We start from the raw sequence: 72,089 nt of genomic DNA, 5'->3' as shown, positions 1-72,089 counted from the left end.
GAAGGAGTCTACAGAAAAGAAATTAAGCATGCAGATACATCCGAAGGAAAAGAAAATTTTATGAAACAGGATGTCAGACATGACAGATGATTTTTCCAGAAAACTTACCTCTTCCCAGACACATTTACCTCTTTTCTATACACTTAATCCTTCACAAAAATATCACATCTCTTTGTAAAAAAATTTATTCAATTCCTACATTACACCCACATAATTTCTTCTTTTATCATATCATTTCCTTAAACACCTACATTTATCTCTCTAAGAAATAGCCGATCAACTTTTCTCAGACAGATATATTAGAAAGTAGGAATAAGGAATACAGTCCTTGAGATTATCTTATCCCCCAGGACGGAATTGTCGATTTTTACCATAGTTTCAACAGTTTCAGTTCATGCATGTAGTTCTTGTTCATGCGCGAAACCAGAAGTTCGGGCATTTAACCGAAATTATTAGATCCTTAAATTGAGAAACGCTAAAAAAGAAAGCGCTTAAAAAATGCTAAAAAAAAGAAGAAAAAAAAGAGACAAAAAAATATAATAATAATTTCAAAATGTGGGATACAGTTCTACTTTCTTTTATTCCCACTTGAAATTATTCTCAGGTAAGTTAAATGGACATGACCATTATTTAAAACCGGTCTAGGTAATTGACTCTGTCCATAATTTTGATTCTCCTTGAGAATTCTTAAGGATTATCACATTTTTAGTTTTTAATATTTCATATTCTAAATTTTACATTTTATTTTAGTTTAATTTTTATATTTATCTTTAGTTTAACAATAATGATTAGATTAGAAATAAAAAAATTTTTATTGAAAGATATTGAAAATATGCTATGTATCTTAAATATTTGTACTTAATGAGGAAAACGTCTTTAGATTTAAAGAAATCTCAATTGAATTAAAATCACACATAATTTAAGTTTCTGATTGTATAGGGATTTTTAAACAAATCTCTACAGTGATTTTTATTTGGCGTTTTATAAATTTCTGAACTTACTGAGAATTTTTAATTCTCAACTGAGATTTTAAAATTCTCTATAGAACTAGGGAGGACCAATGCAAAGCATTCCTTGCCAATGGGCAAGACGAGTCGCGATCGATATTCCAATTTCTCGACCATGACACGCATAATTTTCAATAAGATATCTTTTGTTCCATGGAAATTAATTTATTTAGTTTTCATATTTTTAATTTTTAGTTTTTCTTATCTTTTTGTTCATAACTTTTATTTCTATTTTTATTTTTATTTATTTTTAGTTTATTTTATTTTTTTTTCATTTCTAGTTTTGTGTACAAATAAGTTTTTAAAATAAAAATCAAATTTAGTCATGTTTTGAAATTTATTTCATAAAGAATAAAGTGTTTTTGAAAAATTCTAGAAATCTCAGTTGAGATTCTCCATGTTTTAGAATTAGGGAATTCTCAGTAGAGATTCCAGAAATCTCAGTTGAGATTTTCAGTAAGTTTTATCCAAAAGGTATCAGTTTGACACCTTTTCATTTGCAACATACACAACTTTTCACTTAAGTAACCTATAAATTCCAGTCGATTTAGAATTCCTTTATTTCACTTCATCTCTTTCAGAATTCTGAATTTCTTTCTTCATATCTAAAGGTTACAGAAACTTTAATTCTCAAACATGACTACCTCTCTGAAAAATTCTAAGAAAAATACTTCTGCTCGTAGCAAGCGTGTTGACATTTCAAAACGTTATGGAGCATGGTTTCCCATCTACAATCATGATGAGGGACGATGATATTTGAGGTTTAGATATGCACAGTTTTATGGTATGGTGTATATGGACGAGTTCCTGAATAAAGAACTCGGGATCAGCGATGATATGAATCGCTATCTGACAAACATAGGATGGACCAAGTTTGCATCAATGAAGTTTCCTATTATTGGAAATTGGATACTAGAGTTTCTGTCTACTGTTCGTTTCGTCAACAAGAGGTGTGTTCATCTCAGTTTTCGTTGTGAGGGTAAGATATTCACTTTTGGATATCCTGAACTTCATTTTTGGTTTGGTTTTCCACCACGGGACACCACTCCGCACCATCCTGGCCGAGATATGACTTCTACAGATATATGGAGAATGTTGACGGGATTTTGGAGATTCAATCCAAGTCTTGCCTACAACAAATCAATAAATTCTAACTCCATGTTGTATCTTCACAAATTTCTCTGTCATAGTTTGTTTGGTCGAGTCAGAAGCAGTGTCGTCCAAGATACAGATTTGTATATGTTAGGAGATATTTTCCAAGGCAACATAGTTAATTCCTCAAAGATTTTAATGGAGGGAATAGTTGCCGCTTCACGTTCGAAGAATCAGAAAATAAGGTTTGGGAATATCATATGTGGGATAATTCTGGGTACCAAGGGATCAGTTTCTGCTCCTTGGACTGATAAAGAATCATTTCCTATTCTTAATTACGAGTTTCTGGAAAATGAGGGACTTGTAAAGAGAGAGTTTCGTTCTGGTCCAAAATTTCTTTCTCTTGGAGAAAGGCAAATCTTCGTTCAAGCGAAGATTGACAGGGCCACTGCACGTCGTATTCCAATTCATAGGGAAACTATTTAAATTTATATTGTTTGTTTGTGAATAGTGTAAATATGATTGCTGTTTTTCTGCATAGATGTTTTTATGTATATATGTAATAAGGTATTTCATGTATTTATCTTCATTATGATTAATAAAGTGCATTAATTCTTTCATTAATTTCTTTTAATTAAGGCGAAACCTTGGGTTTTCCTTCAATTTAATGTTTCAGTTTTGTTTGTTTCAGTTTCAGGAATTAAACTTAGCATTAATGTTACTTAATTACAAGAGGAATTGAATTAATCATGTTGATATTGTCAACAATATCCAGTTTTTAGCCAAAAATTTCGGAATCTCAGTTGAGACAGCAAAGGAACAAATTTTCAGAAGATTTAACCCCCCTGGAAAGCTCGCTGTTGCGACTGAGATTTTGAAAATCTCAATCGCGACACGCGAAGTGTATAACATGATTGGGGTAGTTTTTTGGGTTAATTCCTATTTCTACTCTAATTACATACCTATTAATCTATCCTATTTAATACATATACCTTACACCTATATAAATCAACTTTATTTACACCAATCAATCATCTTTTACTCTTCCCAAAACCAAGATTCACTCACCTTTCCATTATATCTTTACCATATTCATCTTCTTCTTCCCTAAATCACCACCATTATCTTTACTCTACCATTTATCTCTTTCAAAAAATTTCATCTCTTTCATCAATTTCACACAAAAAAAATGCCTAGAGAAAAAAGAGTTGCTAACAAAACCAAAGCCACTGAAGTCAATAGATTACGAGTTCAATATGGAGCACCGTTCGATATTACGATGGAGGCCGAAGGACGTAAATTTTGCCACTTTTCACATACCCAAATAGAGTTCGTCGACATGCCTTTTATCGATATTGACACGGTAAACGTATTTTCTTTTACCGAACGTATTGATGAATTTTTATCCGTTCTTGGTTGGACAAAATTTGCTAGTGTTGAGCGATTTCCGCAAGTGCACGGTATACGCTTGTAGTAATAAAAGATATCGAACCCACAGGGAACGCTTTTTAACTAAAACTTTATTTAATTTGGTTTTAATCACGTTTTTAGGTTTAATAAAAGAAATACGTTTAATTGATGGAATTGGTTTTGGTAAATTAGGATTAGATAGAAATATTATATCGAGTTTAGAGAACAGTTCTGTCTTGGGATTTTGATTACAAGATAGATACTACCGTAACTGGAATAAATAGAAGGTATAAAACTTATTTTCATAAAGCAAAGAAAGCAACTTTAACTTTGTAAGATTATGGACATGTAACAATATAGCGATTTATTCAATTAAATGGCTTTGAACCGTAGAAATCCCCCTGATGTTGAGGTGATTCCTACCTTAATCAAACTAGTATTTTATGTCTGATAAGCCGCGATCAGCGATCATGTCATCCATAAAAACTAAATCTGTTAAGTGTTCAACAAAGTTCTTATATGAATAAGATGGAATAGAACGTTTTAATAAAAACACCAATTTATCATTTTGAAAATCATTTTGTCAGAACAATATCAAAATAACAACAGTAAGAATTTATTGAATAAATAAGTATATCATTAATGAAATGTGAATTTTCACAAGTTAACAGAGAAGTAGAAACTTGGATAGCATTGTAACGAAAACTTTGAGATCCGGGTTGACAATCTTTCTCTCAAACTCCGTAGGTGCGTCAAACCTCATGCGCTTCAGCCGTCAATTCTTCTCGTTGGATCTTCGGAATAGAGACTGCTAGGTCCACTACCAGAATGAAAACTTGTCTCTGATCAACCTTAGAAACTAAACTGATACTGTGTTTATAACTAATCTAATAACAACTTGTGTATAGCAAGTTTGTTTACAGAAATGAAATCTAACTTTCTGATTCTTTTCTGAATCAGAAACTCAACATAATAACTTTCTTCTCTAATTTCTCTAACTTTTCCAACCTCTCCAATTCTGAAATGGATCACTTATTTATAGTTGTTGAAGGGTTGTAAATGATGGGTCGTGTCCGTTAGTGAAGGGTCGCTTTTATCCAAACGAACAGACGCGTTTCTCGGATTAAAACATGTGTTTTGTGTGCAGAACAGTTCGCTGTCGCGACTGAGATTCTGAAAATCTCAGTCGCGACAGGGGGTACATGGGCGAGTTTGAAGACTTCGTCTTTCTCTCGAGCTGGCTTCCGTAAGTCGCGACTGAGATTATGAAAATCTCAGTCGCGACAGAGAGATATTTCCCTGTCTCTCGACTGCTTTTCGTCCTCCTTGAGCGTTCTTCTGGCTGTTATGCGTTCTCGGTACGTTTTTTTAGGTTTTTCCTCCATTTTAGCTCCGTTTTCGCTCCTATTTGGATTTAACCAAATAATTAAGTACCTTGCATCAAAGAAGTAAATAAAGACGTAAAAGTATTCCAAATGAATATAATTAGCACGATTTCAATGTAAATTTAACGTATTTATATATGATATTTTAGGTATATTTTGGGCTTAACAAACTTCCACACTTAAGCTTTTGCTAGTCCCGAGCAAAATTTCACTGAATTTATTCTTTAATCAATCTCTTTATAAATAGAATATATATCCATATATTCCTTTTTAAATTAGTTAAACCGAAAGATAAACTTTCATGGTAAATTTATACGCAAAGTATCAAACTAGCTTGTATAAAAAAGATATATTACTCGTCTTGTATTTCAATTTTTATATTGAAGTATTCGGGACGGTGTAAGCATGCATGTTTTCGAATCTTTCGTCTCAAGGCATTTCTAAGCACAAAATTTCCTTTCCCAAACCTAAACTATTACAAATATGGATTTATTAAGGACTTAGGTTTAATATATTTGCTTAGTTACGCCCGTGATAAGGGTGGTCTCGATCGTAACTTTATACGCATTTTATTTGCTTTCGTGTTTGTTTAAGAGGTACCGACCATGCCATGGGTGGACGCAATCGTTACTTAAAACTTTAAACACGTTTAATTTTGCTTTAATTTATAACGTTCCTTTCATACCTCGACCGTGATAAGGGTGGTCGCAATCGTGGCCAAAAGTAAACGGTACTTAATGTTCTTCCCTTTCATACCTCGATTGTGATAAGGTTGGTCTCAATCGTGGCCAAAAGTTAAGAATACGACTACTTGATTTAATTAATACAAAAATAAAATTGGGAAAGAAAAATAGCACATTCATCCTATATTGACTTGAAATTCAACATGTATTATGGCTAAAGTTTCCTTAAAAACTTCAATTGGTTTTTAATGTAAGACGAAAATCATACCGAGCTAAAAAGCTAAAGTTGTTAGTTTGACTTATGCCTATAAACCTAATTGAAAATTGAAAATAAGATTTATATTTATCATGAATTCATGATATAAAATAGAGATTTGAAACTAAAGAAATTTTACTTATATACATTTACTCGAGACGTTTTTTATAAAATCGTATCGGAGATTTGTAAAAATATTTGTAAAAATATAGCCCGTATAGAAATATTATTTCTACCAATAATGATAACCTTAAAATATGCTTTAACATTATCTTTGAAAGTTAAAGTGTTTGAAACATATGAAAAATATAGTTAACAAAAAACAAAAAATTTACGTTTATGAAAAATTGCTATTATTTTAAAAAGTGTTGCACTTTATAAGCAAAAATGTTGCATTTGTTTTTGAAAAATGTTGCATTTTGTAGTTTACTTAAAATTTGAATAACAATAGGCATTTATATTTAAATAAATAGCATTCATTCTCATTCGTGGCATTCATTCGTACTTAAAATTAAAAATGAATATGAAATATCTCCTCCCACACTTAATTTGGACCATGTCCTCATTGGTGCAAAAAGCGATAAAACACGAAAAATAGTACGAAATAAACCATACGAATTAGAATTGAAAATAATTGTACGATAACATTCAAACAACATAATAAAGAGAATTGTACCAAACATAATTAAAAATATTGTACCAAATTGAACAAGACATAATAATAAGAACGAAAATGAGTTAAAGAAAGAAAGGATAAAACCTATCAAGGTGAACTCCTTGGCGTCGGAAGAAAGATAGCAACCGGCGACGAGTAGATTTGTGCTCACGTCGCAATGTAGTGATATTGGCATCCACCGTGTTTATCCTCGAACTCATTTCGGTATTGTTGGCAACGACTTCATCTAACCGCAAATTCATGTGATGGTTATGCTCGTTCATTTGTGTCAAAACACGTTGCCATCCAACTTGTTCCTCTTCATTTGGTTCTATATTTGCTTGCTCGGTAGCATTAACATCAACATGCTCCTCCTCCTCCTCTTTTTCATCAAATTCCTCTTCATCATCCTCGTCATCATCTTGGGCACCTAAACCTTGAGAACCCGAGGCTTCACTACTCATGGTAGCAAAAATACGTCTTGTGCGATTCGCATAAGAGATAAAGGCGGGGGGTCCCATTTTCTTCAATAAATTGGCCCTTTGAAGTGCCGTGAGATCCAAGAAAGGTAAACCAACATGAGGCATATTTTGATAATCCGCTAATTCACCTCGAGCGCCCAAAACAATGCCGGTAATTAAATTACCCATAGGCATTTGCTTATTGCGGGACTTGGAAGCTCGAACTAAATTAGTAAATATCATCTCAATACTATCAATGGTCAAACCCTTAAAAATAGCATCTAACACAACCAAATCACGAACTTGCACTTTGGAACTTTCAACCCGACCAAATAAGGAGAATGATAAAAACTTGTGAAAGAAGAAGATACAATCATCCTTAAGTAGCTTACTAGATGTATTCTTTGGACTAAAAACATCTAAACCGGTTAAAGATTGCCAAACTGTGTTTGAATTAAAAGGTTTTGGTTTGGAATAAAAATTCCGAGTAGGAAAACCAAACCAATGGTTCATGGACGCATACCCAACATCATAACGAACTCCATCATTCCGAAAAGAGATAACTCATTTCTTCTTGTCATAGGTTAGAGTAACCAAAAACTCAATAATATGCGATTTAAGACTTGGAAAACGCATACTAGAAAATCGTTTCCAACCAAGAACGGAAAGATATTCATCAATATGCTCGGTAAAAGAAAGTGTGTTTACCGTATCGGTGTCGAGAAAAAGCATGTCGACGAACTCTATTTGGCTATTAGAAAATCAGCGATATTTGCGTCCTTCAGCTTCCGTCGTAATATCGAATGGTGCTCCATATTGAACCCGTAATCGATTGACTTCGGTGGCCTTGGCCTTGTTAGCAACGGTCTTTTGTCTAGGCATTGATTAGGGTAAGAGTAAGAGTAAAAGATAATGGTGGTAAATTGGGGAAGAAGAAGAAGAATAGGGTAAAGATTTATGGGGAAGATGAGTGAATCTTGGTATTGGGAAGAGAAAAGATGATTGATTGGTGTAAAAATAGGTGTTATAAATAGGTGTAAGTAATAGGTATTGATTAAGATAGATGAATGGGTAAGTAATTAGAGTAGGAAGAGGAAAAGAGTGAAAATTCGCCCCTAATCCCGTCCCTGGAAGTCGCAAGTCGGGACTGAGATTTTCAAAATCTCAGTCGCGACAGCAAGTAGGTAAAGGGGTCGAATTTTTGCTGAATTGTGTCCTCTTGCCGTCTCAACTGAGAATTCGTAATCTCAACTGAGATTTTGGAAATTCTGGGTAAAATTGTGACTGGTTTTGATGATTTTAACACTTCTAAACCAATTCCTCTTATAATTAACTGACATTAATGTGAATATTAATCCCTGAAACTGAGATAAACAAAATTGAAACATTAAATTAAAGGAAAACCAAGGGTTGTTCCTTAAATAAAAGAAATAAACTAATGAATTAATGCACTTTTATTTATTATAATCAAAAATAGAAACAATACCTTATTAAATATTACATAAAAAAACATCGTACTCATATAGACATAAATATATAAACACTCATATGTACAATAAAACAAAACAGAAACGCATATTATATCCCTAAGTAGTTGACAAACGACGTGCATTGGCCCTGTTAATCTTCGTTTGAATGAAGATTTGCCTCTCTGGTGCAGAAAGGAATGTTGGACCAGAACGAAAAACTCGTTTGACAAGCCCCTCGTTCTCCAAGAACTCGTAGTCTAGAATAGGGAATGGTTTTGTATCAGTCCAAGGGACAGAAATGGTTCCCTTGGCTCCTAAAATGATTCCACAAATGATGTTGGCGAACCCAATCTTCCGTTTCTTCGAACGGGAAGCAGCAACTAACCCCTCCATTAGAATCTTCAAGGAGTTCACTGAGTTGCCTTGGAAAATGTCGCCCAACACATAGAGATCAGTATCTTTCACAACATTGCTACTGACTCGACCAAAAAGGCTGTGACAGAGGAATTTATGCAGATACAACATGGAATTAGAATTAATGGATTTGTTGAAGGCAAGACGTGGATTGAATCGCCAAAATCCTGTTAACATCCTCCATATATCTCTAGAAGTCATATCCCTTCCAGGATGGTGTTGAGTTGTGTCTCGGGGTGGAAATCCAAACCAATTATGAAGTTCTGGATATCCAAAAGTGAATACCTGCCTTTCACAATGAAAACTGAGGCGAACACGTGTCTTGTTGACGAACCTAACGGTGGAGAAAAATTCCAGAACCCAATTTCCAATAATAGGAAATTTCATAGAAACAAATTTGGTCCAACCCAAATTAGTCAGATAGCGATCAATGTCTTCGTTTATCCCGAGTTCCTCGTTCAGAAACTCGTCCAGGTACATCATGCCAAAGAATTGAGCATATCTGAATTGCAGAATGCGTTTCCCCTCGTCATGGTTATAAATGGGAAACCATGCACCATAACGATCGGAGATATCAACTTTCCCGTTTTGAGAAGAAGTGTGTTTTTGAACATTTTTCAAAGACTTAGTCATGTCTGTGAGAGAAAAGAAAATGAAGTCTGTAGGATTTGAGAATTTGAGAAAGAAATTCAGAAAGATAAAATGAAATGGAAGAAGTCTGATCCTACAGGAATATATAAGACCTATAAGTGAAAGGTTGTGTCTGTTAAAAAGAAAAAGGTGCCAAAGTGATACCTCTTTGATTCAACTGACATAAATTTTAAAGAAAGAAGACAGTAATCCCTTATAGTTATTTCAATTGCAAAAAGACAGAAAATCTCAACTGAGATTTTCGGAATCTCAACTGAGATTTCTGCATATTTAATTTCTCAATACCACTTAACACTTAATGAAACTTTCAAAACATGACTAAATTAAAATTTTAATGTTAACAAAACTCATTTGTAAAAAAAAATAAAAATAAAAATTAAAGTAAATAAATTAAAAATAAATAAATAAATTAAAAAGAAAAAGAATAATAATGATGAACATAAAATAAGAAAAACTATAAATTAAAAACATGAAAACGAAATAAATTAATTTTCATAGAATTTATCCACGGATTCAATTGCTTGAATTGGAGCGCCGTCGAAATAAATCTTGCAACGATTACCATTGACCTTAAATCGTTCGCCATTAGACTTTTCTAGCTCCAAAGTTCCGTAATCAAATGTTTTAACAACCAAAAATGGTCCAGCCCATCTAGATTTTAGCTTTCCTGGAAATAACTTTAGTCTCGAATTAAAAAGTAAGACTTTATCCCCAACATTAAAGTTTTTAATTTTGATTTTGGCATCATGCCACTTTTTAATTTTTTCCTTATAAATTCTTGCATTTTCGTAGGACAAATAGCGTAATTCATCCAACTCGTTTAAGTCGAACAAACACTTTTTCCCTGCGCTTTGCAAATCATAATTAAGGGTTCTTATAGCCCAATATGCTTTATGTTCTAATTCAACCGGCAAATGACAAGCTTTACCATAGACTAATATATAAGGTGTCATTCCGATAGGTGTTTTAAATGCAGTACGGTATGCCCATAATGCATCGTTAAGTTTATGTGCCCAGTCTCTTCTAGAAGACGAAACTGTTTTCTCAAGTATCCATTTGAGTTTTCTATTTGAAATTTCTGCCTGACCATTCGTTTGTGGATGGTACGGTGTAGAGATACGGCGGTGTACTCCGTATTTTCTCATAAGTGACTCAAAAGCTCTATTTACGAAATGAGTACCACTGTCACTTACCATAACTCTAGGAACTCCAAATCGACAGAATATTGAATTTAAAAACTTAACAACTACTTTAGAATCATTTGTCGGGGTTGCAATTGCTTCAACCCACTTTGAAACATAATCTACGGCTACTAATATATAATTTTTGCCAAAAGAAGGAGGAAAAGGACCCATGAAATCAATCCCCCATACGTCGAAGATTTCAACTTCTAATATGTTCGTAAGAGGCATCTCATCTTTCCTTCCTATATTCCCTGTTCTTTGACATTTATCACAGCAGGTAATAAATGAACGGACATTTTTAAACAGAGTAGGCCAAAAGAATCCGCATTCAAGTATTCTAGATGCTGTTTTGCTTACGCTACTATGACCTCCGTAAGCGCTAGTATGACATTCTAACATTATAGAGTCATATTCAAACTCACTAACACATCTCCTAAGTATTCCATCGCCGCATGTTTTGAACAAGAATGGATCTTCCCAAAAATATTTCTTAGCTTCTGAAAAGAATTTCTTCTTTTGTTGAGAAGTCAATCCATCTGGCACAACATATGCAGCTAAGTAATTGGCTATATCCGCATACCATGGATCTATGACACTTTGTACTTGCATGAGATGTTCATCGGGGAAATCATCTCGAATGCCTGATGTTTCACTGATGGGACCGTTTTCATCCTCAAGTCTTGATAGATGATCAGCGACCAGGTTTTCAACTCCCTTTTTGTCTTTAATCTCAATGTCAAATTCTTGCAATAGTAAAACCCATCTAATAAGACGTGGTTTTGCATCTTTCTTAGCAAATAAATATCGTAAAGCTGCATGATCTATATAAATGACGACTTTAGATCCTAACAAATAAGATCGGAACTTATCACATGCAAAAACTACTGCTAACATTTCTTTTTCAGTTGTGGTGTAATTTAGCTGTGCACCGGACAATGTGTGACTCGCATAATATATAACATGAAGTTTCTTATCCTTCCTTTGACCTAATACACATCCTACAGCTAAGTCACTCGCATCACACATAATTTCGAAAGGTAGATTCCAATCGGGTTTCGATATTATAGGTGTACTGACTAAAGCTGTTTTCAAGGTATTGAAAGCTTGTAAACAATCTTTATTAAAATAAAAAATGGAATCCTTCATAAGCAAATTAGTAAGTGGTTTGGAGATTACAGAAAAGTTCTTTATAAACCTTCTGTAAAAACCTGCATGACCTAAAAATGATCTTACTCCTTTAACAGTGGTTGGTGGGGGTAATTTTTCTATAACTGAAGTCTTTGCTTTGTCCACTTCTAAACCTTTTTCAGATATCTTATGACCTAAAACAATTCCTTCGTCTACCATGAAATGACATTTTTCCCAATTTAATACTAAATTCGTTTCCTCACATCTAGACAATACTTTATCTAAGTTCTGTAAACATGCATCGAAAGAATCTCCATAAACTGAAAAATCATCCATGAAAACTTCCATTATGTCTTCAATGAAGTCATTAAATATTGCTGTCATACATCGTTGAAATGTTGCTGGTGCATTACATAGACCAAAAGGCATTCTCCTATATGCAAATGTTCCGTAAGGACACGTGAAGGTTGTTTTATCTTGGTCATCCGGGTAAATGTAAATTTGAAAGAATCCGGAATAACCGTCTAGGAAACAATAAAATGCATGACCGGCTATCCTTTCGATCATTTGATCAATGAAAGGTAGAGGAAAATGATCTTTCCTAGTTGCTTTATTTAGGTTCCTATAGTCTATACAAACCCTCCAACCGGTGGTGGTTCGTGTAGGTATCAGTTCACCTTCATCATTTCTTACAACAGTTATGCCTCCCTTTTTAGGTACACAATGGATTGGACTAACCCATTCACTATCCGAGATCGGATAAATGATTCCATTGTCTAAAAGTTTAGTAATCTCATTTTTTACTACTTCTTTCATGTTCGGATTTAAGCGTCTTTGCCTATCCGCTTTAGGTGGCTTATCCTCTTCTAAGTGAATTCTATGCATTACTATACTAGGATTGATTCCTTTTAAGTCTGAAATTTGCCATCCCATACTTCCTATCCTATTTCTAACAACTTCTTTCAATTTTTCTTCTTGATCGCTTGTTAATTTGTTAGAAATAATTATTGGTAGAGAATCGGCTTCGCCTAAGAAAGCGTACCTCAAATGATTGGGTAACTCTTTAAGTTCTAATTTAGGGGGTGTTACAATTGAAGGTGGAACTGGTCCATCTTCTCGAATCAAAGGCTCTGAGTCCTTATCATCTAATTCCTCACCTATTATAGGTTCAATTATTTCTTCACTTTGAATTACATCATTGACACATTCCTCGACTAAATCAAGTTTCATACAAGCGAATTCCTCCATAGGGTATTTCATCGCTTTGTTCATATCAAACTCGATCTTATCTTCTCCTATCCTTAAAACTACCTTCCCTTCCGACACATCTACTAGAGCGCGTCCCGTGTTCATAAACGGTCGACCAAAAATTAAAGGGCAATTTACATCATATGCAAAGTCTAATATAACAAAATCGGTAGGAAAAATAAATTTATCGACTTTGACTAAAACATCTTCAATTATACCATATGGCCTCTTAGTGGTTTGATCCGCTAATTGCAAAACCATATTGGTACGTTTGATATCTTCTTCTAAACCTAACTTGTTAAAAATAGACAATGGCATTAAGTTTATACTTGCTCCTAAATCACAAAGACAACTTGGGAATTCAATATCTCCCAATTTACACGGAATAGTAAAACATCCGGGATCTTTGAGTTTAGTGGGAAAATTACTTGACACGATTGAACTACAGTCTTCAGTTAACGAAATGGATGAAATTCCTTCCCAACTGATTTTCTTTGAAATTAAATCTTTTAAAAACTTACCATAGTTAGGAATTTGTGTGATTGCATCCATGAACGTCAAATTGATGTGCAAATTTTTAAGTTTATCCAAAAACGTTAGAAGTTGTTTATCATAGTCCTTATTTCGGACTTTGTGCAGAAAAGGTGGCTTGGATACAAAAGTTTTGGTACTTGTGTCAAATGGTGAACTATTTGTGTTTAAGATATCTTCTTTGGACTTTGGTAAATCAGTTCCTGGTAATGTTGCATCTTTGGGCATTTCAGGCCCTTGATAATTTTTCCCTGAACGAAGAGTGATAGCTTTCACCTGCTCTTTCGGATTTTCTTCCGTATGGCTGGGAAGACTTCCCTCTTTTCGGGATGGAATTGATTTAGCAAGTTGACCAATTTGAACCTCCAAATTATGGATGCTAGATGAGTGGTTTTTAATAAGCTGATCGAATTTACTTTCGATCCGTTTAAAACCATCGTCGTGATTACTTATTTTTCCACTGATAGCATCTATAAACTTATCGATTTTAGAAGATAAAGTGCTAATCGTATCTCTTGACTGATTCTGATAATTAGTGGTACGATTTTGATTAGCACTTGTATTATTGTTACTGTTATCTTTCCAGTTAAAGTTAGGATGATTCCTCCATCCAGAATTATAAGTATTAGAATAAGGATTGTTAGTTTGGTTTTGCCCTTGGACAAAATTTACCTGTTTGATCTCACTCATATTTTCGTAATCCACATCCGTTTGGATTGGATTACCATTGGTATCGCGTGGTGCCATAAATTTGTCAATTTTGTGCGATAAAGCAGAAAATTGGGCTTGTAGCATCGCGACTGGATCAAGTTCAACTATACCTTTAACTGATGGTGTGGTTGAGGATGATGGTTTTGCTACCGGCATATGTCCACGTTCCGCGGGCCACATACTGCTGTTGATTGCCATTTCCTCCAAAAGTTCTCTCGCTTGGACTGATGTTTTCTTCATAAATAGCCCTCCCGACATAGCATCTAATGAACTCCTAGTTGTAGGATTTAGTCCATTGTAAAATGTTTGCATTAAAAGTTCAGCGGGTAATTGGTGGTGTGGGCATAAACGTTGAAGTTCTTTAAAACGTTCCCAAGTTTCATAAAGAGTCTCATTATCATTTTGAGAAAAAGATGTTAACTCCTTTATGACTCTTGCGGTTTTTGCTAAAGGAAAATATTTAGATAAAAATGCTTGGGCTAATTGTTCCCAAGTGGCAAAAGTTGCGGCTGGCATAGAAGTTAACCATTCTTTGGCTCTATCCTTCAAAGTGAAAGGAAAGAGGCAAAGTTTGATTGCTTCAGCAGTCATATCTGGGATTTTAAAGGTGTCACAAATTTCAAGGAAATTTGTTAAGTGGGTGTTAGGATTTTCGTTAGGTAACCCGTAAAATGTTACATTATTTTGCAACATATTAAGCAAAGTTGGCTTAATTTCAAATTGGTTTGTGGTAATTCTGGGTCTAACGATACTATTGGTCACACCGGCCACACCTGGCCTAGCGTAATCCATAAGTGTTGGTGGGTCTGCCATTTTTTCTGGCTCGGTATATGTTTTTACTGGGGTCTTATTTTTGTTTTTCTTGTTTTTCTTGTTCTTCCTAATGGTTTTCTCAATTTCTGGGTCTATAGGGTCTGGTACAATGCCTGAACTTCGAGAACTGCGCATGAACCTGAAATCTTGCACGAACCGAAACTATCTACAAAATAGAATTTGAAAAATAAATAAATTAGTAAATGAAAATTATTAAATTATAAAAGTTAAAATAAGTATGTTTAAACCTAGATTCGAAATAAAACACGAAAAATTTAAAATTTTGTCAAAAATTTTGGCGTTCCCCGGCAACGGCGCCAAAAACTTGTTGAGCGATTTCCGCAAGTGCACGGTATACGCTTGTAGTAATAAAAGATATCGAACCCACAGGGAACGCTTTTTAACTAAAACTTTATTTAATTCGGTTTTAATCACGTGTTTAGGTTTAATAAAAGAAATACGTTTAATTGATGGAATTGGTTTTGGTAAATTAGGATTAGATAGAAATATTATATCGAGTTTAGAGAACAGTTCTGTCTTGGGATTTTGATTACAAGACAGATACTACCGTAACTGGAATAAATAGAAGGTATAAAACTTATTTTCATAAAGCAAAGAAAGCAACTTTAACTTTGTAAGATTATGGACATGTAACAATATAGCGATTTATTCAATTAAATGGCTTTGAACCGTAGAAATCCCCCTGATGTTGAGGTGATTCCTACCTTAATCAAACTAGTATTTTATGTCTGATAAGCCGCGATCAGCGATCATGTCATCCATAAAAACTAAATCTGTCAAGTGTTCAACAAAGTTCTTATATGAATAAGATGGAATAGAACGTTTTAATAAAAACACCAATTTATCATTTTGAAAATCATTTTGTCAGAACAATATCAAAATAACAACAGTAAGAATTTATTGAATAAATAAGTATATCATTAATGAAATGTGAATTTTCACAAGTTAACAGAGAAGTAGAAACTTGGATAGCATTGTAACGAAAACTTTGAGATCCGGGTTGACAATCTTTCTCTCAAACTCCGTAGGTGCGTCAAACCTCATGCGCTTCAGCCGTCAATTCTTCTCGCTGGATCTTCGGAATAGAGACTGCTAGGTCCACTACCAGAATGAAAACTTTTCTCTGATCAACCTTAGAAACTACACTGATACTGTGTTTATAACTAATCTAATAACAACTTATGTATAGCAAGTTTGTTTACAGAAATGAAATCTAACTTTCTGATTCTTTTCTGAATCAGAAACTCAACATAATAACTTTCTTCTCTAATTTCTCTAACTTTTCCAACCTCTCCAATTCTGAAATGGATCACTTATTTATAGTTGTTGAAGGGTTGTAAATGATGGGTCGTGTCCGTTAGTGAAGGGTCGCTTTTATCCAAACGAACAAACGCGTTTCTCGGATTAAAACATGTGTTTTGTGTGCAGAACAGTTCGCTGTCGCGACTGAGATTCTGAAAATCTCAGTCGCGACAGGGGGTACAGGGGCGAGTTTGAAGACTTTGTCTTTCTCCCGAGCTGGCTTCCGTAAGTCGCGACTGAGATTATGAAAATCTCAGTCGCGACAGAGAGATATTTCCCTGTCTCTCGACTGCTTTTCGTCCTCCTTGAGCGTTCTTCTGGCTGTTATGCGTTCTCGGTACGTTTTTTAGGTTTTTCCTCCATTTTAGCTCCGTTTTCGCTCCTATTTGGATTTAACCAAATAATTAAGTACCTTGCATCAAAGAAGTAAATAAAGACGTAAAAGTATTCCAAATGAATATAATTAGCACAATTTCAATGTAAATTTAACGTATTTATATATGATATTTTAGGTATATTTTGGGCTTAACAGCTAGTATGCGTTTTCCTAGTAATAAATCGCATATTATGGAGTTTTTGGTCACTCTAACTTATGATAAGAAGAGAGGTATTATTTCTTTTCGAAATAAAGATATTCGTTTTGAGGTCGGGTATGCGGCGATGGACAATGGTTTGGTTTTCTTACTCAAGATTTTTATTCCAAACCAAAGACTTTTAATGCACACATGGTTTGGCACTCTTTAACCGGCCTAGATGTTTTTCATCCGAAGAACTGATGTGATATTGGTTATGAAAGAGAGATAATAACCAAATCAACAAGTTTTCCCGATCTATCTTAAGAAATTAATAGAATCAAATAACAAACATAAATTGGTGATAACAAACCAATCCCAAAGAATTAAAGACAATGAAAGGAGATCTAACCTTACACATTCGAATAATTAAATTGGAACCTGAGTGTTTGGCGATTCACAAGTACCTTACCAAAATACTTGTTCACGATCAAGATAATATTGCAAGAATGATGACCCGGTCTCTCAAGCTCACAATAAAGAATTCAATCCCGGATTGAAAATAATTTCCAAAGGAAAAGAAGAACTTTTGTTCATAAAAATATTAATGTTCGATTTATGAAAATAATGAAGAATACAAGCCTTTATATGGGCTACAAAAGAAACCTAAACTTAAACTAAAAGGGAAGTCGAATCCTAGTGCACCAAGGTAAAAGAAATCCTAATTAGACAGGGAAAAACATTAAATTCGTTTTTGTCCTTTAGAGCCTAATTTCAGCCCACTAATTAACATTATTTGGGCCTTTTAGTTAGCTAGAAATAAGCCCAATCAAACCTATAAGGTTATAGCATTAATTTTAATGAGTCCCAATGGGTTTTGCACATGCCAAACACATGCAAGTCCAAAGCTTCTCTTAAAACATGATCAACCTTTTTACATATCACTATTATGGGCTTGGGCTTGGATACAACACAAAAACACACCATCTTTAATGACTTCGCTAGAATCCATTCCTTGCTTAAAGAAGCTCAAAATGAGTCCATTAAGCATTTGTTGGTCTTTCTTTGCACGATTCTTTATCATAGGTCCAATTGACAGCTCCAATGGATCCCTCATGCTTCTACTGGGCTCTTTAACTCCAAGCTCCTTTGTTCCATGCTCTTGTGCTTTTGATATCACATCATTCCCTCTCTCTTGAAAAGGATTTGTCCTCAAATCTTCATCTCCTACATCAAACAAAGATAAATCAGCCACATTAAAAGTTGCATGCACACTATACTCACCTGGCAAGTCGAGCTTGTAGGCATTATCCCCAATTCGTGCGACTACTTGAAATGGACCATCGCCTCTAGGATGTAGTTTTGATTTTCTCTGAGCGGGGAACCTTTCCTTGCGCATATGCAACCACACCCAATCACTGGGTTCAAATAGAACACATTGTCGACCCTTGTTAGCTTGCTTTGCATAATGCTCATTCTTCTTCTCCAGTTGTTGTTTCACTTGTTCATGTAACTTAAGCACCATTTCTGCCTTTTTCTTTCCATCTAAACTTTTCCTTTCATTAACAGGCAAATGGATCAAGTCTAATGGTGTCACAGGATTAAAACCATAAACAATTTCAAATGGTGAAAAGTTAGTAGATGAATGCATAGCCCTATTATAAGCGAACTCAATAAATGGTAGGCATTCTTCCCATGACTTAAGATTCTTTTGAATGACTGCCCTAAGAAGTTGTCCTAAAGTTCTATTTACTACTTCGGTTTGACCATCAGTTTGAGGGTGACAAGAAGTAGAAAACAACAGTTTAGTCCCCAATTTATTCCACAAAGTCTTCCAAAAATAGCTTAAAAACTTAGGATCTCTATCACTAACTATACTCTTTGGCATCCCATGCAGACGAACAACCTCTCTAAAGAACAAGTTAGCAATATTAATAGCATCATCAGTTTTATGGCATGGTATGAAATGTGCCATCTTAGAAAAGCGATCTACAACCACAAATATGGAATCATTACCTCTCTTAGACCTAGGTAAAGCCATCACAAAATCCATGGATATATCAGTCCAAGGTTCATTCGGCACAGGTAATGGAGTGTATAAACCATGAGGCATGACTCTAGACTTAGCTTTCTTACAATTAATACAACTAGCACATATTCTTTCCACATCACGTTTCATATGAGGCCAAAAGAAATGTTCAGAAATCATCTCTAACGTCTTAGCAACTCCAAAATGCCCCATCAAGCCTCCACCATGGGCTTCCCTCACAAGCAAATCTCTATGTGAACATTTAGGCATGCATAATCGGTTATCTCTAAATAAGTAGCCCTCATGTCTATAAAATTTTCCAAAGGCAGTAAGTTCACAAGCTTTATAAATAGATGCAAAGTCTAGATCATCAACATATAATTCTTTGATATACTCAAATCCTAAACACTTAGCATGCATCACATTCAATAAGCTAACTCTCCTACTTAATGCATCAGCAACTACGTTTTCCTTCCTTTGCTTATACTTAATCACATAAGGAAACGTCTCTATAAATTCCACCCACTTGGCATGTCTTCGGTTCAATTTTTGTTGACCCTTAAGATGTTTCAAGGATTCATGATCGGTGTGGATCACAAACTCTTTAGGCCATAAATAATGTTGCCACATTTGCAAAGCCCTAACTAATGCATATAGTTCTTTATCATAAGTGGGATAGTTTAAGGTTGCACCACTAAGTTTTTCACTAAAGAAGGCTATAGGTCGACCCTCTTGCATTAAAATAGCACCAATCCCTACTCCCGACGCATCACACTCAATTTCAAACGATTTATCAAAGTTTGGAAGTGCTAAAACGGGGGCAGAAGTTAGTCTTGCTTTAAGCATCTCAAAAGCATCCTCTTGTGCTTTGCCCCACTTAAAGCCAACATTCTTTTTTATTACCTCGGTTAGTGGTGTGGCAATGGTACTGAAGTTCTTCACAAACCTCCTATAAAAACTCGCCAAGCCATGAAAGCTCCTCACCTCGGTAACTGAATTTGGCATTGGCCACTCTTGAATGGCTTTCACCTTTTCAATATCAACAGAAACTCCTTGTGCTGAAACAATAAAACCCAAAAACACAACTTTCTCCATGCAAAATGAGCACTTAGAAAGGTTAGCGTATAATTTCTGTTCTCTCAAAACATCTAATACAGCCTTAACATGTTCTATGGGTTCTGCCTCAGATTTAGAATAGATAAGAATGTCATCGAAATAAACAACAACAAATTTACCTATAAACTCTCTCAAAACATGATTCATTAATCTCATGAAAGTACTAGGTGCATTTGTTAAACCGAAAGGCATAACTAACCACTCATATAAACCATGCTTAGTCTTAAAAGCCGTTTTCCATTCATCTCCTAATGACATGCGAATCTGATGGTACCCACTCTTAAGATCTATTTTAGTGAAAATAACAGCCCCATTTAGTTCATCCAACATATCATCTAACCTAGGGATAGGATGATGATACTTTACCGTGATTTTATTGACGGCTCTACAATCGATGCACATCCGCCAAGTTCCATCTTTCTTTGGTACTAGGATGACTGGTACAGCACACGGACTCATAGATTCACGAATCAACCCTTTTGCCATTAGTTCCTCGACTTGCCTTTGTAGTTCTTTTGTCTCCTCAGGGTTACTTCTATAGGCTGGTCGATTTGGAATTTGTGCTCCGGGAACAAAGTCAATTTGATGCTCAATTCCTCGAATCGGGGGTAACTTATTAGGCATCTCTTCGGGGAATAAATCCTTGAACTCCTGCAAAAGAGGGGAAATACTAGAAGGAAGGTTAGACTGACTTACAGAAGATAAACAAAAACTCTTACAATAAAATAATAATAAATTTTTGTTTTCAAAATCAGCTTGCTTTACATCCCTCAATTTAGCATATAAAGATAGATTTTGGCTTTTGTTAATGCTCCTCTCTTTTTCTCTCATCTCAACCTCATTTCTCGACCTTACTAATGCCTTTTCACTCACCTCTTCTCTCTTCACACCCTCACTGATTTTATCACTCTTATTTTCTCTCGCCTTAACCGTTTCCCTTCTCACGAATTGTTCTTATAACATTCTTTGCATGTAGAGCTGATCTTCAAACACTTCAGCAGGTGACAAAGGTGGCAAAATATACTTCTTCCCATCTTTAGCAATAGTAAACTTATTTGTTCGACTATGATGTAGTGCTGATCGATCGAATTTCCAAGGCCTCCCCAATAACACATGACATGCTTGCATGGGTACTACATCACATAATACCTCATCAGAAAAAGAACCAATAGAAAAGTTCAGAAGCACCTGTTTAGTAACTTTGAGTTCGTTACTATCATTCAACCATTGTAACCGATAAGGATTGGGATGTGGAATTGTTGATATCCCCAATCGGCTTACTAACACGTTGCTCACCACGTTGCAACAACTTCCTCCATCAATAATTAGTAAGCATGTCTTTCCAAGTACCTTGCAATGAGCATGAAATATGTGCTCCCGTTGCTCAATGTCACTACTCACTCCCATCTTCAATGTTCTAAGAGTGACTAAGTTAACTCCATGTCCTCCTTTGCTATCCACCTCTTCTATATCACTACAATCTTCCAAGACGGGCATATCATATGATTCATGTTCGGACTCACTTTCAGATATTAACTCCCCATGCTTCATAACCATCACCTTTTGATTCGAACACTCTCTTGCATAGTGCCCTCTCCCTCGGCACTTAAAACAGACAATTTCACGAGTTCTCGTGGGTTTTTCAGTACTTTGGTATTTTGGAGTAGTTCCACCAATTTGCAACTTTCCAAATGCTTTTGAATCAACCTGAGGCTTTTGATCACTTTTAGAGCTAAATTCGGATTTAGTTTTGAAATTACCTCTTAGATCTAACTTCCATGGAATGGAAGTAGTGCCTTTGAACTTTGATCTCCCTTTCTCAACCTCTTGAAGTTGTCTCTCAATTTTTATCGCTTTATGGAGCATCTCCTCCATGTGGAAATAAGTTTGTAGCTCAAGAGGGTTGCGAATCTCCCTCTTCATTCCCATGAGAAATCTAACCATGGTAGCTTCCTCATCCTCTTGTATATCCGCTCGGATTAGTGCCATCTCCAATTGTTTGTGATAATCTTCAACAGATTGGTTACCTTGAGACATAGATTGGAGTTCTTTCAACAGCTCCTTATAATAGTGAGCCGACACAAATCTCTTTTTCATGACCTTCTTCAATTCCCCCCATGTTCTTATGGGTTAATCACCATCTCTTTTTCTTGTGCGCTTTAATTGGTCCCACCAAACAGCCGCATATTCAGTTAGTTCAGATACTACAAGTTTCACCTTCTTCTCCTCGGAATACTCATGTATGTCAAAGATTGTTTCAACCTTTCGTACCCAATCAAGATACGCCTCCGGGTCACTAGCTCCTCGAAAAGTAGGCATTTTAAGTTTGATAGCATTGAGATTACTATCTTTTCGATCATTACCCCTTTTTCGGTATCCAAACTGCTCCTCCTCTTCAGACTCTGATAGTTCATCATCAAAATTCAATCTCCCCCGTCCTCCTTTCTTTTGGCTTGATTTCTTTTGGTTTGAAACCAAATCAGCCACAATAGCCCCTAACCTCTTCATCTCACCTACAATAGCTTGTTGCCATTCTTTAGAATCAACGTCGTTAACGTTGTCCTTTTTAGGTTCGTTAGACATGACAAAATATATAAAGAATGAAAGAAAAGTGAAATCTAGTCTAAAGCAAGAAAAGAAGAAAAAGAAAGTAAAAGAAGTACCTCACAACCGGTTCAATCACTCTTTTATATTATCTTGATAGATCACAAGGATTATCTTGGGTAATATAAATGCCAATGAAGCAAAAGAATGACAAAATAAAGTAGGACAGAAACTAGAAGCAAAGAAGAATAATAGTGTAACGATAACCAAAGTTTAGCACACTAAGAATAGAATAAAAGACGATTTTCGAAGAAGAGACAAAGGTTTGAAAGAAATTTTAAGAATGTGTGTTTAGCATGCAAATTATAGAAAACTTGTAACTTTAGTACAAACAATGAGCCGATTCTTTCCTCTCTTTTTTTTTTGCTTTTTTTTAAACTAGGCTGAAATTGATTAACAAATTAAACTTGCACTAATGATTTAGCATGCAAAAAATTTGAATAAATTCACACACATAAATAGGTTTGGGTAGTAAGAATAGAATCCAAAAATTAATTCGCTACAACTAAGAACCTAAATAACTAGATGCAAATGTATGAGGAACTCGATCAATAATTAAAGACTCTAGATTGGTGAATTTTTTTTTTCGACAAACAAAATAAAAACAATAATTTCTTTAAGAGCCAAAGCTATGATACCAATTGATGTGATATTGGTTATGAAATAGAGATAATAACCAAATCAAAAAGTTTTCCCGATCTATCTTAAGAAATTAATAGAATCAAATAACAAACATAAATTGGTGATAACAAACCAATCCCAAAGAATTAAAGACAATGAAAGGAGATCTAACCTTACACCTTCGAATAATTAAATTGGAACCTGAGTGTTTGGCGATTCACAAGTACCTTACCAAAATACTTGTTCACGATCAAGATAATATTGCAAGAATGATGACCCGGTCTCTCAAGCTCACAATAAAGAATTCAATCCCGGATTGAAAATAATTCCCAAAGGAAAAGAAGAACTTTTGTTCATAAAAATATTAATGTTCGATTTATGAAAAATAATGAAGAATACAAGCCTTTATATAGGCTACAAAAGAAACCTAAACCTAAACTAAAAGGGAAGTCGAATCCTAGTGCACTAAGGTAAAAGAAATCCTAATTAGACAAGGAAAAACATTAAATTCGTTTTTGTCCTTTAGAGCCCAATTTCAGCCCACTAATTAACATTATTTGGGCCTTTTAGTTAGCTAGAAATAAGCCCAATCAAACCTATAAGGTTATAGCATTAATTTTAATGAGTCCCAATGGGTTTTGCACATGCCAAACACATGCAAGTCCAAAGCTTCTCTTAAAACATGATCAACCTTTTTACATATCACTATTATGGGCTTGGGCTTGGATACAACACAAAAACACACCATCTTTAATGACTTTCGCTAGAATCCATTCCTTGCTTAAAGAAGCTCAAGATGAGTCCATTAAGCATTTGTTGGTCTTTCTTTGCACGATTCTTTATCATAGGTCCAATTGACAGCTCCAATGGATCCCTCATGCTTCTACTAGGCTCCTTAACTCCAAGCTCATTTGTTTCATGCTCTTGTGCTTTTGATATCACATCAAGAACACTTCTAGTAAGTTAATTAAGGACAATTGTATCTTTTTCTTTCACAAATTTTTATCCTTTTCTTTATTTGGCCGAGTTGAGAGTTCAAAGGTGCAAGTCCGTGATTTATTTGTGTTGGATAGTATTTTTAAGAATTTGACCATAGATAGTATTGGAATGATATTTACTAATTTGGTCCGAGCTTCCGCTTCACGTAATAAGCAAGTGCCAATGGGTAATTTAATTACCGGCATTGTTTTGGGTGCTCGGGGTGAATTAGCAGATTATCAAAATATGCCTCATGTTGGTTTGCCTTCCTTGGATATCACGGCACTTCAAAGAGCCAATTTGTTGAAAAAATTGGGACCACCCGCATTTATATCATATGAGGATCGTACAAGACGTGTTTTTGCTACTTTGGGTGGTGACGCTTCAAGTTCACAAGGATTAGGTGCCCAAGAGGATGATGAGGACGATGATGAGGAATTTTATGAAGAAGAGGAGGAGGAGAATGTTGATGCAAATGCCCAAGAGCAATCAAATGAGGAACCAAATGTTGAGGAACAAGTTGGATGGCAACATGTTTTGACACAAATGAACGAGCATAACCGTCAAATGAATTTGCGGTTAGATGAAGTCATTGCCAACAATTCCGAAATGAGGACATGGTCCAAATTAAGTGTGGGAGGAGATATTTCATATTCGTTTTAATTTTAAGTACGAATGAATGCAACGAATGAGAATGAATGCTATTTATTTAAATATAAATGCATGTCGTTATTAATGTTTAAGTAAAGTATATAATGCAACATTTTCAAAACAGAAATGCAACATTTTTCAAAAACAATGACATTCATTTTTCATAAACATAAATTTTTATTACGTATATATTTCATATGTTTCAACAATTCAATTTTCAAAATAATGTTTAACATATGTTAAGGTTATCATTATCGTTAGAAATGATATTTCTATATGGGCAATATTTTTACAAATCTCCGAAACACTTTTTATCAAAACGTCTCGAGTAAATGTATATAAATAAAATTTCTTTAGTTTCAAATCTCTATTTTATATCATGAGTACATGATAAATATAAATCTTATTTTCAATTTTCAATTAGGTTTATAGGCATAAATCGAACTAACAACTTAGCTTTTTAGCTCGGTATGATTTTCGTCTTACATTAAAAACTAATTGAAGTTTTTAAGGAAACTTTAGCCATAATACATGTTGGATTTCAAGTCAATATAGGATGAATGTGCTATTTTTCTTTCCCAATTTTATTTTACATGTTAATTAAATTAAGTAGTCGTATTCTTAATTTTTGGCCACGATTGAGACCAACCTTATCACAATCGAGGTATGAAAGGAAAGAAAAAGTAAACAAACGGTACTTTTGGCCACGATTGCGACCACCCTTATCACAGTCGAGGTATGAAAGGAACGTTAGAAATTAAAGCAAAATTAAACATGTTTAAAGTTTTAAGTAACGATTGCGTCCACCCATGGCATAGCCGGTACCTCTTAAACGAACACAAAAGCAAATTAATTCATATAAAGTCACGGACGAGACCACCCTTATCACGGGCGTGACTAAGTAAATATATTAAACCTAAGTCCTTAATAAATCCACATTTGTAATAGTTTAGGTTTGGGAAAGGAAATTTTGTGCTTTGAAATGCCTTGAGACGAAAGATTCAAAAACATGCGTGCTTACACCGTCCCGAATACTTCAATATAAAAATTGAGATACAAGACGAATGATATATCTCTTTTACACTAGCTAGTTTGATACTTTGCGTATAAATTTACCATGAAAAGTTTTTCTTTCAGTTTAACTAATTTAAAGAGGAATATATGGATATATGTTCTATTTATAAAGAGATTGATTAAAGAATAAATTCAGTGAAATTTTGCTCGGGACTAGCAAAAGCTTAACTGTGGGAGTTTGTTAAGCCCAAAATATACCTAAAATATCATATATAAATACGTTAAATTTACATTGAAATCATGCTAATTATATTCATTTAGAGTACTTTTACGTCTTTATATACTTCTTTGATGCAAGGTACCTAATTATTTGGTTAAATCCAAATAGGAGCTAAAACGGAGCAAAAACGAGGGAAAAACCTAAGTTACGTGCCAAAAGTACGTGTTAATCAGAAGACCGATTCAAGGAGACGAGAAGCAGCCGATAGACGGGGGAGAACGTCCCTGTCGTGATTGAGATTCTCAGAATCTCAGTCGCGACACGCTAATCTCAAACACCGAAGATCGAAGTTTTTCAGCTTTCTCCATTGCCCCCTGTCTCGGTTGAGATTTTCAGAATCTCAGTTGAGACATCGAAGAATTCTGCACAGCTTTCACATGTCAGAAATCCAAAAAACGCATCTGTTCGTTTGGATAAAAGCGACCCTTCACCAGCGGACATGACCCTTCAATTACAACCATTCACCAACTATAAATAAGTGGTTCATTTCAGAATTCAAGAGTGGATTAAGTTGGTTAAGTGGGTTATGAGAGTTGTTATTATGTTGAAGAAACTCTGACTCAGAAATGAGTCAGATTAGTTTACATTTCTGTAAAAGCAAACTTGCTGTACACAAGTTGTTCTTAGATTAGTTATAAACATTAGTCTAGTTTCAAAGATTGTTCAGAGACAAGTTTTCATTCTGGTAGTGGACCTAGCGGTCTCTATTCCGAAGATTCAGCGAGAAGAACTAACGGTTGAAGCGCAAAAGGGTCTGACAAACCTACGGAGTTTGAGGGAAAGATTGACAACCCGGATCTCAAAGATTTCGTCAAAATGCTATCAATGTTTCTTTCTCTCTGTTAACTTGTGAAGATTCACAATTCATTAATAATACATTTATCTTATTCAATATATTCTTCCTGTTGTTATTTTGATGTTATTCTGACAAAATGATTTTCAAAGTAATAAACTGGTGTTTTCATTAAAACGTTTTACACGATTATATTTACAAGGAAACTTTATTGAACACTTGAAAGAATTAGTTTTTACGGATGATATGATCGTGATCGCGACTTATCGGATATAAAATACTAATTTGATTAAGGTAGAAATCTGCTCCGATCCAGAGAGATTTCTACGGTTCAAAGCCCATTAATTGCATAAATTCTTGAATTATTACATGTTCATAATCTTACCAAAGTTATAGTTGCTTTCTTTGCTTAATGCGAATAAGTTTTATACACTTTTTATTCTAAACACGAAAGTTTCTATCTTGTAATCAAATCTCAAGACAGAATTGTTCTCTAAAGTTCAACATATAATCCTCATCTAATCCTAACCAATACAAACCAATAAAATTAATTAAACGATTTTCTTAAGTTAAACCTAAAGTCGAGAATAAAACTGAATTAAAATAAGTTTTAGTTAAAAAGCGTTCCCTGTGGGTTCGATATCTTTTATTACTACAAGCGTATACCGTGCACTTGCGGAAATCGCTCAACAATAAAAAAAATAACAAATTTACATGGTCATTTAGTATTGTACTATGACTAGTATTATAAAAGTCGCTAGGCGCTAGTCGGACAGACAAGACCCCCCCTCCCCCGAGGATTAATCAGATTTGTATTTTTCTATTTTTTAGATTTATATTAAATAAATATTATATAAACACATTTAAAATATAAATTATGCTATCTAAAAATAATAATAAATATAATATATTACCGATTTTATCCGCTTAAACCAATTTTATCCGATATTATCCAACTTGACCTATCTGAACCACCTAGGCGGAAGAAAATCGGGCTCCCGACTTATGCCGACCATTTATAGATAATCGAACCGGTGTTGTAAATATCACTGATATATCGACTGACTAGTCGCCGACTTGATTGATTTTTACAACACTGACTATGAATGTTATGAAAGTTAAGATATTTTTTTTTTGAAAGAATAAAAGAATTTAATTAGAAAGAATAGCAGTACAAAGAATAGGAGGGGTTAAATACCAATCATTCCGACCAGACACTAAACCAGAAGCTCTAGCTAACACATGTGCTGCCTGATTTGCTGATCGACGAACAAAAATTAAACGACAAACATCTAAACTATGAAATAAAGATTGACAATCGCCTATTATTACACCCAGTGGTGAGTTAGCAGGTAATTGAAGTTGAAAAATCTGAACTAGAAGTTGCGAGTCTGTCTCGAAAATGGCTTTGGACTTTTGGTGCTGCTTTGCCCAGTATAATACTTCTCTAAACGCAAGGGCTTCTGCTGTTAATGGATCAGGCAGACCATTGATGCATCCATTACCATCTGATTTGAATAATCCAAGCTCATCCCTTTCTATAAAACCAAATCCCAGGCGGCTGCTAAATACAGCTGCATCAAAATTTATCTTGACGAAATCAGTTGGGGGAGGTACCCAATCGCTCGGGATTGCTGATGGGAGGTTCGTTGTGACTCGGCCACATTGTTGTGCCTACTGCCATTTAGAGAGGAATGATGTTGCAGTGCTAAAAATTATCATTGCCAGATCAGCTTTCTACGCCCATACCCAATTGTTCCGTGCTAACCATACAGACCAACAAATTGCCGCCGCTGTCTCTTGTTGTGCCTTGGTGAAATTAGACGTCACATGTTTCCAGAACCCCATAAAGTCGTGCATAAGAGAGCTGCAGTCCCCAATAATCGAATAGTTCCAGACCTATTTGGCTCGCGGACAAGCAATAAGAGCATGAATGAAAGTTAAGATATGTTCGATTAAAGATCCGAAAGAAATAGATAAAATGACCGAAGGATGAATATTGGTAAAAGATAGGGATCTTATAATATATTTTACAAAATAGAGAGACTAAAAACATTGTGTTGCATAAAAAAGGTAGCTAATAAATTATTTACCCTATCTTTCATATAAAGAAATTATTATTGTTTAATATATATAACATTTATACTTACATTTAATAAATATTGTACTACATTTTTTCTTCGTATTTTTTACTTAGCATTTTTCTTCATTGAAATAAAAATATGCCACATAATTTTTTTTATTGAATTTAATATTCAATCAATATGCCATAGAAGTGATCTCGCACCTAAATTTTCTTCATTGAATGCCACATAAATATGCCACAGAAGTAATACACGTGACTTTGACACCTAAATTATCTTTATTGAAATGCTATAAAAGTAGACATGTTCAAGAGCCTGCTGGCCCGCCTAACCTGTCTAAGCCTGTTTTGTATAGGTTGGACTTAGACATGTATATTTTATGTTTGGTCTGGCCCAATCCAAGCCCATTAAGACCTGCCCATTATATTTTTATTATTATTTTGTTGAAAAAGTATATTAGGTTAATATTCATATATTGTTTCAAAAAAAAAGGTTAATATTCATATATTAAGTTTTTCTAATTCAATAAATATAATGTCTATAATAGTAATACATTGTATGCATACACATGCATATTCTTTTGAAATTCAAATGTAATTCATGTATTTTATACTAAGTCACGAGTTAATGAAATACCAATAAGTACTATATGATCCATATTTAATAAACTTTTTTTTACTGCATATTTAATTAACTGATTGTTAAAACTAATCCTAATTTATTTTTTTAATATAAAATATATTAATTGGGCGGGCCGGACTAGACTTGGGTATTAGTTCCCTTAATTAGGCCCAACCCGGTCCGAGCTTGATACAAATATAGTATGAGCTAGGTTGGGTTTGGACAAACTAATTACTTGTTAAGCCTAGTTGGGCTCGACCCAACCCATGAACAAGTCTATATAAAAGTCATACATGTGAATTCAGATATTTAAATTGTCTTCATTGAAATGCAACATGCCATATAACTAATGCATGTGAACTCTGACATCGGTGAGTTGTTGTTTTTTTTTTTTTGAAGAAATCAAACTTGTCATTTTAAAAAATAAAAAATAACTTTTTCATTGTTTTTCTTCTGAAACCTTCTTTTATAATTACTATTACCTTTTTTTCTCACACCTAAATTGTTTTTAGGCTAACTGCCTTCCCCGCCCCTCCAAATTGTCTCAATACTGCAACTAACCCTCCGAATTTATATTTGTGACAACTAACCCCCTCAACTTGCTTATTTGGAACAAATAACCCTTCAAATATGTTAATATTTGTGATTTTAGAAGTTTTTTTGCCCTTTAGTTAATGTATCAGTAGATTGGTTAGATGTAGCGACTGATATTTTGGAAATCTTTTATTTTTGATGTAATATTATGTTGAATCTTTTTTTAGATTTAGGGGATATTTGTTTCACATAAGCAACTTGAGGAGTTATTTGTTCTAATTGAGCAACTTGAAGGGTTGTTTGTTCTAAATAAGCAAGTTGAGAGAGTTAGTTGTCACAAGTCTAAGTTCGGGGGTCAGTTGCAGTATTGGGACAACTTGGGGGGGAGGGCTGGGAAGGTACTGGGCCTTGTTTTTATTGATACAACATAATAGTTAACATGTGAATTCTGAAAATAAAATTGTCAGAATTCACATGTTAACATTTAAATTTCACATTAAATGCAGCATGTGAATGAGTTGTAAAGTAACTGCAACATGTGAATGAGTTTTCAAATTAATTTGAAAAGAGAAAATAAAGTTGTTTTTTTCTAGATGAAATTGTAAGAATTCACATGTTAACATTTAAATTTCATATTAATTGCAACATATGAATGAGTTGTAAAGTAACTGCAGCATATAAATGGGTTGCCAAATTAATTTGGAAAGAGAAAATAAAGTTGTCTTTTCTAAATGAAATTGTCAGAATTCACATGTTAACATTTAAATTTCACATTAAATGCAACATGTGAATGAGTTGTAAAGTAACTGCAACATATAAATGGATTGCCAAATTAATTTGAAAAGAGAAAATAAAGTTGTCTTTTCTAGATGAAATTGTCAGAATTCACATGTTAACATTTAAATTTCACATTAACTGCAGCATGTGAATGAGTTTTAAAGTAAGTGCATGATGTGAATGGGTTAAACTAATTTGAAAAGAGAATATAAAACTGTATTTTCTAGATCAAATGGTCAGAATTCACATGTTTAACATTTAAATTTTACATTAACTACACCATGTGAATGAGGGGTAAATTTCACCTATGGTGTACAACATTTGTCCTATTTCACACTTTGGTGTACAACCTTCAATTTGTCTCACTAATATATACGAACTTAGGGGTGACTTCCCACTGTGGTGTATAGCCGGTAAAAATGACCGGTCAACGCCAGTCAACGCGCCACCTCACCATTTTTCAACTTTAATTAAACACATTTCATATATAATTACCAAAATACCCTCTATCCTAAAAAAATAAAAAAATAAAAATACACTCTCCTTCTCCTTCATTCAACTCTCTTTTTCCATGGCTCCTTTCTCTCTCTAACTCTTATACTCCTCTAACTCTTTTCTCTCTCTAACTTTTTCTCTCTCTAAGAGGCTGCTGGTGTTTTTTGCTGCAAAACTCCAGCTGTTTTAAGGATCAAAATGCTTCCATTCAATTTATCCAATTTCACCCATGTCCCTTCTCTTAATTCCTCCGATATTATCATTTGGGTTTCAATGCTTCCATTCAATTTATACCTATTTAGATAGAATATGGTCTTTGTTATATTCCCAAATTGTTCAATCAAGCTCAAAAACTTTCAGTCTTTGCTTGCTATTCTTCTTCAAATCAAACCTGCTGGGGATTTCATTTCGGCTAAAAATGTTGAATCTTTAATAGCAATTAAGCTTCTTCACAAGGCATTGATTCAAGGTGAGGAACTTGCTCAATATTTCCAATTTTGTAAGGAATTCGAGGTGTTTAATGCAATGGAATTTCCTCAGCTCCAAAAAATCCCAGAGGATGAAATTCGAGACCTTGAACGTATGCTTAACAATGGTGTTTCTGAAGAAAAAAAAGCAGTAATCTTGGTGATGAAAATGAGAAGAAGAAGAAAAATGTTAAAGAGAAGATACCTACGATGAAGACGGTGATAACAGAGAAATGGGAAGTTTTCTAAGAAGATAATACAAATCATGACTATGAATTGGTGAAGAACCTTGATATATGTCATTTTAGGAAAAGTTCAAACCCCTTTGAAACAAGTTCAAATTATCTCCTTCGTGTTCCTGTTAGTGTATACAAGCATGAACAATATCAAATTCCAGATTTTATTTCTATTAGTTGGTTATATATTCTAATTCCAATTTGAAAAAGCACCTAAAATCAAAGAAAAGAAATTCAGAAATTAGAGATGTGAGATGTGATGACAACAAATTCAAAAATCAGAAACCTGGTGAAAGAGAAGCTATTTATGTTATCCTAGAGAGAGAAAGAAAGAGAGGAGAGAGAGTCTAAGAAAGAGGAAGGTAAACGTAGATAGAGAAAGAGAATTAATAAAGAGAAGGTTATATAAGTAATTTGTCAATTTTTTTGACTTTTTTACCGGTCAAACGGATGAGGTGGCGCGTTGACCGGTCATTTTCACCGGCTATATACCATAGTGTGAGGTCACCCCTAAGTTCGTATATATTAGTGAGACAAATTGAAGGTTGTACACTAAAGTGTGAAATAGGGTAAAGGTGGTACACCATAGGTGAAATTTACCCTGTGAATGAGTTGTCAAATTAATTTGAAAAGAGAAAATAAAATTGTTTTTTCTAGATGAAATTGTCCGAATTCACATCTTAACATTTAAATTTCACATTAATTGCAACATGCGAATGTGTTGTAAAGTAACTACAGCATGTGAATGAGTTGTCAAATTAATTTGAAAAGAGAAAATAAAGTTGTCTTTTCTATTTAATTTCAATTAAAATTCTATATTTTAATATTCTATTTTTTAGTTTTTATGACTATGAATGTTATGAAAGTTAAGATATGTTCGGTTAAAAATATGAAAGAAATAGGCAAAAGATCGACCGAAGGATTAATATTGGTAAAAGATAGGGATCTTATAATATGTTTTACAAAAATAGAGGGACTAAAAACATTGTGTTGCATAAAAAAGGCAGCTAATAAATTGTTTACCCTATCTTTCATATAAATAAATTGTTATTGTTTAATATATATAATATATATACTTACATTTTGTAAATATTGTACTACGTTTTTTCTTCGTATTTTTTACTTGGCATTTTTCTTCATTGAAATAAAAATATGCCGCATAATTTTTTTTATTAAATTTAATATTCAATCAATATGCCATAGATGTGATCTCGCACCTAAATTTTCTTTGTTGAATGCCACATAAATATGCCACAGAAGTGACTTTGACACCTAAATTATCTTTATTGAAATGCTATAAAAGTAGACATGTTTAAGAGCTTGTTGGCCCGTCTAACCCGTCTTGTATAGGTTGGACTTGGACATGTATATTTTATGTTTGGCCTGGCCCGGTCCAAGCCCGCTGAGGCCTGCACATTATATTTTTATTATTATTTTGCTGAAAAAGTATATTACGTTAATATTTATATATTAAGATTTTTTAATTCAATAAATATAATGCCTATAATAGTCATACATTGTATGCATACACATGCATATTCTTTTGAAATTCAAATGTAATTCATGTATTTTATACTAAATGATGAGTTAATGAAATACCAACAAGTACTATATGATCCATATTTAATTAACTTTTTTTACTGCATATTTTTTTTGGGCAAAACCTCAAATAGATTAACAGGAAGAATTTGCATCTTCCAAAATAATGTTTGACAACCAGACAGGTAAAATAGAAAAAAAAATAATCGCTAGCATTGGAACAGGCCCGCCTAGCTACCAAATGAGCGGCCCTATTCGCTAAACGAGAAACAAAAGCAAGTTTAAAACCAGGTTGAGAGTTTAAGATATCCCTGCAGTCTTGAATAATTGACCCAAACTCTGAAAGGTCTTGACGTCTAGAGGCAACAACATCAACCACGACTTTAGCATCAGACTCAAACTCAACTCTAGTGAAGTTTTGGCTAGCCAACCAACATAGACAAGTACGAAGAGCAAGTGCTTCCACAATTTTAGGCTCATTCAATGCAGAAATAATACAGCTACTCCCAAACATAAAAGACCCCAGATCATTCCCAACCACAACTCCTAATCCACACTTTCCAAGTTGTGTAAAAATAGCTGCATCCATATTGCACTTGACTACTCCAGTATAAGGTGGAATCCAATAGCTCACACCTGTGCGACCCTGATCAATATGTGAAGAGACACGTTCCTCTAATCCCACAACCCCAGTCCTATATCTACTGTCCCGAGATGTTAACCCTGAAACATGACCTACCAAGCTAGGCTTGTTTGGCACATAGGCTTGATAAGCAATCCAGTCCCAAACTTCATTCCTTACCTCATTCCAACTTAGATCAATTGGCCACCACTCTTCTTTTCAAACCACCCTATTTCTATGTTCCCATATTGTCTTCAGGACACAACATGTGCGAATGATTTTTTCTTTTGATGAAGACACTAACTCTTGTAAAAGCCATTGAGAAAACTGCATATCTTCCACTTGTGGCACCGCCAAACCAGCAACAAGTACTATATGATCCATATTTAATTAACTTTTTTTACTGCATATTTTTTTTTGGGCAAAACCTCAAATAGATTAACAGGAAGAATTTGCATCTTCCAAAATAATGTTTGACAACCAGACAAGTAAAATAGAAAAAAAAATAATCGCTAGCATTGGAACAGGCCCGCCTAGCTACCAAATGAGCGGCCCTATTCGTTAAACGAGAAACAAAAGCAAGTTTAAAACCAGGTTGAGAGTTTAAGATATCCCTGCAGTCTTGAATAATTGACCCAAACTCTGAAAGGTCTTGACGTCTAGAGGCAACAGCATCAACCACGACTTTAGCATCAGACTCAAACTCAACTCTAGTGAAGTTTTGGCTAGCCAACCAACATAGACAAGTACGAAGAGCAAGTGCTTCCACAATTTTAGGCTCATTCAATGCAGAAATAATACAGCTACTCCCAAACATAAAAGACCCCAGATCATTCCCAACCACAACTCCTAATCCACACTTTCCAAGTTGTGTAAAAATAGCTGCATCCATATTGCACTTGACTACTCCAGTATAAGGTGGAATCCAATAGCTCACACCTGTGCGACCCTGATCAATATGTGAAGAGACACGTTCCTCTAATCCCACAACCCCAGTCCTATATCTACTGTCCCGAGATGTTAACCCTGAAACATGACCTACCAAGCTAGGCTTGTTTGGCACATAGGCTTGATAAGCAATCCAGTCCCAAACTTCATTCCTTACCTCATTCCAACTTAGATCAATTGGCCACCACTCTTCTTTTCAAACCACCCTATTTCTATGTTCCCATATTGTCTTCAGGACACAACATGTGCGAATGATTTTTTCTTTTGATGAAGACACTAACTCTTGTAAAAGCCATTGAGAAAACTGCATATCTTCCACTTGTGGCACCGCCAAACCAGCAACCCTCCAAGCTTCACCTGCAAAAGAACAAACTGTAAATAAATGTCGATCAGTCTCATCATCCTCAACACAGACTGGGCATTCCAAAGATAGTGGAACCCTTCTTTGAGCAAGTCTTTGTCGAGTTGGCAAACATTTTGAGCACACCTTCCACAAGAACATTTTCAACTTTGGTGGAATCTCTAACTTCCATGAAACCTTCCAACCCTCACTTGCCACATTACCAACCTCCGCATTCATACCCGAGGTATACCTAGATTTTACATTATAACAACCATCCTTAGACTAATGCCACATCAAAACATCCTCTCTATCCCTTAGAGGTAAAATAATATCACAAATAGCTGCAACCTCATCTTCACTAAAATAGCCTGTCAATTTATTCATATCCCAATGCCTCCTGTCTTCTTCTAAAAGATCACAAACCCTTAAATCCTCAAGACCTGGTATTTGAAAAGAATGAACTCTAAAACCCTCTAATTTAGGGACCCATGGATCTTTCCATACTCTTATTTTATTACCATTTCCCACTCTCCAAGACAAACCTTTTTCAAGAATACTCACCCCACACCAAATACTCCTCCAAACCATACTAGGATTATTGCCTAATTTGGAAGAAAGTAAGTCCTCCTTTGGAAAATATTTAGCTTTTAAGACACGACTCACTAAAGCATTTGGGCAACTGAGTAACTTCCACCCCTGTTTCCCTAGCATAGACAAATTAAAAATGTGCAAATCTTTAAACCCCATACCTCCCGCCTCTTTAGATTTACATAATTTAGCCCAATCAAACCAATTTAACCCCTTTGACCCATCCATTTTCCTACCCCACCAGAAAGAATTCATGAGCTTTTGAAACAAGTAGATAAAGGAATAAAAAAAAGTACTCATACAAAACGTGGGTAAAGCTTGAGCAACTGATTTCAACAACACTTCCTTTCCAGCTTGTGACAAAAAACAAAAGCCCCAACATCCAAATTTCTTCCTCAATCTATCCACCAAAAAGGTGAAAATACACCTCTTCGATCTCCCAATAAGCGATGGAAGCCCAAGATACCGACCTGTGTCAAGAGGAGTTGAAACTCTAAGAATAGTTTTAATATCCTCCCTACACTCCACCCCAACATTCGAACTAAAAAATATACCTGACTTATGTAAATTTACAGCCTGACCAGATGCTTTCTCATACTCAGCTAATATGCTCATAATTGTTCTTGCTTCTTGACCAGAGGCTCCAAAAAACAAGAAACTGTCATCAACAAAAAATAGATGTGAGATAGTCGGAGCCTGTCTACAAATTTTGCATCCTGAAATCAGATTCAACCTTTCAGCCCTCAAAATAAGCTTAGACAAGACCTCTGCACACATTATAAACAGATATGGGGAAAGAGGATCTCCCTACCTAAGCCCCCTCTTTGGCACAATCTCATCAGATAATTCTCCATTCACTGCCACTTTATACTTAACAGTAGAAACACAAAGCATAATCCATTTCACCCAAACCTCATTAAATCTCATTCTTTCCATAACAGTTTTTAAGAAACCCCAATCAACTCTGTCATAGGCTTTACTGATATCAATTTTAAGAGCCACATGCCCTGAAGCTCCCCTATTTTGCCTTTTCATATAGTGTATGGACTCAAAAGCAACCTGCACATTATCAATTATAGATCTTCCAGGGACAAATGCAGATTGAGTCTCACTAATCAAAACAGGAAGAACAGACTTTAATCGATTTGCCAAAGTTTTTGCCATAATTTTATACAACACATTGCAAAGTGAAATCGGTCGAAAATCCTTAAGCAGAACCGCCTTTTCAACCTTTGGTATAAGTGAAATAATCGTATCATTAAGACCATGTGGAAATTCTCCCTGACTTAACCACCCAATACAAGCAGACGCCACTTCACTCCCAATCGTATCCCAAAATGCTTGATAAAAACCCGGGTTAAGACCATCCGGTCCAGGAGATTTATTAGCACCCATTGAAAACAAAGCATTTTTAAACTCATCAACCTCAAAAGGAGCAATAAGTATTTCATTCATAGAATTATCAACTATCAACTCCACCACATCCAATGTCTCATTTTCCCCCACTTGACCTTCAGAATAAACATCATTGAAATACCCTTGAACCATCCTAAGCATAGCACCTTGTTCCTCAGTCTCCTCCCCAAAAACATTACCTAGAACATTAATCTGATTTCTCTTCCTTCTTTCCACCACACTAGCATGGAAGAACTTTGTATTCCTATCTCCCTCAGATAACCAAAAAGCCTTTGCCCTTTACTTCCAGAAACGTTCCTCAGACTCCAAAATCTCATTCAATTTTCATTTTGCCATAAAAAATAGAGCAATATAATCCCTATCTTTCCTCCCATAAGAAGTTTCCATTTTCTTTTTCCAAAACCTTATTTGACTTTGAAAACGGGAATTAAAAACCCTGCCCCAATCCTCCATAGACCTGATGCACTCTGTAAGTTTTATTGGTACAGACTTTACTCCATGATTCCTCCAAGTTCCTCTAACCAACTCCCCAAACTCTCTTTCTCTTAACCAATTATCCTCAAAATAAAACCGTTTTTTCTTTTTTCTACTAGTACCAGTTTCTAAATTGAGAATAATAGGAAGATGATCAGAATAAGACATCACTACTGAAGATAAATTATAATCAATAAATTGAGAGATCCAATCACTGGATGCAAATCCTCTATCCAATTTTTCACGGATCCAATTATTAGAACCCTTACCTCTCTCCCGCGTAAACTGACTACCTTGTAGCACTAATTCATGTAACTCACAATCATCAAGCACCTTTTGAAAATCCTGCATTAACTGACTAGGGAACTCTGCACCTCCCTCTTTCTCCATTACCCTCAAAATGCAATTAAAATCACCCATAAGAACCCAAGGAAGACTAGACACACTAGCCAACTGTCTCAGCAACCTCTAGGAATCCCCATGCTTACTCCGATCAGCATAACTATAGAAGCCAACAAACCTCCAATCTCCCCTTATAGGATCAGATATCGAAGCATCAATATGATGATCCGAATAACTAACAATACTAACTTTCCAATCTTTTTTCCATAACAAAGCCAAACCTCCACTCCTCCCTCTTCTATTTACCGAAAACACTCCTTCAAAACCCATTTTCTGTTTTAAAGCAAGCATTCTATTTTCTTCTACCAATGTCTCAATCAAAAATAAAATAGCCGGTTTTTGGGATCTAACTAGCTCTTTTAAGGATAGAACTGCCCGGTGGTTCCCCAGACCACGATAGTTCCAACTTATGCAACTCATTGGACCCGGCGGCCCTAACTATGAGGGCTCGCCGATCTCTCATCACAAGAAACCCTCTCATCCATAACTGGAACAGAGGATCCTTCTTTCTGATCATTCACCTGACTTTTCTTCCCTTTTCCTTCCTCCCTCCTCCTTTTCCGGGCTTCAGTCAGCTCAAGCTCAGTATCCTCAAGTATATGATCCCCAACCCCCTCCTCTTCCTCCACCTCCACCCCCTGCTCTTCTTCTTGAATCTTCACAAACAGACCCATCATTGGGCAAATCCCTACTTCAAAATCACCCACTCTTATTTGAGGCATATCTCCTCCACTGAACTTCTCCTTACCCTTATTCACAATATCCCCTAAGACACTTCTTCCCCCCTTCCCCACCTTCCAGAAAACCCACCACCCTCATTTATGCCCATTCCACTTCCCTCCCTCAACCATTTAGCCCCACTTTGATTTCCACCTTTACAGACTTGAGCCTTTAACCACTCACCCCATTCCCTCACCATTTCACCACCTTGCAAATCAAAAAGTTTCTCACAATACCGACCAGTATGCCCCATCATTCCACAAATATAACAAAATATTCCCAACCTTTCATATTTAAATGTGAACAACGCCCATTTCCCTTCCCCACACTTGATTTTCTTGAATCTTTTCAATGGGTGTCTACTATCAATACCAACCCTCACTCTCATATACTGCCCATGGAAGCCCATATTATTATTCATATCATATTCCATGAACAAGCCTAAATAATTTTCCAACTGCTTACCAACACTTTCCGACATCGTTCCTACTGGCAAACCATAAATCTGCACCCAAATCGGCATTTGAAACAACTCTATCCCATCCAGACTATCTCTCCACTTCCAATTTTCCATGATTAGATTGTAATTATCGAAAGACCAAGGACCCCCAGCTAAAACTCTATCTCTATCCACAGGATGAAAAAACTCAATAGAATAAAGATTGTTTTTAGTCACCTCCTGAATATCCACCCCCCTCCCTGGCCTCCACAACAATGCTAAACGATTTCGTAACGACATAAAATTCAATGGCCTATCTGACACAAACCGGGCCAAAAACCTCAAACCAGTATCTATCCTTCCGTTCCCTTGATTTTGAACTTCCACTTCGATAGACAATGCATCATTCCCCTCTATAGACATTCCAGCTAACCCAACCTCCATATCTCTCTTATGAAATTCAAAACAAAACAGCAAAAATAACCAGCGCAAAACGCCCAACACAACACAAAATTATCACAAAAACAAACACAGAGCACCCAACAACAGAATATTCTCAAATCAAACTCAATAGATCCACCAGCTCCAAAAGCGCCCACCAACAAATAATTCACAAACAACTAAATCAGCTAACCAGCGCAGAGGCGCCCAACAGAACAATAATCAGCACAAATATGTCAATTTTAACTTCTAAACAAAACAAATCTTCCCTTTTCTTTAGAAAAAATCAAATCACAAAATTGGAATTGAATTCAAAAAACATGAAACCACAAATCTAGCCCAACTCAAAAACCACAAAGGTTTGTTATAGAAAAAACAATCAAAATCAATAAGCAAAACCGCTAAACAACTCTCACAACCAGAGAGACCCTCTTACCAACGACGGATCAACAACCGACGAATCACCTTCCTCACTCACCGTCTATAGATCTAACAGGTAGCAGCCAGACCCATTTTTAGGGTTTTGCAAAAAAGAAATTTTGGAAGAGACATTCATATTAAAGAATCAGAGCAATCAAAATAACAGATGGAAACCAACCTCACAGCACAACCGCCGGCGACGGCGACGTCAAGACAGAACCCCCGACGGACCGAAACAGAGACCTTCAATCCGAAAAAAGGGAACGGTTGTAAGTTGTTCCATTCGAATCAGCCATAGATAACGGTATCACTAAAATGAGTGTTGCTAAGGTTGATTAATCGACGAGAGATGGAGTACAAGGGAGGCGGCGATCCAAAAATGGAGGACAACAATATTTTAGGTTTTGGTCGCCCACCACGTCTCTGTCATGTATATTGATGTTAGTTGATTATTTGTTTGTTTTTTTGTTTGCATATTTAATTAACTAATTAACTGATTGTTAAAACTAATCCTAATTTAATTTTTTAATATAAAATATATTAATTGGGCGGGTCAGACTGGGCTTGGGCATTAGTTCCCTTAATTAGGCCTAACCCGACCCGAGCCTGATACAAATATAGTATGGGCTGGATTGAGCTTGGATAAACTAATTACATGATAAGCCTAGTCGGGCTCAACCCAACCCATGAACAAGTCTATATAAAAGTCATACATGTGAATTCAGATACTTTAAATTGTCTTCATTGAAATGCAACATGCCATATAACTAATGCATGTGAATTCTAACATCGGTGGGTTGTTATTTTATTTTTTAAGAAATCAAACTTGTCATTTTAAAAAATAATAAAAAAAACTTTTTCATTGTGTTTCTTCTGAAACCTCCTTTTATAATTACTATTACCTTTTTTTTCTCACACCTAAATTGTTTTTAGGCTAACTGCCTTCCCGACCCCTCCAAGTTGTCTTAATACTGCAACTAACCCCCAAATTTAGACTTGTGACAACTAACCTCATCAACTTACTTATTTGGAACAAATAACCTCTCAAATAGATTAATATTTGTGATTTCAGGAGTTTTTTTTATCGTTTAGTTAATGTATCAGTAGATTAGTTAGATGTAGTAACCGATATTTTAGAATTTTTTTACTTTTGATGTAATATTATGTTGAATGTTTTTTTTTGGGTTTAGGAGTTATTTGTTTCAGTAAGCAACTTGAGGAGGTATTTGTTCTAATTGAGCAACTCGATAGGTTATTTGTTCTAAATAAGCAAGTTGATGGAGCAACTTGGAGGGGGGGAAGGGGTTGGGAAGGTATTAGGCCTTATTTTTTTTATTGATACGACATAATAGTTTACATGTGCATTCTGAAAATAAAATTATCAGAATTCACATGTTAACATTTATATTTCACATTAACTGCAATATGTGAATGGGTTCTAAAGTAACCGCAATATGTGAATGGGTTGTCAAATTAATTTGAAAAGAGAAACTAAAGTTGTCTTTTCTAGATGAAATTGTAAGAATTTAACATTTAAATTTCACATTAACTGCAATATATAAATGAGTTGTAAAGTAATTACAACATATGAATGAGTTGCCAAATTAATTTGAAAAGAGAAAATAAAGTTGTCTTTTCTAGATGAAATTGTCAGAATCACATGTTACCATTTAAATTTGACATCAACTGCAACATGTGAATGGGTTGTCAAATTAATTTGACAAGAGAAAATAAAATTGTCTTTTCTAGATGAAATTGTCAGAATCACATATTGATATTTAAATTTCATATTAACTGCATCATGTCAATGAGTTGTCAAATTAATTTGAAAAAGAGAAAATAAACTTATCTTTTCTATTTAATTTTAATTAAAATTCTATATTTTTTTAGTTTTTATTATTTATTAATAAATTAACAGAATAAAAAAATTCTATATAGTTTTTATATAATCTAGAATATAGCATAGAATATATATATATATATAAAATATTAGGATAAATAAGAGGTAAAATATGAAATTGTAATTTATAAAATAAACTGTAATTTCTGAATTTAAAAAATTATCTTGTCTGTTCTTTTTTTTTATAAACAAAAATTATCAAAAAAAAAATATAGAATGGAAAAATGTCCATTATCTAATAGATAGGACAAAGGTCTTCTAAATCTTTGGTATAAGTTCAAATCCTATTGGATCGTAATTTTTCTCTATATATCCATATATTAGTATTATATCATATATTAGTATTATATATTTCGTATTGCTATTATATTATTTTTTGAGTATTCTAATTTGAAATTTAAAGTTAAAAATTACAGTTGATTTGTTAATTTTGTTGTGAGCTGCTAAATACCGCCATCAAATTCCTTTTCACCGTCACTTTTGGACTTTTTTGCCATTCTCATAATTTTGATCAAAAACTGAAAATTCTCTCTCCAAAATCATAAACCCGAACAACAATAATTGAAATTATGAAAATAATTGATATGTGACAATCCGAACCCCGAAAATGGATGATTACGAGTCGGAATCATTAAGATTTACATATTTTTATCAAAGAACTCATGAAAATAATACATATTTTTCATGACGATTTTGCATTTTTCGTCATAAAAAATTGAATGATTTAGTATTTTTCGTCACTAAAAATTTTACGATTTTGCATATTTGAAAATTTAGCCTAAACGGATGCTGCATACCATTCCCACTATGGTGGGAATGGTATGCATCTGTTCCCACCATGGCGGGAACGGATGCCACATCCGTTCTCACCATGGTGGGAATGGTATGCCACATTCGTTTAGGCTAAATTTTGAATTTTCTCTCAAATTTTTTTTCCCAATTTTGACAAAATTTTTTATGCCAAGGGCAAAATGGTCCAATGGATGCAGTGATAAGGAATTTGGGTGCGGTATATAGCAATACCCTTTTTTCCACATGACATAATTTTTTATACGTGACATATACACGTGCAATTGATTTAATTTTTTTCTGTGCATATACATCCTATTGAAAAATAAACTAAAACTTTTACGATAAGAAAATCTTCGGGCTTTGGGCTTGAGCTTCATTTTGAGCTTCTTTTCATCTTTGAATTGCAGTAGAATTTTAAACTATTCTAAAAAACTATAAAAAATAATAAAAACGGTATGTAAACTATATTTAATAAAACTTACAACCCAATTGGAACTAGAATTATAAGCTAATGTATATCAATAACAAATCACAATGTATCAAAACAGAATATATTAAATCAATAGCCAATGTAATAGGAATCACGTATCTAGAATTTTTCCCGATCAACCATTGATCAATTTCATCTGATAGGTAAAATTGATCTTGATTACTAACGTTGAAGGTTGTGTGACACAAAGAGAAAAATGTTCACAAGGAGGTACATAACTACATATGAAGGATTCATTGAACCAACATGTATTTACCATAATTAGTTTTTAGATTTTCAACCGTCATTCAATAATTATAACTTTATTTTATGTATAAGGTTCTAATAATAATACTAATAAAACTAATAGTCTTGTTCAGAGGTTGGTTTAATATGTTTATTTGCAATAATTTTGATCTAAAGTTAGTGATCCTTAAACAAAATAGTCAATGATTCTTTCGTTATTATCACGAGTGATAATTTTTGATATGAAAATACGATTAACAGATGTAACAGAACACGATTGATATGAAAACTATTTTTCAAGTACCTTTATATTATATATAATCACAGAAAACACACACACACACACACACACACATATATATATATATATAATAACAAGATTTTGAAGGACAATATGAGTTTTAAAATCTACTTTCACAACAATTATACAATTTAATATATATCTCCTGAATTTGCAAAATGTCTCATTAATTAGCCTCCTAAATATGCTTATAGTGACATAATTAACCTCTTAAATCCACGTGGCTGACTAGAAAGTACTTAGATTGAAATTTATATTATTTTAAACAAAATTAGAAGGTGAATGAATTACAGTAAAAAAAGTTCACGAGGTCAATATATTATTCAAATGGTTAATAAACCATTCTAAGAAACTATAAAGAACTAAAGAGACACTAAGTCAACATTTTGGAGCAAGTTCAAAATGAATGATGTTTTAAGTCTAAGGTGATGTTTGGTTACTCATTTTTCTTCTCATGTTTGCCTTTTCACTTTAAAAATGAAAGTTTTAGATGATTGGTTGGACACTTCCTGTTTGTTTTTTATAGCTAAAAAGTATTTTTTTTATAAAAAGTAAAGAATTTATGCTTTTTGGAAAAATATCATTTTCAAACAGCAAATAGTAAACAATATGTAAACTAAACGGGCAACTAATAACTATTTAGGAGTAAACATCTAGCTTTAACCTCAAATCTCAAATATGAATATCTATTTTTTTTCTAATTATCTAGTATCCTAAATCAACCGTTCATTCAAACCGAATGTATGTAGAAAATTCAACAAGTTATAGGAAAAAAGTTGAATATAGTCTCTCAGTAAATTTAAATAAAGGACATTCCATATATATTTTGCCACGTGCAAATTCACTGCTTTCCAAACAATAAACAAAATCCACTAAAATTTGATCCAATATTGTGTGGCTGAATGACATGTATTTTTTTTTTAATATTAAGGGTGCTTTACAACAGCAAAGCAGAGGAAAAGAAAAGGAAAAAAAACCAGTACACCAGTAAAGGAAAAAAAACACTAGAGGTTACCATTAGGATCATCGATCCTTCTATTTTGATACAATCCTCTATAATCTTCCTCAAGCAGTTGTCTCAGGTTCGAGGGAGGTTCCATCAGTACGTGCTTTCCTCATGGCAACACCATTGCCTCTCTAGCTAGCCAGTCAGCACAGCGGTTGGCCTCTCTGTAGATGTGATTGAAGCTAATCTTTAGATGTCTTTGGAAGCCCAAAATATTCCCCAGGACTGCTTTCAGGGGGTGTATAGCCAGTTGAACTTGATTGTCATTGAGAAGGTTGATCAGTTCCGCGCAATCAGATTCTATAAAGACTGCCGAATGACATGTATAACTATTGGAGCAACCACATTTTCTATAACAATTTTGTTACTTGGATAAGACAAGAAGTAATTCATATTTTTTTAGGGATTATCGTATCTTGCCGGTTTTTAAGTCCAACACAAGTCAAATGAAAGACAACAGTAACGTCAACGCTAGAGAAAATTATTAAAAGCATCCGGTTCTCCATGTCAAATAGCGGACATTCCATACATATTTTGTCATGTGTAACATAGACCCGCACGTATTATAAGAAGCCCTATTTTTTAATTATTAAGTGGGGCATAATATACGTGTCCAAATATGAATTGAAGGTCCTCCAAATGACATGGAAAACCAGATGCTTAATATAAGAACTCACTAAGGCCCTTCCACACCACCTTATTTCTAGAACACCAAATATCCTATACAATTGACATAAATTATTAGAAGCATCCGGTTCTACATGCCAAATGGAGAATACCAAATATATAATTTGTCATGCGTAATATGAACCCACACGTATTATAAAATGGCTCACTATTTTAATTATTAAGTGGAGTTACAATTTAGTGTCCAAAAGTAAGTGACATGGAAGACCGAATCCTTAATATAAACTCGACAATTGAGGTCCATAAACAATATTGTTATTTTTTTTCTGATGAACGAGAAAAGAAAAACAAACACAATAAAAGGAAAAAAACTAAGACGGAATCATCATCGGAAAGCCAATACCCAATAAATCATCCAACAACCGCCTTCGAACTTCATCTCATGGAGAAGCAAGAACAGAGACCCAAGATCAAAATCATGGGCCATATCCGTAAAATAATTAGCAACCCGATTCTGCTCCCGAAAACATGCACAATCCGAACCCGATTCTATTTTTTTTAAACAATAATAACGTTTTTTTATATAAAAAAACAATAATAACGTTTTTCTTTAAGAAAAAAAAAAACAATAATAACGTTCATGATCAAGAGGATTGCATTTGCCGAGGTAGAATCTCCAAAAGCTCAACTCTTTGTCGGTATATCTCTTCTCCACCAAAAAATCTCTTACTTTCGCCTGTTGAATTTAATACTTCTGATGCGGTTTTCCTCCAATTTGGTATATCTTAACAGTTTGAAGAAGTAAATCTATAGCCGCTTCTCTTACCATGCAATTTTGGATTTTCCACTGTTTGCTTTTCAATTTTCGCTGAGATCTTCAGTAAATTGAGGCGAATTATTGCTCTCTAATGGCATCCACCAGTAAAGTAGAGCAATATGAAGAAGACGACGAAACTCAGGAAGACGAAGTCTGTTCTCTTTCTTTCTTTCTCCCTTATATGATTAATCCTCGTTGTGCATTTCAATTTTACGAGATTTAAGGAGGATATGAACTGATTCTGTTTTTTCCTTTTTAATTTACTGGGCGCAGCTTGAACGATTTGATGATTTTACTCTCGCCTCTTCTTGGGAAAGGTATTTCTTAACTCTTTTCCACCGTTTGACTTACAGAATTGGAGGTGTTGATTTGTTTCTGTTTTTAATTTTTTTTTAGGTTTATATCTGAAATAGAGGCAGTCTGTCGGCAGTGGTTGGCTGATGGTCCAAAGAATTTGTTGGTAGGCCATATTGCATGGAAATTAGTTTTAATCCATTTTCATTGTTGTGCATGAGTGTATCTATAATATAATGGGAAAATACATTTGATTATCTAATGCTTTGATTTGTAACTTTCAGTTTATCCCAGGAAATGTCCATTTTTTTTCTAGCTAGATATTTAGTCTGCTACTTCCAGTCAGTTCCAGTGCATACTTAGGCTGGGAATAGTAGATGTAGTTAAAACCTTGTCCGGTAAAAAAAAAAAAAGACGTTTGCCTATAGGTGGTTGTTAGTGATTGGCCAATGCTATGTGAGGTAGAGGTCATGTTGGATCTCTTGGATCTTCTGCTTCTTCTTTTGTTTTAGAAAAAGCCATCTCATTTGGAAAGTATTGGTTTGTACTTTTATAAGTCAGTGACTAGTTCTATTTTCCTCGATGTGTAACAGCCCCTTTAGTTAAGGAAGACTACTTCTGAGGCTTTTACTCTAGCAGCTTGATGATAGATTTTGCGCTATTTGTCAATTTTGTGGCTTTATTTCTTGAAAGGAGTTCTTATTGATTTGGTGGGAGTATTTAGAAGCTGCTAAATTAGCTTGAATTTTAGAAGTGCTGGATAAGTTTCATTTCTCATATATAATTAGAAAGAATCTTGTATACCGTAATAGATGTAAGCATGCTTGCCAACTATGGGCTACTAGAAGACAACTATATGGTGGCTAGTAGGGCTGCTATGTCTCCTTAATTTAAAGAGTGATTTTAGGAATCCTTTCTGTATATATGTGTATTCCTCTTAAGTTAAAGATATTCATGCAGTGTTTCAGATTACATGGTATTCCATGTATTTCTTTCTATTTACATGGTTTGTTGCATATACAGCACTAGTAAGTGATAAACAACATTACAATATGCTTCGACTGAATCCCTTCTGACGAAAAAGATCTATATTAGACTTCGATATTTTTTTCAATTAGCTAATTGTGTTAAAAGTAAATGTAATTTGGTTGTCATTCTCTTCCCATCCTTCATTACTGGTCTTATTTCTTTTTTGGCTGTAGGCAAAAGGTGCAGTTCAACTGGAGTTTTCACAGGAGTTATATAAGACTACGTTTGAGTTGAAATATGCTTTGAAAAGCTATAGCATGGATTATTATTTTGAAGCAAACAGCAGTGGTATTCTACAAAATCCCATTGTAATAGTTTTCTTTTTGGGGAAGTTGTGGCCAAATTTTTCCCCTTTATTTACTATCTGGTTGATACAGGCAAAACATCCGATTGGGATTGCAACTTGCATGATTTGCAATTGTGCTTCGGTGTTAAGGAGTTTTTGGTATGCCTCAGCTTATCCTTATGCTCATTGTTTACACTTATCGTTATTTCATTATCCTTACGATAGTCTTTGGATCCCAAGGTGATTGCTCCTCAAAGTGCTAGTGGGGTGGTTCTTGATGCACCAGAGTCTAGCAAGCTCTTGAGTGCAGTTGCAATTGCTTTGTCAAATTGTTCCAGGTGTGTTATTGAGTTGATATTTCTGCTTTGCTGTTAATGGAGTATGTTTGTACTAGGCATAAGTGATATATTTTGCAATACATGGGACATGAAGTACTCTGATATATATTGCATCACATGCAGAATGCTGGATTCTTTTTGTTGACTTGAGATTTGATTCTAATGGTTAAATCTTGATATAATGCTGTGTACTTAAAAAGTGCAGCTTGTGGCCAGCATTTGTTCCGGTGCATGATCCTTCACGTAAAGCTTATATTGGAATCCAAAATATGGGAACTGTTTTCACTAGAAGATTTGAGGCAGATCGTATTGGCAGCCAGGTTCCAGTAAAGCTTATGCATTTGGAGGGATTGTATGAATTATTCCTTTCTAAGTTTGTAAGTTGCCACTAGACTTCAGCAATTCACTTACTACAATGATCTATTATGCCTTTCTATATGTTATTCCCTATGCCATTCTTTTCCCATACGTAAACCCGTGTTTTTCAATTGGTAAATTAAGAAATAATTCTTTGCTAAGGCCTGCAATTGGTGAGGTTTTCTTCTTTGAAGCAGCCTGAATAACATTTGATTTCCAAGTTTTATAGGAGAGTGTTCTTGTAAGAGTTTCTTGTAACTTTTTGGTTCTTGTCTCCCCAGTGATGTTTCTTATTTGATGTTGAAGGCCTACACCACACTGGATCATGCAATGCGCCTCTTTGAAGTTCATTTCACAATGAAGTCAACATACAGAACTGCACCTAGTGATGATGATGACAGCGATCTCCAGAGTCGTAGTACTGATACTGAAGAATCTAGAAGAAATTCTATTGCTGATGCTGACACCCCCATCAGATCACAATGGGATGATGATTGTCCTTGGAGTGAGTGGTATTCTGCAGAGAACCCAGTTAAAGGTACACTTTCATCCTTGAAGTTGAATTTGCTTTCCTTGCTTCACATTTTATATTTTGGGAGTTATAAATGTTGAAACATGCTAGGAAAACCATGTTTCCTTCCAAAGGACGTGCATGTTATTATAGAAAGCTTTTGCTATTTATTTTTTGTTTTTAAATTCAAATGGTTTTTCTTGCTTTATATTAGTTGTTACATTTCTTTCATTTTTCCAGGTGTATTTAGATGCTTGACATTTTATGGGATTGTCCATATTTCTCTATGTCATGGAACCAATTTAACTAAAAGCTCAAGCTGATAGTTAAAGGTCCACTTCATATTAATATCTGACACACCCCACATGTGAATGCCCACTGGGCTTGAAGCGTGCACAACACAGGCCCATATTACCATGTCCTGCAATTAAATCAACAAATGAGGCTGCTAGGAATCGAACCCTAGACCACTTGGTCAAACTGGCTCTGATACCATGTCATGGAACCAATTTAACTAAAAGCTCAAGCTGATAGTTAAAGGTCCACTTCATATTAATATTTGACACTCCACACTTTTGGTTTTAGGGTTAAGTTGCAAAAAAATAAATAAATAAAAAATCCAAAACTTTGGTGCGATTATCATATGTAACCAATTCCTTTTTTTCTGTGTGAAAATCAAGTGCATCAAAGGGGAGACATGTGCCTAATCATTCTGAGATCTACTCTGTACTATGTTTTTTAACAGAATATAGAAACATCAACAAGGAGCTCTAAACAGTTTGAAAAGGGAAATAAATAATTTGTTTTTACCTTTCTTCTATTATCATATTAATATCTGACACACCCCACATGTGAATGCCCACTGGGCTTGAAGCGTGCACAACACAGGCCCATATTACCATGTCCTGCAATTAAATCAACAAATGAGGCTGCTAGGAATCGAACCCTAGACCACTTGGTCAAACTGGCTCTGATACCATGTCATGGAACCAATTTAACTAAAAGCTCAAGCTGATAGTTAAAGGTCCACTTCATATTAATATTTGACACTCCACACTTTTGGTTTTAGGGTTAAGTTGCAAAAAAATAAATAAATAAAAAATCCAAAACTTTGGTGCGATTATCATATGTAACCAATTCCTTTTTTTCTGTGTGAAAATCAAGTGCATCAAAGGGGAGACATGTGCCTAATCATTCTGAGATCTACTCTGTACTATGTTTTTTAACAGAATATAGAAACATCAACAAGGAGCTCTAAACAGTTTGAAAAGGGAAATAAATAATTTGTTTTTACCTTTCTTCTATTTTATTATATTGCCCTGAATCCATATGATCCAAAAACAATAGTTCAAATCAATATCAAGGGTTAGTAAAAGAAGAAAAGAAAAATCAATACAAGGGTGCTTTGGCATACACCTGCCTGCCATCATTGACACACTTAGGAATTCATGATCAGACAAAGAAAAAGAATTTACGGATGGTTCTTGGGCCAAAAGTTTAGAAATTTTGTTTTGTTTTCTAATGATTTTTTCTTTATCCTTGTTTTACTTTCATCATGAGCATCTTGATAGAGAATGTGCTACTAATGAGGGAATTCTGGATCATGCTTGATGGTCCAAGGAAATTGCAGGTTTATGTTAGGAAGAAAAAGGCCATGCAACAGGGCAAAGGCAATGGGGGGAATTGAATTATACTTTCTGGTATGACAGCTGGGTAGTTTGTTATTGATAGGGGTAAATGTTAGTTATAGTCTAGTATGAGCTGGATACTAGAGGGAGGAGCGAGTATATATCAGATGGTTTTTGTAGAGGAGGTTGCGATAATTTTGTATTTTTTCTTCTTTACAGCAGGGCTCTATCATGGATAGAGAGAGGAGTCTTTTCCTGTGGGATTTTTTCACGCCAATTTTCCTAATCAATATATTTCTATTTCTTCTCTAATTCTTGTTTTAGACTTGATTCCTACATTTTTCCGTGTTAATCCTATCACATCTCATTTGGGAAGCTGATTAATTTCTATTTTTTGGTACATTATATAATCATAGGGTTTGAATTAATTGCCATGTGGTCAGAGAAGATGGTTGAGAGCTCTCTTGAAATGGCTGAATTGGAAAATTCCTCACCTCATGAAGCTGAAAGTTGGATGATAATTCCAATCTTGTCACCGAATCTGTAAGCAACATGTGACTGAAGCTATTCATATGCTTATCTTGTTGTACCAGGCAGTTATTGTCAATTGCTTGCCAAATCTTGGTTTTTGTAGCATTTACATCTGTTGCATTCTCGCACAACATATTGAGTGAATTTGTCAAAAAATGGAAAATAACACATAAATAATTGTTGGTAACGATAAAACTATTTGAAGCAGAAGGCATCATTATGACCTGATTTCCATATTCATGTAGTGCATACTTATTTTATTTGCTGGAACAATTTTTGTGCTGTACCATTTTCATAAGATATAGAGTTATTTAGTTAAAGGATTTCACTGATTGGAATACGTTATAGATTTGGTTTTCATAAATAATTTTCATTACATATGCTATGCTATTGTATTTTATTGTATTTAGATAAGGTGCCTTTCTTTCTTCTGAAGTTGGTTCATGCTTCATCATCTGCTATCTTAATTTGTTGTAGATGTAAATCAATTTGAAGCATTTAAATAAATCTAAAAAGAGTTTTGCTTTCAAATCCTAGGCTTTAATGCATGGGTAATGGTGTGGAGAAGTCCATATGGGTTTTTCAATGAGATTCTGAGAGTTAGACTTTATTATAATTTGTGGCAACATATTGCTATGCGGTCAGTGCTATAACCTCTATACATACAATTCAGTAGTCTCAGTGTCTTTTTTTTCCTTTATATTTACTTATTCTGGGCCAAATTAACTTAATCTCAATTTCGTTTATCTTATAAAAGAAAAAATCTGTTGGAGTTTATTTTGAAAACTTCCTTTTATGTGGTTATGTCTTAGGTAGGCCTTCCAACTGTTCATAAACTGTCAGTTTGGTTCAGAAATAAATTTAACCTGAACTGAACCATGGAAAGATGGTGTAGAAACTGTCGGTCACAACATTGTTCATATTTTTTATGGTTCTCAATCTCAAAAAACAAATTTTCAATAACTTTTTCCTTTGAAATTAGCTTCTTTAAAAAATATAAGGGTTTTTCAATAAACGCTTAGATTTTGTCTATTTTCTTTTTTTTAGTTGTTTAGGTGTCGTATTGGAGTCGGTGAAAGATCAAAGCCTATCTTCTACTTTTAAATTTAAACATGTACTCTATACAACGGTTGTAATTTGTTTGATTTCATTTTATAGTGGTTTTCCAAATTTTAATACCCTATAAGTCAAGATTATTTTAAACCTTTTAAATTTTAGATGGACTGTACCACAAACATGAATTTTAAACAACTGACCTACTATATATGCTTTATTTTATTTTATTGATTTTTAAAAAATGAATGATTCGAAGCTAGCACCATCAGTTGGTCCAGTTTGAACTTAACCAACAATTATAGTTCATAAATATATGGAATTCTGGAATGAACAATCTGAAAGTTCCAAAAGGTTCAGGTTTTTCATTCAAAGTTTGTTTCTGAACTGGAACAGTTATGTTCGTAAAAATATGGAATCTATCACAGACTACCTCTTGATGGTTCCAACACAGTTCAGGTTCCAATTTGAGGCTGGCTTTGACTGGTTCAGTTCACCTGTACAAGTTGAAAATTGTTTCTTGGTGATCCCTGGTTGTAGGAGTTGAAATTAAATTGGGCAAGTATTGTCTTTCAAAGCTCTCAGTTTTTGAATCTTTATCACTAGTAGTTTCATTTTTTTGTTCTAAAGGACTTCTTGTTATCTTTATTAATGCTAATACAGTCTGAGACTCACCTAACATTTTTGAAGTTTTGTTATTTGTAGTTAAAATGTGCTTTGCTCACTTCTAGACGTAGGAATGGAAATTAGAGTAGGCTAGTATTTTCTTGTCAAAAGTATGCCAACTTTTGAAGTTCTGTTATTTGTAATTTCATTTTGTTGTTCTAAAGGAATTCTCCTTGTCTTAGTAATGCAAATACTTTCTGATACCCTTTACTGATACAGATACCCACAACAATGCATGGGTAATATTTATATAACTTCGCTGACAAGTGATTCCTTGAGTTTGACTAGTATCTAGAATATCTTGCTTTCAAATATCTTTTTTTAATTAGTTTAAATCAGAATGCATGGTTATGGGGGTACTATTATATGTTATATGCTATGAGTCTATTTTTAAGCTGCCTTCTTATGTGATTATGCTTCAAGAAGTAAGATTAGAATAGATTAAGTTTTTTTTTTTTTAAATGTTATCCTATTCCTTTGGAGTCTAGTAGAGCAAGTTGGAAAACAAGCTAATCATATGCTAGTGATTAGCTTGTATATGTTTTGTGAGGATGTTTACACAGTTGGGTCTAATTCTAGGGTCTTTTCAAATTTGTTTTTTTTTTTTTTATCAATTTCATTCAAAGCCATACATCTGACAACGCTATCATTCTATGAAGTGATAGTTTAGAAGAAAAGAGAATTGGATTTGCTTCCCAGTTGCGCCTTTTGGTTGATGCGTTGAATATGTCTTTTGATGTACAGTTCATGGAGGATTTTGTTTCAGGTTTGAAGTTTTCATATCTTGCTTATCTGATTGAATTTATAAAGCTCGTTTTACTTTGTCAGTTGAACATGCGATGCATTAGAGCCTTGTAATTCTCATACACTCTTCTTTTCATTTGTGGCAGCTGAAAACCCTGGTGCTGATAATCTCAAGTCAACAATGGTTGTACCCTCACCGACAGTAATTGATCGCCTGCTCAAAGATCTTTTTCATGATGGTGTGTTTCACACTTTTTTTTTTTTGGTTCCTTCCTTGAGCTTCTGTTCATGTCTTTATTTTTAACCTTGACATTTTGTTGGACCTGGCACCTGCAATATTATTTTGTACGCTTTAATTTATTGATTGAATTTAAAATTTGCTTTTGGTCTTGGTGTGTGCGAATTCATGAAAAAACTAAATAAAGGAGCAATATTCAATTTCTATCATGAGGGTTGTATTGCTCTTTTATATTTTAGTTTTTAGTAATTTAGCTTACTAATTTACTTAGTCGAGTAATATGCATATTGACTTTCCATACAAGAAAAGTGTTTTTCTTCACTTCACTTCATTTTGATTTTGTTTTCTGTACTTCAATTATATGTCTAGGTGATAGGAAAATATACTGTTCACGTTATCTTTATTAGTGCTTCAATGTGTCTTTTTAATCAACAATTACTCGAATAAGCTGAAAATGCACCTTGTAATTGTTAAATTAGCTCGTCAATGCCAAAAGATTCACAACAGTTTAACTATTCTTTCATAAAATTGTGATTGCAGTATAAGGTTGCTCAGTTAGTGGTAGCTGAACTAGATAAAATTTAATAAAAAGGCTATATATGAGGGAGCATGCACGAGTGTACGTACTAGTGTTGGGAAGACTGAAGAGTTTCCTATTACGATTGGAGTGCATCAAGGTTCCGCACTAAGTCCATTTCTTTTTGCCATCGTTATGGATGAACTAACAAGTTCACTTCAAGATGGTATACCATGGTGCATGCTGTTTGCAGATGATATTGTGTTGGTTGATGAGACGAAAGAAGGAGTGGAGAGAAAGTTGGAACTATGGAGACACTCTAGAATCTAGAGGCTTTAAGTTGAGCCGAAGTAAGACAGAATATTTGGAGTGTAAGTTTAGCGGCCATAAGAGAAGGGAGGCAGGGACAATCACCCTAGATGGGAGAGTTGTTCAGGCCTCGGATTGCTTCCGGTATTTAGGATCTATTATCCAAACGGATGGAGAAGTAGATGGAGATGTTGCTCATAGGATTAAAGCTGGTTGGTCGAAATGGAAGAGTGCTACGGGTTTCCTTTGTGACCCCGGCATGCCTAATAGATTGAAGGGAAAATTCTACCGGACGGCAATTAGACCAGCATTGTTATATGGTACGGAGTGTTGGGCAGTGAAACACTGCCACACCCATAAGATGTCGGTGGCGGAGATGCGTATGCTGAGATGGATGTGTGGTCATACGAGAAAGGATCGGGTGAGTAATGAAATAATTAGGACAAAAGTAGGGGTCGCATCTATTGAGAATAAAATGAGAGAAAACCGACTAAGGTGGTTTGGCCATGTGAGACGTAGAGCGCTTGATGCGCCGGTTAGGAGAACCAAAGAGTGGCAAAGGGATGTAGTGGTGAGGGGTAGGGGAAGACCTAAGCAAACTTGGAGGAGGGTGATCGAGAGTGATATGAGTTTACTGGGAATTGAGGAAAATATGGTAGTGGATAGGACGGAGTGGAGGGAGCGAATTTGTGTCGCTGACACGACTTGATTTGACGGTTTTATATGATGGTTCATGTTAGCCGACCCCGAATCATTTCGGGACTAAGGCTTTGTTGTTGTTGTTGTTGCTATATTTGAGAAGGAAGAAATACTAAAATATACAACAAATACTGTACTGAATATGTAAAAACACAATTCAAATTAATGAGTAATTTAGTCAAGATCGTGGAAAGCAATGAGCATGGGTAGATTTTGCCTTGTTGCTTGGTTTATTGCGCAATTTTGTTTTTCTCCATGTTCGAATCCCTCCTCTCCCACAACCGGCCAAAATGGGAAGGACCTTTCCTTCTGGACGTAAGAACATCATGATCGGGATAGCGGACCAAAAGCTATGGAACTTGGCTGTGGGTCTTCTGTCGAAATAGAATGTCCTCACTTTACTCTCATAGCTGCCGCTGCCGGCTCTGGTTTCCGATTCCCAAGTGGTCGTTAATAGAATATATTTAGACCCCTAATTCAGTGCCTCTTTTCTAAGGTTTTGCGTAAGAAACCCATAGAGGATCTTTTACCCTATTTTGGCTAGGTAAAGTGGAAACCATAGATCATAGGATCTGCCCATCTAAGAGTTGGGTGCCCGTCTTACCTGTCCTATAGGGTTGGAGATGTGGCCTCCTCCTCAATGGTGCTCAAGCTTTCTCTTCCTATTTCTATCTTACCCAGGTGAGAAGTCAGCCTCTTGGAGGTCGGAACAAATCTTAACCTACCCGGCTTTAGACCCAACATTCAGTGCTTATTTTAGCAGATATAGCTTATGCTATGGGTGTAGCCGAACAGGGTCTTCATCCCTCCTTTTCTTCTGCGAACCCTTTTCCCTAGCCTGCTTATGAGCCCTAGGCTTTCCCGGCTCGGCTTAGGCCACCTCACCTAGAAATGAAATCACGTGTAAAACCCCCTTATTTAGGTTAGGCTTTATTCCTAGCTTTGCGCCCCCAAACATATCAAACACTGATAGAGAACGAGCTAATATCATGGATCGGTTCCTAATGGGAAGAGTCTTAATGGGTCGAAAGTTATGAGGGTCTATATGCATAAGAATTCAAAGAGGGCTAAGGATGCAGCGGAAGTGAAGTGAGCAGTTTGTTATGCTAGCTGGCAGCCTAGGTGTGATTTTAGTTATAAGCTAGTAAGGGAGGGAAGCATGAGGCGGGTTGTTTTTGTGTGTTTTTCTGCTGATAGCAGGGCTCTGCTCTAGAGTAGAGAGGAACTTGTAATCTTCTTGTGCATGTTTATCTTCCTTGTTCTTCCTTCCATTTTTGGTTCAATCAATACAATATATCCTTCATCTACTGCTCTATTGCTTATTGAGTGATTTTAGTGCATTTCCTGGTTTGTTTCCTATCGAACACTTCGATCTTTTATGTTCCTTTCAACACTTTTATCTTAGCATAATCAAAATAAAAGAAAAATCGTTACTTCACTTGCATGGATTTGAGTACACCAGTTCTTTCTATGATCCAGAACCAAAATGTATTTTTTCTTAAGCTTTTTTTTGGACTAATTTTTGAATTTTAATCCAATTAAAGAATAAATCATTAGATGTTGTAAAATCAAGGATTAAAGTATGGTTTCTTATAAAATGTTGACTGAAGTATATGTGGGGAGGCAACAATATATTTTGTTTTCTTTTTTAGTAGTTTTTCCTTAATCATCTGACAATCGCTATGTGGAGGTAGAGTGTTTTAAGCCTTAGAAGAATAAATTATTGGATGGTATGAACAGAATAATTCTACAAATAGGTGTTTCAGAAGAAAAGGATCAAATGTGTGTGGGGAAACAAGATTCTTTTGCAAGCATCCTCAGGTTGATCCTGTATTGATAAGCGTGACCTGAATTGATACGAACCAACAATTACAGAATTTTAACTGAATTGAAATTTGTCAGTCATATTTTGCTTGCCATATTTTCTAGAGTTTCATATTTTCGGATGCAGTTGGTGGAAACTATGAACACTCTTTATTTTTTATCTTCTTTAATCTTTGTTTCCGCTTCAGGATCTCGAGTGTCAGATTTTTCCCAAGGTGAGCATAAGAGGTCTCGCGCTATTAAAGGTGCACCACTGGGGTCTCTTTTTGCACAATTTTGTCTGCATTCTCTGTGGATTGAGAACTGCAACATTCGTGGTATGTGTGAAAAATGTCTCTCTTTCTATAGTTTAATACAGAGTATCCAGAAATGTGAATGACGTCAGTTGATAAATTTGGTCAGATAATTACTAGTCTTTCTTGCGAGATAATTATAGTGTCTTGATTTTTAGCTATTGCTGTGCTCTGGATTGAGTTTATTCGAGAGGTTCGTTGGTGTTGGGAGGAGTCGCAGCCATTACCTAAAATGCCTGCTAATGGATCAATTGACCTGTCAACTTGTTTAATCAACCAGAAACTGCAAATGGTAACAATCCTTACTTTTGAGTGGACTACAGTTATTTTATCACATGCAAATTTTGATTTGAATTTGAAATACAAGCCTGATCAAATTGATTTCACAAGCAAGAAAATCATCATGCACTTATTTCTTTTCTTCATATCACTGACTTTTATGTATTAGCATATTCCGTTATTGACTTGTTCCTATTATTAACGGGTGCCTTTTGACACTGAGCGCTATCATCTGGATCTTTTCACTTGTGATTGTTCAAATTGTCGAGATCTAGCCATAAATATTTCAAACTAGTGAAACATATATGCTACGAAGCATGTAGGATCTTTGCTTGATCTATCTGAATTGGAGTTGTAATTCATAGGACTAATTACCAACCAGTATTAAAAGACACCTAATTTGGATTTTCCATATATCATCGGCTGTTTAATATCTGAGGTAATACACAATATATCCTCCTCCCTAGTGTTAACATGCCTAGCCATAACCGTGAAATTTCCAGAATCCAAATTTCTCATTATTATGAATATTTTACCCACGTGGGCTAGGACTAATGAAGGAAGTTATTGCCATTCAGCAATTAGTGGTGTTTCAGACTGAATGATGATTTCAAGGATGCTGTATCTGTCTTTTGTTTTTTATGGATTTAATTGTGGTATTAATTAGGAAATTGCTGAAACTGTTTTTGACGAAAAGGAAAAAATATAGCCATCGAGAGTTGGTTCTTACATATGAACCAGGGTCTGACTTCATGGAATTTTTGGAAAAAAGTTCTTATATTAAAAAATAATATTCAATAATATATCACTAGGCCCTTTTATATTTATTTTAGCTAAATTGTGGGACCAAATATAACTAATTTCTAATTCTTGCAAATAACTAACTTCTAGTTAAATATTAGACGTAGAACCCTGAATACAATCTTCCCAACAAAATGAATGGGTTGCAGGAGAACTGGAAAATAATTTGTTGCGTCATAATTCGATTTAACAAAATATGGATCCAAAATCAGTAACCTTAATCTCAGTCCTTTTTGTTAGCTGCATAGCATCTCGATCTTTCAGCAATCGAATCATTGTTGCCATGGTATTGGTCTTAAGTGCTGTATTTAAGTGGTTCTTGTGAAATGGAAATGTTAAAAGGACTATATAGTAAGACAATAGTGGATGCTAAGATAAAGGTGTGGGAGTAGCATTTATAATATCATTGGAGTTGGCAGCCATCAAAATGCTTTCCTTGCTCAAATTCTTGCATTACATCCTCTTATGGTTAAAAAAAAAAGTCAATTTCAATTATCTGTTTTGTTGCAAAATTGATTACATGATGCCAGGTACCATTTTTATGCTTCAGTTTTTGTTACTGAACTTGGCGCAACGGTAAACGTTGTTGTCGTATGACCAAGAGGTCACGGGTTCGAGTCTTAGGAGCGGCCTCTTGCCAAATAAATTGGCAGGGGAAGGCTTGCCCCCAGTACACCCTTGTGGTGGGACCCCTCCCCGGACCCTCGCTCAGCGGGGACGCGTAGTGCGACCGGGCCGCCCTTTTTAGCTGTTCGGTCACAAGTATATGAATTGTGGTCAGACTGGTATGGAAAATCGATTAAATTTGCTGCACTTATTTTTTTATTTTTGGATAAACATGTCACCTGTATGAAAGACAAATTCAATTCTGAAAACTCCTGAAGTGCCTTTTCTATGTTCTTTTGTATCACTCATGGTTCATGAATATATTATTCTTTTGCCGTTTGTTGTTCCAGTTAGCTATTTGCATTGAGAGGAAGTCTGAATTGAATGAAGACTTCCAAGATTGTATTGAAAGCACTGATCCTAATCATGGTCATGCTAAGGTGATTTAACTGTTCTGTTTTACCCTCTTTGTTGGTATGCCTGCATCTTAATCTGTTGAAAGTGTGATCACCTCAGACTTAATGCTTTAGCGATAAATTTTTGCAGGAAGATAATCCTGTGAAGAATCAGACCACTAATATGCATTCATCTGGAGAGAAGAATGCTGAGATTCGTGACAGGTGAACTAAGCAAGTGAGAGCTCCTTTATTTTCTATGTAAAGAGTAGTTAGTTTAAGGGTCTATTGAATGTCTTTTCCACTAAATCATTAAAATCTTGCATAGAAGTCTTTTTTTCTGTGTTGGTTGTCAAAGAATTTATTGTTGACATTATTCTTTCTTTTGATATGTTCATTAAACTGCTTTAATTTAGTTTAGTCATTAATTGGGTGATGAAACATATCAGAAGAAAGAATAATTTAGTCATTTCCTTGAGTAAAAGGGATTAGGTTTAGTGTAAGTGTGTAACTGGAGGCAAGCCTTTACTTTTTCCTTGCTTCAAGTCGAGGCAAAACTCTATTTTTGTCTGAGTGGCGGGAATACCAAACATAGCACATCCTAACTGGAATGTAGTGAGGAATTGGTTCATGTGAGTTTAAGGGTCTATTGAATGCCTTATCCACTAAATCATTAAAATCTTGCATAGAAGTCTTTCTTTCTGTGTTAGTTGTCAAATAATTTATTATTGACATTATTCTTTCTTTTGATATGTCTCGTAAAATTGCTTTAATTTAGTTTAGTCATTAATAGGGTAAAAAATTTAGTCATTTCCATGAGTAACCAAGGGATTTGGTTTAGTGCAAGTGTGTAACTGGAGGGAAGTCTTTAACTTTTCCTTGCTTCAAGTCCAGGCAAAATTCTATTTTTGTCTGAGTGTCGGGAATAACAAACATAGCACATCCTAATTGGAATGTAGTGAGGAATCGGTTCATGTGCCTCCATGGCCCCAATTTACCCACCCATGCTTGTTCTCCTTTCACCATTAATCCGTGGTTTCCAGTTCATTTCACACTATTGCGATTAGGTGCTGTTTCTCAAAGTGCTTTGGTTTTTCCAGTGGTATTTCTACATGAGAAAAAAAGCAGGGCGTTAATTCTGATTGATGGATGTATGTAGTGATTAAATATTCCCAATTGCAATTAACATGAACCGCCATTTGGAAATTGGCACCTTCATCAAAACTACTTTTATCCATTCTTTGCATTTGTGACTTTTAAATTACAATTTACATGAACTTTGGAATATCTGGATCATGTTGCTGTAGATGACCATAGATAAAAGACTCTTAAGTTATTTATTTATTTTTTGTTTTTTCTCTCTTTTGGGTGAAAAAGGCCCTGCTGTTTTTCCTTTTTTTTTTTCTTTCTCTTTTGGAAAGTATGCTTTATAGACCGATACCGAGTGACTGTATTGAGCCGGTCTTCCCCCTCCAAAGAAAAGATGATCTGGGGACATGGGGGAAGGGAATTTATAAGTTATACTGGTTTAAATAGGCCATCTTCGCACTAACTAGATAAAACTTATTTGACATACAACGCCACTGCTGTATTTATAATATCTTGGATTTAATGACTTTTGGATTACTCTTGCTGCATGTAACACAGCTCCAGGATAGATGATGGCTTGCATGGGTCTAAGCCATTTATATCAAAGTACAGTGTAAATCATGAAGATGAGTTGCCTGTTCTAGAATCTTCAGATCTTACCAGGAGGGGATCAGCTGGTGTGGTGGGATCTATGATGCTACTGAAGTCACATCAGAAGATGCATGCTCCTTTCACGCAGGTTTTCTATCTTTAGATTGCATGACATCCACAAAGCTCAATAGCTGATATAACTTGTACAAACCTTTGGAAATAAATTGTATATGTTTTTTGGATTGTCACAGGATCCACCACTTATGACAGAAGACATGCACGAAGAACGATTGCAGGCTGTTGAAGCATTTGGTGATTCTTCTGTAAGTTCAAATTCTTTGCTCGTGTACTTTTCTGTTTAGCGTCCAGGGTATAATAAAGGCCATTGTTTCCATTACATTATACTAGGCTGCTAAGGGCCACCTAAAAGTTTCCTGATCAACCTTGAACTGAGTAGTCGGATTCCAATACCAAAAAAACTCTACATTTAAGTTTAGATTGCCAATTTTTCTCCATGATGGTATTCTCTAGAACAGCAATTGCTATGATACGATTGTTGTATCAATACAGTAGTGGATAAAAATTATAATTTGCCTGTTCTATCTGATAATTAGGTTGTCCCTAGTGTCACATATTTTCAGGCCTCATAGTCTATTATTACGTTGGTATTAGGGGGCATGCCTAAAAAAGAACTTGATGGTGTGGTTAAGGTTTCTTTTTATTTATTTATTTTTGACAATTTAATGGAAGGAAGGAACCTATGTTACCCGGACACGGATACGGATACGGTATCCGACACGGACACGGACACGGGAAACGTCTTTTCTATAAAACATAGGACACGGAAACGTGGGGAAAACGTGTAAATATTAAAAATATTGGGGCACATTTATAAATATTAAAAATATATTTTTATATTTGAATTTTTGTAATATAACTAAATAAATACATATAAAAGAAATTATAAAACTCTTATCTAACCATAATTATTAGATACATGAAATATAAATGATGTCAAAAACACGTTCAGAGAAAAAAAGATAAAACAATGAAAGCTTTCCTCCTGATTACTAAAAATCTATTTCTTCAATGTTTATTTATATCTTCGCCAACAAATAGGGATTCTAGCTCTGGTTTATCTAAAGTTTTCCTCACTGTCTTTTGGTTTACCTAAGATTTATTGTTGCACATAAAGATCCACGTACTCCTTTGGATATTCCTGCTCGTTTTCCCTTCAAATAAGGATCGACCATAATTGCTCTGTTTACCTCTGTTTTTTCTGAAATGAAATGCAATCGTTTTTTGTCTGGGAAACGGGTGTCCCAGACAGATACGGGTATCCAACTTTTGAATATTACGGATACGGCCCCGAAACGTATCCTAGAAGTTTCCGAGAGTTTCCGTATCCGAAACGTATCGGATACCTGATACGCGGGCATGTTGAAGTATCCGTGCTTCATAGGAAGGAACGATTAAATAACATGACATGTGAATTGTAAAGGGCCACAAATTAATAATGTTTTTTGTTCTCTCATGTTCTTTCTTCTTTTCTTTATTTTTTTTATTGAAAGCTTTTTTCGTAATTATGCAATTTGTAAATGGAGTAAATAGTTCTCAAGGGACACTTGGATAATCAATATAACATGTATTTTTAAGGGATAAATAATAAACATCATGGACAAAGACAATTTTACTATCTAAATCTAATAACTGGTTAAATTATTTATAGAAAACTTACAAGCTTAAGATTTCTGATTTATGGTTAATACTCTTTGTAGCCTAACTGCATAAACAAAGGCTTCTTAACATTTCCTCCTAAGACATTTACCAGTACAGCAAGGTTATGGCTGAGATCAAGCCTTCCCCATCCAATGGCTGATGTATATTATATAGCCTTCTGGATACTCTTTATATACTATAGCTTAAATCAACCTAACCTGTTTATTTGGAAATAAAAATGAGCGAGTGGTCAGACATGTATATCTCATCAAGTCTGAATTAGAACATGGTTATAAAATTTTGTTATGAGCTAAAAGTCCTTTTTAGGATTAATTTCTGTTATAAGTTCCAATTATTATCACTATATTAGGGCGGTTGCTTAGCGTCTGTGATGCACGGAAACTCTTCTTCAGTAGCGTTTCCGCTTTTCGTATTTTCTTTGGTTGGTATGTCTAGTTCAACGAATCCTTGGACACCGGGAAAAGTTATTTCTAACAAAATATAGCTAGGAAACGGAAAAAATTGAAACAGAAACGCGGAAACACTAATGAAGAAGAGTTTCCATGTAACATAGCTTAACTTTAATTTGTGGAATGGAACAAAAACTCAACCTTTTGTTTGTAGAGGTAGTAGAACAAGAATATATACCATACATTCATGTTCAACAACCAGAAGAAAGATTTCTTGATTCTACTGAATCTTGACAGCATTTTAAATTTTAGCATGCTTTCATGACATATTGAACCAAAGTGGCTGGAATATGCTAAAATGGTAGTGACATTGGATGAGGTCAAGGCTCTAATATATGCTTGAAATATCATTCATTTGTATATGAATACTAAAATTTAACTAGTATGTAACCCTTATAAAGATTATGTTGTTACTCATCATAACAATGTTAATTAGATTCTGGTGCTTTATTTTGCCTTGAATATTTGGTTGCCACCAACTTGTAAAAGCACTCACTTTAGATTTTATCTCAGAACTTTTCTGCTCAGCTGGAGAAAGATATATTGTCATCAGGTAATATTCTTCAAAATCTCATGTGCACAGTATTTGGTAGTGTCAATTTGGTGTAGTTTCATTTGCTGTTTCCATATAGTGGCAGGTGCAATCTCTTTATTATTTTCTTTTCCTATAGAGGTTGAATGATTCTCAACTAATTGCTTCTGAAAATTTGAACTAGACATGTCTGCATTCAAAGCAGCAAATCCTGATGCCATTTTTGAAGATTTTATTCGATGGCATTCTCCTCGAGATTGGGAGGATGATGAAATGGAAGGGAGTGGAACATCCAAAAGTTCAGTGGACAATTTGAAGGATGATTGGCCTCCTCGAGGTAGACTTTCACAACGAATGTCTGAGCGGGGAAACTTATGGCGAAAAATTTGGAATGATGTTCCTGCTTTGCCAGTTTCTGAGCAGAAAGCGCTTCTGGATCCAAATCGAGAAGGAGAGAAGGTTCTGTTTTCCCCTTTCTTCTTGTCTTCTATTTTTGTTGAAAAATATGCTGAAGTTAGTTTAACTTGATTTCTTTTTGTGTACTAAGGTTGATGTACATACTTCAGGATGTGTAGTGATTTCAATTCAATTCTAAATGAACTTGAGAAGACCAGTTGATGCAAATATTTTCTGAAGATGTATGGTGTCAAAACATTTCTTCTATGACATTACACAAACTCAAAGTTGAACATTAACACATTCTCCAAAGCTAAATACAAGCATGTTGTTGAACTTTTCTAGATAGAAATCGCAAGACATAATTCTAAATTCTTAAATTTTAAGTATTCATGTTATTGAGCCCTTGAAAAAGGACCCATTAGGTTCCAATTATAATGTCCAGGGCCTTAATAAAACAACTTGAAGTTAAGGGGTTCAACTTCAATAGCACAAACTGACATGTAAAGTTTAGGGTCTTAAAATTGTAATATGCCTAAAGAAATTGATTTAAAATTGTATTTTTCCTAATAAAAAATTGTTTATACATTTCCTTCTTTGCTCAACTGCGCGGGGCCCGCTGTAATAGAATTCTTTTCCAGTGCTTCTTTCTCAATAGTGAAAAAAGTGAAAATTAATGCTTTGGTGGTAAGGAACCATTTGATTTAAAAGCTTAAGCATATAAATAATGTTTTAAGAATAGCTTTTATTATAATCTCTGGCATACCCTTGAACACAAATGCCTTTGGATTTGAAGAGTATTTGAACCCTTGGTCTTTTGAACACAAATGCCTTTGGATTTGAAGAGTATTTGAACCCTTGGTCTTTAGGTCTAAGAGGTTTTGATATCATGTTATAGAACTATTCAACCCAAAAGCTTAAGCTGATAGATTGAATGGTTCCTTGACATGCTATGAGAGCATCTTAGACCATGCAGTCGAAGGTTCAAATCGTTGACTCCAGTATTAATAGGATTTCATTCTACTTAGGCTGACCTTTACATGACATCAGAGCCTTATATTTCAATGTTGGCTCACCCGTGAATATTTGTGTCATGCTCCAAATGGCTCCGGGCATGAGGTGGGTTTGTTAAGTGTCACACATTGTTTAATTGGTGAGCCATATGTCTCCTTATATATGTGAGGTGATCCTCATCCTTCAAGTTATATATGCGAGACGATCATACTCTTCGAGGGACCTTTTGCGGGTGGAGACGTAGAGTTAGGTCTAAGTTTAACAGATTCTAAAGAGCTGTCAGTCCAGTAGTCCAATGCTTAAGTATTGTTTGGAGGAGTTGATGGGAATCCTATCTCTTGTCAAGGGAAAAAAAATACCATGTTGATGAATATATTTTAACATTCAAATTATGAAGCCGGCCTCTCTTTTTTAGGTTGTTTTCATACTTGTGGAAAATTAATCTTAATTTATGATTGGTTGATTACTTGTAAGATGATTAGGGTGATGATGTAACCCATACATGGGACAACAAAAATACGATCAGGATGCATTTCACACTATGTTGCACGGACACTACTCTTCAGTAGCATTTCCGTGTTTCATGTCCGTTTCGCATCCGTGTCTGTTTTCATTTGTAGCCTAATTTATGAATGTTATGTTTAAGAAATAATGTTTCCCGTGTCTGTCCCTGTTTCTCTGTCCGTGCAACATATTTCAGATCATAGCATCATACATCTAGTAGTTGAACTTGAACCATATCCAACCCTTGAGGTATCTTCTCTGTATTCTAAATTACACAGTGAAGGAAATTGCAAGGGGAGAATCAACAAAAATTTGTGGATGAGATGACCAAAAAAGATATTTGGACTTGCAATATGGATTCAGATATAGATTCGATATGGAATAAGATGGAGCATAGTATAAGGGAAGTAGCGAAGGAAGTTCTAGGGGAATCTAAAGGTAGCACACCGGGTAAGGACACATCTTGGTGGACAGAAGAAGTACGACAAGCAGTAAAGAGTAAGAGAGAATCCTATAAACTACTGGGGAAATGTAGGAGTGATGAGAACTACGAAAAATACAAAGAGGCTAAAAGGGAAGTAAAGAAGGTCATACGAGATGCTAGAGCAAAGGTGAATCGGGATCTGTATACAAGATTGGATACGAAAGAAGGGGAAAGAGACATATATAGAATTGCTCGGATGAGAGATAGGAAGACGCGAGATCTCGGAAAAGTTAAATGTGTGAAGGATGTGGACCAGAAAGTCCTAGTTGGAGATAAGGATATCAAGGAACGATGGAGGTCCTATTTTGATGACTTATTTAATGGAGATCGCCAACAAGATGTTGGAGATATAAGTATCCATCACGATATGATAAATCATGAATGCCTGCGGAGAATTCAAAAGGGTGAAGTCAAAATGGCATTAAGTAAGATGAAGTTGAAGAAAGCAGTAGGACCTGATGGCATCCCTATTGAGATTTGGAGATGTTTGGGAGAAAGAGGAATCGAATGGTTGACGACGTTCTTCAACAAAATTTGGAGAAACAATAAGATGCCATCAGAATGGAGGAAAAGTACCTTAATCCCTTTGTATAAGAACAAAGGCGATGTCCAAGATTGTGCCAACTATCGGGGAATCAAATTAATGAGTCACACTATGAAACTTTGGGAGCGAGTGATTGAACAAAGGCTAAGGAGGACGGTGAAGATCTCGGAAAACCAGTTTGGCTTTATGCCGGGAAGATCAACTATGGAAGCCATCCATCTAATGAGACAATTAATGGAGCACTATCGAAATAAGAAGAAAGACTTGCATATGGTTTTCATTGACTTGGAGAAAGCATATGATAAGGTACCAAGGGAAGTACTTTGGTGGGCCTTGATAAGGAAAGGCATTTCGCGGAAATATATTGACATCATAAAGGACATGTATGAGGGAGTATGCACGAGTGTACGTACTAGTGTTGGGAAGACTGAAGAGTTTCCTATTACGATTGGAGTGCATCAAGGTTCCGCACTAAGCCCATTTCTTTTTGCCATCGTTATGGATGAACTAACAAGTTCACTTCAAGATGGTATACCATGGTGCATGCTGTTTGCAGATGATATTGTGTTGGTTGATGAGACGAAAGAAGGAGTGGAGATGAAGTTGGAACTATGGAGGCAAACTCTAGAATCTAGAGGCTTTAAGTTGAGTCGAAGTAAGACAGAATATTTGGAGTGTAAGTTTAGCGGCCGTAGGAGTAGGGAGGCAGGGACAATCACCCTAGATGGGAGAGTTGTTCAGGCCTCGGATTGCTTCCGGTATTTAGGATCTATTATCCAAACGGATGGAGAAGTAGATGGAGATGTTGCCCATAGGATTAAAGCTGGTTGGTCGAAGTGGAAGAGTGCTACGGGTTTCCTTTGTGATCCCGGCATGCCTAATAGATTGAAGGGAAAATTCTACCGGACGGCAATTAGACCAGCATTGTTATATGGTACGGAGTGTTGGGCAGTGAAACACTGCCACATCCATAAGATCTCGGTGGCGGAGATGCGTATGTTAAGATGGATGTGTGGTCACACGAGAAAGGACCGGGTGCGTAATGAAATAATTAGGACAAAAGTAGGGGTCACATCTATTGAGAATAAAATGAGAGAAAACCGACTAAGGTGGTTTGGCCATGTGAGACGTAGAGCGCTTGATGCGCCGGTTAGGAGAACCGAAGAGTGGCAAAGGGATGTAGTGGTGAGGGGTAGGGGAAGACCTAAGCAAACTTGGAGGAGGGTGATCGAGAGTGATATGAGTTTATTGGGAATTGAGGAAAATATGGTAGTGGATAGGACGGAGTGGAGGGAGCGAATCTGTGTCGCTGACACGACTTGATTTTCACGGTTTTATATGATGGTTCATGTTAGCCGACCCCGAATCATTTCGGGACTAAGGCTTTGTTGTTGTTGTTGTAATATAACAATAATTTTAAATATTCGTGCGTTTTCGGGTTAGCATATCAACCCTAACCCAACCCAAAAATTTGTGTGTCAACCCAAAAATGACACATTACCTACTAATTTAAACCCAAACACTAAAATTGCGTGTCCATTTCGTGTCGTGTAATCGGGTCGTGTGTACTTTTGCCACCTTTATTGAGAATGCTTCTTTTTCCATACTAATATTTTGAGTTAGTACTACCTATTTAGTATTTAGCAATGATCAAAGCAATGCGTGATATTGCCTGTATTTACGTTCATTGACATCTCTCTTTCATCTTTTTCCATACTAATATTTTGACTTAGTACTACCTATTTAGTAGTGATCAAAGCAATGCATGATATTGCCTGTATTTACGTTCATTGACATCTGTTTCAAGTGTTTTCGGGTTATATTATCTATTTTCTTGATGATTGAAATTTTGGGACATCAATTATAATTTTGAACTTTACAGGTCCTTCATTACCTTGAGACATTGCAACCATACCAACTGCTGGAGCAAATGGTTTGTACTGCTTTTAGAGCATCAGCTGATACACTGAATCAGACAAATTTTGGAGGCTTGAAGCAGATGACAGTGAAAATTGAACAGCTTTACCTTACTATGGCACCTATGTTAAGACCTCTGCAAAGTAATTGTCTCTTCTCTTTTTGCACTATGTCGCTAACAACTTACACCTCTTTGTGAGGAAGTGGTTTGAGGTTTTGTAGTTTTCTGTTTCAGCAAATACTCTATCTGGCAACAGCGAGACTTTTGAAGACCTAAGACGGCTCGGTGTCATATTTGAACATGTTGAAAAGTTACTTACTCTTGCAGCTTCTCTTCATCGCAAGTTCATGCAGGCACCACGACTTTCTGAGGAAATTTTCACCAGTTACTATGACTTTTATGTTCCAAGAATGGGAACGGGCTCCTTAGATCTCGATGAAAAGGTAAATTCCCTCCCTGTTACGATATGATCGCAATGTGGTAGTATAGTCCGGTTAAAGTACAACTTTATCCCAACATTTTTTAGTAAAGTCCCTATATGTTATGTTGAACCAAAAAGAACGTTAGAGGGTTAGTAATGATTACGAGGTAAGGTGCAAAAACACCCTAAATGTTGGCAAGCAAGAGCAATTTTACCCATAATGATGACATTAGTACAATTATAACCTTTGCATTTGCAAGTTGGATCAAGTTTTAGCCGTAACTATAGTTATATTCTATGCAGTCATGAATCTTGTTATTTCCACTCAACTTAACTTTTTTAATTTCTTTTGCATGTGTGTACATATGTTTTTGATATGTTAGTGAGGAGTGCTAACATGATGCTTGGAGATAACAAGATTCATGACTGCGTAGAGAGCGTTTCATTAATAATGACAGAAAATCGGCCGAACTTTTAAATGTTAGAGGTATAATCGGCCCAACTTGCAAAAGTTAGAGTTACAAACACCAAACCATCCAATGTAAAGACAGTTTTCAGTGCTGGTTATCCAGTTACAGAAATGACTACATAGGCTGTCGTTTTCGCACGTCTCTAAAATTGCAGTCAGAGAAAAATCTTGGTTTATTTAATCATCAGGGACTCCCAAGCACACGAATGCTATAGAAATCGAAATAGCTAATTCAGCGCTTGTTATTCAACAGTATAACATGACTTAAATATACCCGTGTCAACCAAAATCAACAATTAGGCATATATCTTTAGAATCTTATCTAGCTAGATTCCTCAGAATTTTTTTTGACTAAATTTGAAGTGAATTAAAAAATAGAATTCGGATGCCTATTTATATGCATCTTTGGTAAAATTGCTCTTGCTGGTGGTATTTTTGCACCTTATCCTGTGATTGAAATTAGTTGTAGATTCCGAAGTTAACTAATGTTGATGTATGTCATGGAACTAATTGAACTAAAAGCTCAAGCTGGTAGTTAAGGCTCATTCATAGATTTTATATTAATATCTGACACCCCCACACGCAAATGCCCATTGGGCTTGTAACGTGCACAACACAGACCCATCCTGCCATCTGTTTTTAATTCCACAAATTAAATGAGGTTGTCAGGACTCGAATCCTCGACCGTTTGGTCCAAGAGGCTTTGATACCATGTCATGGAACCAATTGAACTAAAAGCTCAAGCTGGTAGTTACTAGTTAATGTCCAATCATAGATCTTATATTAATATCTGACAATGTAATTTACATGATTAATGGAAGTCATTTGTGTTATGTGGACTTTAGGAGTGGAAGATAAAGTTGAAAATAGGGATGAAAGAAAGGGAAGTCGTGTCGGAAATGTTCGCCGCGCCGAGTGCAAACCAGTCGTGGAGGAAGGTATTAAGCATGGGTAATCTTATGAATGGACATGAGCCATTTTGCAGGGAAATAATATTTGCAATGCGAGATAGATTGAGTAATCATCATTATGCATCTGCACAAAGTCCTAAGGCATCTGAAGAAGAAATAGAGACATATAGAATGTATATATCTGGTACCTCTAATGACCTCAGAATAGCTCTTTCTGTTACTTCATGTGATTAATTTACATTCTCATTATCATTTTGGTATTTTGTTAATTTATAGTTTGATGGAATTGATTGAATTCTGTATTGTATATTAATTGGAGAAAATTATAAAGAAAATGGAATGAGAACTTCACTTTAGTTGGTAGAGTTTGCATATTTCATTGGATTAAAGTATCCTGGGATTTGCTATTGAAAACGGTGTGGGTGTGGTTGCAAACGCAGCGTACATTATCCGTTCGTAATGGCTATTTGCCCCAATGGAGATGGGGAATCTCTGTTTATCTTTTCATAGGGCGGGGATGGAAAATTCTCATAGGCAGAGATGGGGCGGGGGCAGGGCGGGAATCTCTCACCTCATCCCATGGGATTTCATTTCCATGTAGTTTGGGTAAATTGAACCGAAGGTTATTGAAGTTTGGTGTCTGTTTTAGAAAGGTTCATGAACTTCATTTTGTTTCGGTAAAGTTTTTGAATTTTCTTTTTATTGCAATATAGTCATTCCATTGGGCTGTTTCGGGCTTTAGGAAAGGATAAAGGCAAACAATGAAAATTGAAATAGCTAGAATACAATTTCAGATAAAAAACACACATCACGTAAGAAACAACTTATTTTTATATATGGTATGATAACCAATATTACCAAAAAAAAAAAAATATATATTTTCTAT

At 35.1% G+C, this 72,089-nt stretch overlaps 1 protein-coding gene and 1 non-coding gene across 5 annotated transcripts; both read left to right on the top strand.

The window, feature by feature from the left end:
* The first annotated feature begins 14,613 nt into the window (after nt 1-14,613).
* On the top strand, nt 14,614-14,720 carry LOC136201654 (small nucleolar RNA R71). The gene has a single exon (XR_010674000.1). It is a non-coding gene; the product is annotated as a small nucleolar RNA R71 (small nucleolar RNA).
* Nucleotides 14,721-46,556: 31,836 nt separating this feature from the next.
* LOC136235131 (uncharacterized) lies at nt 46,557-71,559 on the top strand. 4 transcript variants are annotated; one of them, XM_066024652.1, is made up of 23 exons: nt 46,557-46,624; nt 46,719-46,894; nt 47,017-47,060; nt 47,140-47,203; nt 48,240-48,354; nt 48,444-48,511; nt 48,593-48,690; nt 48,896-49,067; nt 49,354-49,585; nt 51,603-51,729; nt 54,102-54,202; nt 54,327-54,419; nt 57,956-58,084; nt 58,219-58,352; nt 60,097-60,186; nt 60,293-60,366; nt 61,789-61,969; nt 62,073-62,144; nt 64,524-64,563; nt 64,727-65,001; nt 69,367-69,544; nt 69,637-69,845; nt 71,138-71,559. In XM_066024652.1, exons 2-23 carry the CDS (start codon nt 46,835-46,837, stop codon nt 71,435-71,437), a joined length of 2,856 nt encoding a protein of 951 aa, XP_065880724.1. In that variant the 5' UTR covers nt 46,557-46,624; nt 46,719-46,834; the 3' UTR covers nt 71,438-71,559. The 4 variants fall into 4 exon arrangements, with proteins under 4 accessions (XP_065880724.1, XP_065880722.1, XP_065880723.1 ...); XM_066024650.1 differs by having other exon boundaries at nt 54,096-54,202; XM_066024651.1 differs by lacking the exon at nt 46,557-46,624 and having other exon boundaries at nt 46,632-46,894; nt 54,096-54,202.
* Nucleotides 71,560-72,089: the final 530 nt, after the last annotated feature.

The sequence above is a fragment of the Euphorbia lathyris genome, chromosome 7 (genome assembly GCF_963576675.1).
Source record: "Euphorbia lathyris chromosome 7, ddEupLath1.1, whole genome shotgun sequence".
NCBI lineage: Eukaryota > Viridiplantae > Streptophyta > Magnoliopsida > Malpighiales > Euphorbiaceae > Euphorbia > Euphorbia lathyris.
The sequence above is the reverse complement of the archived record's forward strand: the minus strand, read 5'-3'. Positions and strand labels throughout refer to the sequence as shown.

What these genes read in the sequence shown, in the direction of transcription:
- LOC136235131 (XM_066024650.1), top strand. Translation starts at nt 46,835, where the DNA reads ATGGCATCCACCAGTAAAGTAGAGCAATATGAAGAAGACGACGAAACT. An exon ending in CATGGAGGATTTTGTTTCAG is followed by an intron (nt 54,203 to 54,326) that starts GTTTGAAGTTTT and finishes CATTTGTGGCAG; the next exon opens with CTGAAAACCCTGGTGCTGAT. An exon ending in TGCATGCTCCTTTCACGCAG is followed by an intron (nt 61,970 to 62,072) that starts GTTTTCTATCTT and finishes GGATTGTCACAG; the next exon opens with GATCCACCACTTATGACAGA.